Below are 70,873 nucleotides of genomic sequence, written 5' to 3'. Positions count from 1 at the left end.
TTGTTTCATCGGAAATGCTCTCAACGCATAGTTTCAAACACTTCCGTACTAGTAGGTTATCAACCCAAGCTCGAGCTCTCTTTCTCTCTTTCTTTCTGCTTTAGTTGATAGGTCACTCCCAGTCACAGGATCCTCTTCAAAGCGTTGTTCATCTGGGCTCTCAGGTATTTCTCCATTTTCTGGTTGTCTCAAACAACCCAGTGAACGTGTTAGCTGCCTTTATTCAATACATGAATACTTCTCGTTCGTTTGTAACGGTAACTGTGAGAGTAGTATAGTAATGGGTTGCAGAGTTCTTTGTTGTTTTGAAGATAGAATTGAATTTTGTAACTATCTGCTGTGTAATTTAAGGAGATTGAGAGGATATAAACTGGGTAATTTGTTAAAGATACTGTAGCTCGAGCAAAATGAAAATGATTTTGATGCTCAAGATGAAGTGTTTACAACTTCTAAACTGGGTGAATATTTTTGTTGATCAAAACGTTTGATTATTGAAACATTTTCATAACTTGTGTTGTGATACTCGCAATGTGACAAATTCTGTAAGAGTAAAAACTGAATTTATAGATTATCATCTATTATTCTATAAAATGTGGAATAAACATTTACATACCTTTGTTCGGATATGATGTAATTCATGTTATTAGTGTTGAGTTATTCACTCAATTGACTTAATTTGCTTTCTAGGTTTTTTCCTCAAACTATCAATTGGGGAAACCAACCCCTAATTCGTAATCACCACTCAAAACCCTAAGNAGATAAAGAGACCCAAAGGGCAGAAATTCTTAGTTGATAGACCTAAGATGACCCGAAGGTTATCATAGACGTTACAAATTCCAATCACTGGTGATCAATGGATGTAGCATAAGAATTATGTTATTAAGTGGAATTTCAGGGCTTGTATAATCTTTTCCAAGATTTTTTAATTAAAGGAAAAACTAAACCCCATGTGAAGTGAATAGCCCAAAACACAGTAAGTCTCCAATAGTTTCAAAAATTACCTCTGTTTTTTGTTATTTTTAAGACCATGGGTATTCATATGTTTTGAATTAACAATAAAGGTTTTTATAGTCATCCTTATAACTAATTATTATGCATCATTTTCAATAAAAGAAAAATGAATATTATTTGAAACGTTTAAAATTAGTAAATATAATATTATATTGATATAAGAAGTTGTAGTTGTTAGGGGTGTTCAAAAAAATGCAAAAACAGAACCAAACCGATAACCAAACTGGAAAACTGATTAATCGAAAAAACGGTTCGGTTACAATTCAAAAAATTCAAAAAACAGAATTTTCGGTTCGATTACCGGTTCAGGAAAAAATAAAAAGCGGTTAACCGAAGCTGGTTTTATATATATATGTATATTATATTATATATTAAATAAAAAAATAATATTTTTAATGTATTGTTAGTAGTGGTCAATAAAAATGTATGAATATTTAATTTTTATTTGGATATGTATTATTTATATTTACAATTTAATTTAGGAAAAAAAATAATAAAAGTAAAAAAAGGGGAAAATCGGCTCAAAACCGGTTAACCGAAAAACCGATTTTCCGTCCAAACCAGTTCAGTTTCGGTTCGAAAATTTTTCCAAACCTAAAAACTGGTTTGGTTCAAAAAAGTGGTTAACCGCTTTTGAACACCTCTAGTAGTTGTGGGTAATAAGAAATGGTTTAGTAAGGGAAATGTTCTTAACAGACTAAATTAATTAGGCAAACATTGGATGCACATTGAGACCACAAGAATTTGAGAAATTTATAAAGGACTAGACTAAAGATGATGAATAAAATAATAGAGTAATACACTTACAAAGATCTCCATATAAAGTAATGTGGCAAAAGATGAATGAAATAATGAATATAATGAATTTGATTTTTTGTTTCACTCTTCAATTTATTTTTTGTCATCTCACGAGAATCTTTGTAAAATTTGTTTATAAATATAGTATTATTAAAAAGAGAGAACGACATTTTTTTCACTCAAGGTTTGGCGAAACGACACTTTCCCACCTTTCGTTAGGTTTTATTATATTTTCTGTTAATATTTGACTGAAAAGACAAAAAAACCCTCAAACATTTGATTTTATAAATTTTTTAATTAGCCAAAAAGTCAAATATTAAAAGTCAAAAAAGAAAAAATAGTTAGCCCCAACTAAAAAGGCAGGGGTAATGCTTAAAATTGTTTAAAGTTAAATGACCTTGGGTGCGTTTGGTTTAGTATTTTGGATAGGATTTTGGGGATAGTATTGGATAGTTGGATAGGGTTATAATTACGAGAATAGGATTTTCAGAATATGTGTTTGGTAGAGTATTTTGACCTTGATATTTGTGTTGAATATTTGATTAATATATTTGTTTATAAATAATTTATTAATATAATATTTTATTGTAGTTTGTTAAAATAATGTATTATTATATATATAAGTTATCAAGTTACATTTTAATAATACTAAATATTTTATTGGTAATTTTGGTATCCGTATATATTAAAAAAAAAAACCATATTAATTTCAAGTACTAACCCAACTGTTTAAAAAATCACATTAATACATATATGAAAAAAATACTAATTATCAACCCTTACAATCATTATTACACGTATACTCCATTAACAACTATGACATGGTCCACTATGCTGCCCACAGTGCATTCGTTATGTTATCCCGTACAGTCGTCATATTGTCTATAATACCTTGTTGCGGTTGACTCGGTCCTTCTCCGTTTCGGCCATATTCTGCCTCGTTTTGACGATCAAAATATACTTGCTCATTACCCGTACTAGTATTGGTTTGTTCGAAGATACGATCGTCCATATTGTACATTCTTATAAAATTATGAAGTACACAACATGCCATAACAATCTTCCCTTGTTTGTCCAACGGGTAATTGTTCATTCCATTTAGAATACGGAACCGTCTTTTCAAAACACCAAAGGTTCTCTCGATAACATTGCGGAGTGAAGCATGTCTATAATTAAACAACTCTTGTGGCCCCCTTCGATTACGGCGGTGATCAGAAATATAGTAAGCCACTTGCCTATAAGGGGTGAGGAATCCATCTCTATTTGGATAACCCGCATCAACCAAATAGTATTTCCCTGTAATAATATCAGACATTTTATTTGAATTACAGGGCCTCAACAGTGGACGTAATGCACTATAATATGTCAAGAAAATACTTATACCTGGTGGAGGATGTGGGAATCCAGAATTAGGATCATCAATAATTGAATTTAAAACTCTTGAATCATGCGCAGATCCTTCCCATCCAGTAACGACATAAGTGAACATCATGTTAAAGTCGCATACAGCCATTACATTCTGTGACATCGATCCTTTGCGATTCCGGTACCTATCGGCAAATTCACGTGGAACCGAAGCGTATACATGTGTGCCATCCATGGCTCCAATACAGTCCTATCATGAAAATTGAATTTTACTAATATTAACCTACTAAAAACATTAATAACACAATTAACTTCACTATCTACTAATAGCAAACATAATGAACTGGTACCTTAAAGAAAGGGTAATATTTTCTGTTGGCTGATATTTCCCATGGAACATCATTGAAGTCAGGTGGTCTGATAAACTCTGTCTTCAACTCACATATGGCGTCGCAAACTGCGGTAACATGTCTAGAAATCGTCTCACTCGAATGTTGGAAATCCTCCATCATCGTTCTGATTGTCTCGTTTTTTCCAACGATTGTTAAAAATATCATAACTTGTTCTTCCAAACTCGTCCTCCTAGTTGGTTGCAATTTGCCTTGATTGGACAAAATTTCACATAACAATGTAAAACAGTCTTTGTCCATGCGACACTTGTCATAGATCCTGTCATGATGACCGTTGAGTACCTCCAACATGTACTGATGACCAGTTAATACGGATGTATGTCGTGGTTCACGCGCACTTGCTTCTAACGCGGCAGCACCGCAGAGTGCAACGGCTATATCTGTCAGTATTTCTTCTTCGTCCCTCTCATCTGTAGCACGTTGTCTTCTTCCTGTATGGCTAGGCGACGCCATTTAAACCTACATATTTGCAAAACAGTTATCAACAATTATCAACAATTAATAGTTGTTGTACTACTTAGCAAAATATAACAATCAATATTTAATTGTAATGACAATCGAAAACGGTGTTTACACATGTAATATCACATAAATAAGTTCATAGAGTAGCGTTATAAATTTTAATTGTAATGACAACTGCCCACTGACGCGTACAAAATTGTTGCCAAACACTTATGAAATATAGTGACATCTACTTAGTATTGGGAAAGTTGTTATAAATCCAGTTAGCTTTTTCCTCCAGTGGAGTTTTACAAATATCTCCCGCCACCCTGGATTTTTATATAAGTACGTGACAACCGGCAGGTAAAACTGTGTCGGTACTTGCATGGCCGTCATGATGTCAATACAATTGCTTATGGAAAAAGGATCACATGGACCACTGGTGTTCTCTTCTTCCCTACCATCTGTACTGCGATTGCTAGCCCTCGATGCCATAGTCCGCTTCTCCGCAAGCTCACCCGTTAAGCTAAAAATGGCATCTGCAATTGAATGTCCTGGCCCCTTTCTATGCCTCCTACTTCTTGCTCTTCCATGGCCAGATGTGTTTGACCATTTTTCCCCTGTCGTCCGATCAGGATTAGGTTCAAAGTCGCTATCATCCAGGGGAACCGCGTCGGGATTGGAAAAACTAGAGGTCTGCACTGGTTGGGATGTAGATGTGTACGCATATCTTCCAGTGGCAGTTTGCTTCTCAAATATTATTTCATATAGCTCCTTGTGAAGAAGTCCCTTGTGGTAAAAGTGTTGCGCCAGTGGGTTTTGCTAGTAAGTTCAAAGAATAATATATTAATATTTAGCAATCCAAAAAAAATCTGTACATTTACAGTGTCATTGAATAATAATAGTTAAAAAATATGAAAATTTACCTTGACATATTCTTACCAAACCTCAACGGGACACGTTGGACTTTGTGACTCCTAATCCCACCCGAACCCCGTGTGTTGCAGCAATTTCTGCCATGCTTGATAAACCTTTCGCAGGCGAAAGAACTTAGAGGTTAATTGTGTCACGTTGAGTCTCCTGCCAGCCAGTGATGATATGTCGTCCAACATTTCCTGATAATCAACTGTTTTCATTGCAGTACCGTGCGAAGTTTTGGCCTGCTCAGATAACAGGACTAAAAATTTGTGGGTCATCTCAGCGGATCAGGCCACAGAATCACTCATCTAAGGACAGTACGGTGAGAGACAACCAACATTGGGGCACCATACGAATCACCAATCACATTACAAAATATAATACTCACATGTTAACGTAATCAACTAAACACATATAAAATTATACCTCGTTCGATCCGACACTACTTGAAGATGTCAATGCAGGGGAAGATACAGATACAGATACAGATACAGATACAGACAATGTCGACCAACAGGGTGTATGACGAACTCCAAGTCTAGAAAAACGTCGAAACTTTCGCCTCTGTTGCAAGTAATAATCAATCCTGCAACATCGAGACAAATTATGCTGACATCTGTGCATATGAGCGTAATTTCTGGTTACGATTAAAGAACGATGTCGAATCTACAGAACAAATAAATCAATTAGTGAAACCGGAATAAAATATTTGAGTCAACCAATTACAAAACGCATTATTAAAGTCCAAATTAAAAGGATTAATGAAAAAAAAATAGTATTAATACAAATTATTTCCAATAAAAAAATGAAAAAAATAGCGGCTCGGTGTCTTGAAAACAAATAGGTAACGGAAACTTACAAACTTGATTTGGATACGTCGTGGGTCTCTTTCCCTTCTCTGAGTCAGATAAACATCAAATACAATTAAAGGGATCCGTGTGTACACGAGATTAAAAAGCTGTCAAACAAAACAAAAAACTCAATTAAAACAAAAACCCAATTAAAACAATTCTGTGCCAATTGCCGAATAAAATAAAAATCCAATTAAAACAAAAACCCAATTAAAACAATTATGTGCCAATTGCCTAATAAAATAAAAACTCAATTAAAACAAAAACCCAATTAAAACAATATTTAATTGCCAAAAATACCCAATTAAAACAATTCCAAATAAAACAAAAACCCATCCATGCGTGTGCCCCACGAGAAATTAAAAAAAAATTCCAAATAAAACAAAAACCCATCCATTCACAATCCATTCATGCCAAACAAAGACAAAACGCAACTGCTTCCTCTTTTACACAGATATAAGGTGGGTTTGATAGAGATTAAGGTGTCGGTTTGATCCAGATCAGGGTGTGGATTTGCGACAGATCATGTCACGGTGACGATAGGTGCGTGGGTGCTCAGGGTGGGTTGGTTTGGGGTAGATGGGGTCACGGTGGGTGCGTGGGTGCTCGGGATGGATTAGTTTGGGGTAGATCGGGTCGCGATGGTGCGTGGGTGCTCGGGGTGGGTTGGTTTGGGTAGATCGGGTCGTGGTGGTGCGTGGGTGCTCGGGGTGGGTTGGTTTGGGGTAGATCGGGTAGCGGTGGTGCGTGTGTGCACGGGGTGGGTTGGTTTGGGGTAGATCAGGTCACGGTGACAGTGGGTGCGTGGGTGCTCGGGGTGGGTGGGTTTGGGGGTTCATAATGCTGGTACTGGAAACTAGAAAGTGAAATGGTGGTAATGCAAACTGGGAAGTGAAGCACTGAACCTAGTAATGGATTATTAGAAACTGAAATGGTGGTGATGGATACTAAGAAAGTGAAGAACTGAAAATGATAATGCCAGTTGAGAACTGAAGCACGAAGCTGGTGATGGATACTGAGAAACTGAAATGGTGAAGCAGTGAAGATGCAATGATACTGAGAAAGTGAAATGGTGAAGCAGTGAAGATGCAGTGATACTGAGAAAGAAGCAATGAAGATGCAGTGATACTGAGAAAGAAGCAGTGAAGATGCAGTGAAAAAAAATAAAAAACAAACTGTAACGGTCAAATGGTGAAGCAGTGAAGATGCAAGATACTGAGAAAGAAGTAGTAGCAGTGAAGATGCAGGATACTGAGAAAGAAGCAGTGAAGATGCAGTAAAAAAAAATTAAAAAAAAAACTGTAACGGTCAAATAGTTGTCAGGATTAAATTATTAGGATAGGATTCTGTAAATAATAAAACAAACAACATTTGCAAAATCCGGTCCAAAATACAGATAAAAATACTTAGCCAAACAGACCCCTTAATATTTATTTATTTTACAATGTCATCAATTTCTCATCACTATTATTCGATAATCTACCAAATTTATAATGTTTTTTATTTTTACTAATTAACATAGAAAATCAGTATTTATAATTAATTAAATAAACAAAGAAAAAAAATGTATTGTTATACTTGAACTAATAAATAATCGCGTAAAAACTTTCACTTAATTAAATTTTAATTTACAATAAACTAATTAAAAAAAAAACTATTTAAGGGTGTTTTCATATTTTTAATCAAATATTAACATAAAATGCTAACAGAACTTGATTAATAGTGGGAAAGTATAATTTTGAAACTTGATGGGTGGGAAAATCTCGTTCTCCCTGTTGAAAATAATATACGGTGACTATTAATGATTAAAGACGATGAGGGCTCATGGCTCATGCCATTAATGTCTATTCCAATGTTTTAAAACCCAACCCAGGGTGAAACCCGACAAAGCTTTCGGGTCCCGGGTTGACCGGTTTAATCGGTTTGACCACTGGTCAAACTAGTTGATAAAAACTTTTAAAATTAAGCAAATATACCCCTAAAAATTCGTTAAGTCCTTATTGGTTTGAAATTTATCAAACACACCCCAAATGCAAATCTACTGGCGACTGATTGGCTGCGATGACACCCCAGATGCAACCCCAATCGTCCCTTGAGCCCATTTTCATCAAAATATACCCAAGATCTGGCCGAAATAGGTTCGATTTCGGCCAGATCTCACCGACGTTAGCGTCGGCATTCCAGGCCAGATCTCATCGACGCCAGCGTCGAAAACCCTCCCTATCACCCAGGAATTACTCATCTTTTCCTCCCGACCAAAACACACCTCACCCCAACCCCGTTAACCTTGCCAATCGCCGGAAAAATCTCATTGTTGCCGTTGCCAATTTTGTTCGATTTCCGATTGATTTACTCATCGGAAATCAACTCCGTCGCCACCATTGCATTCACCAGCACTTTATCTTCAAAAGCTCCAACATTCAAGCCATCAATTGTTCGCCGATCATCCTCCTAAATCCCAGAGTTTTTGGTGAATAGGAAAAATATAAACTCGGCCCGTTAAAGCTTTCGGGTCCCGGTTCAACTGGCCAGGCCGGGTTTTAAAACATTAGTCTATTCAATCAAATGTAGTCCATGACAGCTGACACCCAAACAACATTGATGCAGTAACATCAGAGTCAGAATATATATTATATACTGTTTTATAAGTGGTAACGTTATCCCCATCAAAATAATTCTATTTTAAAAAAATATATACAAATTTTAAATATGATTTTTGCTCAATTTCCAACATCGCATCAAATGTCTAAAGTTATTAAGAAATAACAACTAATTTATTAAATAAACAAAGGATATAACGACAACTTGTGTTTCGATATGATTATCATACTTTCCTTTCAATTATCTTTCCTAACATACAAATCATTTTTTTTCTTCAATTTGGATATAAAGATCTATTTATCTAAGACTTTGTCACCTAAATAAAATATTCTATTCTATCTTTTGCTGGAATAGCCCAAAAATAAGTGTCCAAATTCCAAAAGTCTCGTTGGCGCTTTGTGACCAATTCCGAATCTAATAAAAATACATGTTTTTTAAAAGAAAAAAAAAAAAAATCTCCGTCCAAACCCACTTTGTGGGCGGTCACGTGAAAGAGCGGAGCAGTAATATGAATGGGGCGGAAACAGAATCGGGGCAGTTTGTTGCCATGGACGGAAGTTGAAAATAAGTGGCTTGACGAGCCTCCACTATTAAATTTTTCAAAGCTCAGAATAGTAAAGCCGGGTTCATAATTCAACTCCGTCCTGCATTTGTCACAAGACTGGAGTGAAACTACGTACCAAACGAGAAAAAAGTAATTGATGATAAACCCACGCGCAACATCGGTACATGAGGACACGAGAATATTTCACCGTCTACATCTGGGTGGCTGGGTGGGGTCTGCGCCAAATTGGACAACTCACTGTCAGTCCAATTGTACATGTTTCCGTGACGAGGAAAAAAAAAAGTTTTACACGCGCCATGCAGGTGACGAAAATGGCAGTTGACGAAGTGGTTCTTCTTATATACGCAAAATTGTGGAGTCAAGGGTGAGGAAACAGTATCAATAATAGAAAATGAAACCCTAGGCAGAAGCACGTGCAGAGCATCTGATGAAGAAGCACGCGGTGACGGTGATGGCGGTGGTTGTGTGAAAGTCCCACTGAAGTTATAGTATTTAGAGCCAGGGCATGTTAATGTTATAATAATACTAACCTCTCTCACTAACCTCATATGAAAATTTATGATTAGCTTAATTAAACGGGACTTATTATTGAACAGACGAGATTCATGTAAACTAACGAATTATGAGTTGACATATAGTATTAGTAAGAGAAAGTTAGTAAGAAGTATTAGAGATTGTAGTGTTACTCTTAATGTTACGGTTTGGGACGGTAACAGTGACTAGTTACTGACTATATGTGTGAAATGGAGACAACTGACTTTGAATTGAGAAAGGCAATGGTAATATGTGCCACGCATGTATTGCAAGCTATTCTTCGGTCTTTATAGAGGAGGAACACGCCAAGTCATCTTTCAACTTATGAGCCGCACTACTGGAATTATATATATATATATATATTGAACACGTGCGACTTTTAAAAAAAATTATGAAACACCACAGAAAGTGCTCCCAACACCTACACACAAATAAAGGTGGAAAAAGTATAATATAAAGACATACATTCAACATGTCAGTAAACGACAAACATAAAAGATGATAATTTAAAAGCAACCTAATTTATATCCTGTAAATAAATATTAAATATTAATGGTTAATTTAAAGTGATTATCGTAATTAAAATTTAATGGATGTTTAAATAAATCTTATTATTATTATTTTTAATAAAATATTAGTCCTGAGTCGTAAACGCACACCTTTCATGACTTAAAATTAGCTAGGGCTTTCTACACTAATGAATGGTCCCACGACGGCACCACCCAGAACTAATATAGCCCATTATAAAACTAAAGCCCCTTCAATTGAATCACATATTGTTATACAACATACAACACTTCCTCCTTTTATTAAATACGCCTCTCTCTCTCACACACTCTCTCTCTCTGCAAATACAACGCTACAGATTGCGATTCAAATGGCATCCACTTCTCTTTCTTTTCCTTCTCTGCAGCTTCAGTTCCATACTCCACAAAAAACATCATCATCAAAACCATACTCGCGTCGACTATCAATCCGTCCCATCACCGCCTCAGTTTCCGAGAAGCCATCTCTACAAGCACCACCGACCACGGTTTCACCATCTCAACAACCCACTCAACCTCCGATCCGAAAAATTCCAGGAAACTATGGTCTCCCTTTTATTGGTCCAATCAAAGACCGTCTTGACTATTTCTACAACCTTGGTAGAGAAGAGTTTTTCAAGTCAAAAATGCAGAAGTACCAGTCAACTGTGTTTCGAACCAACATGCCACCTGGCCCTTTCATCTCTCATCACCCGAACGTCGTCGCTTTGCTAGACGGTAAGAGCTTTCCGATTCTTTTTGACGTGACCAAAGTTGAAAAGAGAGATCTTTTCACTGGTACTTTCATGCCCTCAACCGAACTCACCGGTGGTTACCGTGTTTTGTCATATCTTGATCCCTCCGAACCAAATCATGGAAAACTTAAACAACTCCTCTTCTTTCAATTAAAGTCTAGCCGAGACAGGGTAATCCCAGAGTTTCACTCTACCTACACAGAGTTGTTTGAGACTCTTGAAAAAGATTTAGCCACCAAAGCTAAAGCCAGTTTCTCTGAAGCCAATGACCAAGCTGCCTTTAACTTCTTGGCACGATCCCTTTACGGTACAAACCCGGCTGATACTAAACTCGGCCTCGATGGCCCTACTATTATTCCTATATGGGTTCTCTTTCAACTCAGTCCAATACTCACTCTTGGCTTACCAAAGCTTTTAGAGGAACTGTCCATCCACACATTTCGTCTTCCTCCATTCCTGGTAAAAAAAAATTACCAGAGACTATATGATTTCTTCTACGAGTCATCAGGTACCATTCTTAACGAAGCAGAGAGGTTGGGCATCTCCAGAGAAGAAGCATGCCACAACCTGTTATTTGCCACTTGCTTTAATTCCTTTGGAGGAATGAAGTTTTTCTTTCCCAACGTGGTCAAATGGATTGGTCGAGCAGGGGTCAAACTCCACACGCAGTTGGCAGAAGAGATCAGATCAGTCGTCAGATCCAACGGTGGAAAAGTCACGATGGCCGCCATGGAACAGATGCCGTTGATGAAATCCGTCGTGTACGAGGCATTCCGCATCGAGCCTCCCGTACCGTTTCAGTACGGAATAGCCAAAAAGGATATGATCGTTTCAAGCCACGACGCATCGTTTGAAGTGAAAAAAGGAGAACTGTTATTCGGGTACCAACCGTTTGCAACAAAAGATCCGAAAATATTCGAGAGAGCAGAGGAGTTCGTGGCGGATAGGTTCGTTGGCGAAGGTGAGAAGTTGCTAAAGCACGTGCTATGGTCAAATGGACCGGAGACAGAGAAACCAACGGTGGGAAATAAACAGTGTGCTGGGAAAGATTTTGTGGTTCTGATTACCAGGCTTTTGGTGGTTGAATTGTTTCTCCGATATGATTCGTTTGAGATGGAAGTAGGAACGTCGGCACTGGGGTCTTCTGTCACAGTAACCTCACTGAAGAGAGCGAGCTTCTGAGTTGAAGGAGAATAAAGCAGTTATGTAGGGGTAATTTGGGAAAAAAGAGAGATGTTAATATGGTTGGGGGAGGGTTATAATGGTATTTCGTGGAGTTCAATTAATTAGCTTTGTTTTCAGTTGTGGATGTAGATATGATGATTGAGTAGTCAGTAGTTAATAATTTGGTTTGTTATTTTGATATAAAGTTTGTTGGGCGAAAAGCGCATTTACAAGAGTAGTCTCTTTCTGAATGAGTGGATGCAAATATTAATTCACTATGAAAATTATTTATTCTGATTTTTGCTTGTAAGAAATGTCTCTCATCAACTTAACATATTCTCCTTCTACTTATCAGTTCTCATGTACGTATAACTTATGCAAAAGTTGACAATATAACAAAAATGAAAACTTCTCTCTACTTATTTTGGCGGCTGAATTTTTCAGATTTACACCTCCTTTTCTTAATCCTATACTGGGACTTGGAGGAATGTTTTCAGCCCAAAAACATAGGAGGCCATTGGACCATTTTGTTCTCATTCAAATACAATACCATCTATTTATTTATTTCTTTTTTATTATTGGATGTATTCACACCAGCTTTAATTAATCATTTGAAGTCCTGGAATTATCAGTCTGGTAAAAATCCTAATAACTATCCCTATTAGTGTTTGGAGAGACTCGAAATTGAGGAGGAGCTCATGAAACTCCTTTTGTTCTTTTTATCATCAGGGCAATGCTGGTTCAATCCCATCTATTTTCTAATTTTTTCTTCTACCTCTTCTGCTCACAATCAACCAACCCAAAATCCCATCTCAGTTATTCATAAACATTAACGCTAGAATATTTAACTCTTCTCAGGATTATGCAGTACGATAATGTTTGATATCATGTATTCTAAGATGTTCTGGGTACAATTCTACTATAGTGACTGGTATTCAGATGAGTGGGTACTATTTGGCATTCTGTTCAATAATTGCAGTCAGATTCTCCCTATTTAATCTGAATATGGATTTAGTTAAGTTATTGAGCCCATTTAGATTTTGAATTATTCAATTTAATACTACTGAACTAATTTCTACTATAACATTTTCTTGTTTTTTGTGATCAGGGTGTTTGGATCAGTTTGTATACATCTTAACTATTCTTAGGGATCTATTGAACACCTTACAAACATTTCTACCATAACATTGCTCATCACTCATTGTGGTAATAGGAATAATAAACCTTTCTTTCTTTCTTTTTCTTAAACTGGGAAAATTCTAGAGAACTCTAAATTAATGTTATTTACCATCATGCGTTGTGGAAGAACCTATCGTTTCTGTATAAACAATATACTAAAAATGTCCAAAATAATGTTGAAATTAAGAAACTAGGGATCAAAGACGATCATCAGAAATCACTGAGCATCATCAAATACTTGTAACTCTGAAGAGCTCAAGGAGCCATGGTGAAGGGAGAAAACTGTTGCACTGCAATGCTGCATTGACAACACTAAATTAAAAAAATATGAACAGGAGATGAAGCCACTTCCCACCTTAATTAATTCAGTTCATCATTGAATTACAACATTACTTAGCAAACTATTTGATGAAGGTGAGCTTTGTTCACTTAACCAAGGATCTTGAACTGAAACAGGAGAATTTTCCTTCAATCCATCAATTATATCCACATTATTAGCTTCTGTGTGCAGCAGGAAAAAACCACCTCTACTCTCTATTCCACCTTTTTTAACAGAGAAACTTAGCGGCTTTTCGCTGATATTAGAAAAAGAAGAGCAAGGAGATGGCTCTGATGAAAAGCTGTACAAGTGATTTCTTCAGAAGATGCCCATCTACTCATCCTGATTTGCTCCAATTCAGCTGCTACCTCCATCATTGAAGGTCTCATGTCCCTGTGAAATGCAAGGCATCTGAATGCCAATTCAGCAACCTTATGAACCGAACAAAAGGTCCAAGCATCACTATGGGGCTCTAGAAATGGATCTATAATCTCGTCTAAACGCCCCTTCCCAATCCTATCAGAAGCAAAAGCAGCCAAATTAACTTCATTTTGAGGCCTAGAAAAGTCCACTACTTTCAAAGCTGTTATGATCTCAACAAGAACTACTCCAAAGCTATATACATCACTTTTGTCTGAAAGATGGAAATTCTGATGATACTGTGGATCAAGATATCCAGGAGTGCCTTGTGGTGCAGTGGAGATGTGGGAGATTTCAGTCTTACCAAGCCTAGATAAACCAAAATCTGCAACTTTGGACTTAAAGTTGTAATCCAAGAGTATGTTGCTAGACTTGATATCTCTGTGGTATATTGGAGGGTTGATAGCAGAATGAAGATGGGCTATGGCTTGTGCGGTTTCTGTGGCAATGGTGAGGCGAACTGGCCAGGCAAGTCCATCACCTCTTTCTCTTTGTAAATGTTGGCACAATGTTCCATTAGGCATGAATTCATAGACAAGGATTTGTTCACCATGTTCTATTGAACAACCTAAGAGGCGGACTAGATTCGGGTGGCTCACAGATGATAAGAGCTTGATCTCATTTACTACTTGCTCAATGCTGTCGGTATCTCTTTGTTTTATCCTTTTAATAGCAACCCATAAATCATTATTATGGAGCTTTCCTTGATAAACCGTGCCATAGGCCCCAGTTCCAAGCCTTTGCTTCTCAGAGAAACCGTTTGTGGCCTTCTCAATTTCTTTGTATGGATAGATGGGAATGCTGATGCCTGTAGCTTGAGATAGGCGGTGCTTTGTTCTGTTTCTGGTTTTTGAATAGGATCGCCTTCGAATAAAACAGCATACTACACCCAAACTTATAATCAAAGAAGCCCCGGCAACGCTACCTGAGAAAGAGAAACCATATTTAGCAGATGAAAATTCAAATTCCATTGTGTATTGAAATAAGACATGAGACCAATCTGATGTTATAAACCATTAATTCCTAACTGTTAGTTCGAGGCTATGAAAAAACTTAAAGAGAATTAATGACTGGCATTTTAACATGATACTTCCACCGATGTTAGAGTGAGCAATATATTAGAATAATTTCTGATGTTACAGAGATTAATACTCCAGGGTTTTAGCCCTACTAAATAACACTAGACTCCCAGTTATATGCAGAACATATATATTACTTGTGTCTTTCAGGATTAAATTGTCTTTATAGTGTTTCTGCTTAAATAGTCTTTTTGTTCTCTCTGTTTCTACCAACCTTGGAATCCATAATAGGTACAAAGGGGGCTTTGTTAAATGAAAAGCAACGAATTTAAAATGAAGAAAAAAAATTCTTTGGCGGTGTTGTTCAGTTGGTGAAAGGTAAGAAAATTAGGTACCTCCAATTAAAACAGCAGTTCTAATTTTTCCTCCGCATTGGCCAGAGATAAACTTTGCAGTGTTGCAGTCTGAAGAGGCTGTTTACATAACAAAATTACAAACAATCAAGGAATAGTCAAGTCATTTTCAGGTTAAGGAATAAGGATCGACTTTAAGCAGTGGATATAATTGTATTCCTTTTATTATATATTGATCAACGAGTTTAAGCAGTGGATATAATTGTATTTCTTAGGATGTAATGATCTGTTTAATCTCACTCAAAAGTGGTCATCCACACATATAACCAGACAATAAATTTGTCTATAAAACAACAGAATAATGATAGAAGGGTCCCCCATATGCATTAGGTGAAACTACCCATATGCATGTTCCTGTGTACATACTAAACTTGACTGATACTTGAATTATCTTTATCTTTTGCTCATACAAAACAAAATTCAAAAGAAAAGAAAATGAAGCTACCTCAAGAACATGATAACATTCCCCCTAGTGCTAATTGATTGAGTTGATTTCACCTTTTTTTAGCCTTTAACTCGAGATTAGCATGGCGGTTGAATGGCCAGAGGCCCACAGCGCACCATTTCTGGGTCCTGTTGGGGTCAACTAACTTTACTTTTTGCCTCGAAATAAGGCATTATAATCATTTAACACTTTCCGTTAAGAATTGCATTCAACTATTAGTCCACATATGTATCATTGCCGCGTGCCCCTTTTAATATGTAACTGTGCTACTTCCATACCATTATTTTACAAAGACTCGAGAAATGTTATGTACTTTCGTGTGAGTGGAGACTAGTCTGACTGGTAAAATGGAATCTAATGTTTTTATTATATCATTTCCATATCTTATAGAATCATAGATTATTTCATTAAAAATAATAAACTTAAGCAAAGTTGAATTGTGTGAAACTCTCTGTTCATGTGAGCCAATTAAGTTGGGACCTTAATTATCAACTGGCTTCAATTACGGTATGAAATCACACTCTTCATATATTTAATTAGTCACTAAATAAAATCACAAAATCAAGACTAAATTAACAAGATCAGGCAACGAATGAAACAACAAAATCCCTGGAAAACCAGAGAAGTACTGACCTTTATGGCAGCCTATGCCTGCATGATAGCCATCTCCTTGGAACCCTTGTTTACATTGGCATCGAAATCCTTGCCTTCCTCCGGGAGATAAAACCGGAGTACAATTTGCATCCTTGGAACAGTAGGACGATCCTTCTAGCCACCACCCCAGCTCCACAACCTGAATATCTAATGAAACTCCTGATATGGATGGCTCTGCTGATATGGACGACAAAAGATACTTGCACTGTCGCCTGGTAATATTATCATAATCAAGAAATCCATAATCTTTCTCTTCCGAATAGCAACTGATATTGCGGCTATCATTTGAGTCGCATTTAAATGAATGAAATTGAGTCTGCAGGTCAATTAATGAAGGTATTTCACATGTATTGACAGTGGAATTGCAGTCGTTTAAAAGTATGGCGTTTCTTGCTGTTGGGGCGTAGTTGTGGGTGAAGAGTTGGTGAAGGGTTTTGATTGAACGGATGCATGTGGGTTGGATGATAAGTTTTATGTTATCGCTGTTTATGGTTTGGACTGGAAACTCGCCTATAAAGATTTGACCTTTTGAGCTGCAATTCAGATGAATATGGCAACCGCTAGAGAATCCAAAAGGGTAGGAGACGAGGTTGTTGCCGCATGTTCTGTCACATTTTATAGATGCATGAACTGTGAGTACTGAAAACATATTCAAGATTCCCACAAAGAAGAGAATTTGTAGTTTTAGAGTCATGTTTCAATCTTAAAATAAAACTGAAACTGGTAGAGCGAAAGGAAGAAAATTTTAAGAAAGAAGAAGGAATTCAACTACGCTAAGGTTGAAGAAGTTGAAAGAGAATTTGAGAAAATGGAAATTTTATCGTACTTTATTGTTGCTGTTGAGTAGAACCACCATATCATACAAGGGCTTCGGCTTGGGAGGGAGAGAGAGAGAGAGGATTCATTTAGCGTGTGAAAGTTGGACTGCTACTTTTGGAAGATTGAAAATTTAATTGAGATTTTGTTACGTAAACGTAGTTAACATGGAGGGGTGTGAGTTTCAAGAGAAAGCGAGTGGGTATCTAACGTATTGACTGGTACGGATTTGAAAAAAAAAAAAAAAAAGATGAACAATGAAATCCATTAATGAAAGACTGAAGAGCAACTGTTTCCACACCTCTTTTCCGTCGTCTGTCTCTACTCCAACTATTCTTTGTTTCTTCAAATACCCAGACTTTTGCTACAAGATTCATGTAAAACTGTTGTACATATGGGGACAAGAGAAGGGATCTTTTGAATTGTCTGTTGCTTAGTTTTCTGGTGGTTGAATTCGCCACATCAATCCTCATCAAAATGCCTTTGTCGACTTGGCTCTTCTGCAGATTTTTAATTTTCATATGATTTAGTCCAGTATAGCTGGCAATGGCATAATACTACGTTAAGAAGTCAAAGTTGGTAAAACATTTTTGTCAGCATTACAGTTTCCGGTAACAGCTTAAATGCTTTAATTAATATAATGTACGAATTAATTTGTTTATTGAAAGTCAAAATATTGAATCACGGCCATCATTTCATTGTCAACAATTAAAGTAAATAGGGTGGTGGGTATGAATGTGGGACCAAGGCTTTTGAAGAGTGATCCATGAACGTGATCATGATTTAATACCATATCACTCCCAATTCCCAATTTCCACTATAAATTATCCATTCAATTACCCATATAAATTAATTTTTGACATTTGTTTTACATGAGTATTATGCTAGGCATTATTAAATTGAATTTAAAAGATGTTGATTAAGGCGTGTTTGAGTGTAATTATTGTTGTTGATTAAGCATTAGTCCCTTTAACATATAAAATGAAAAATATTTAAAGCATTAGACTATTAAGAGAATCCAAAAGTGGTTATCGTATTCATACCTGTGCCCTAAAGCCTGAAATTTGGGACCTAGCCATCCATCATACATAGAATAAACAACATATTCGCACCCAAGGTTTGATGAAATCACAAGTTGGTACCCTAAATTATATTTATTCTAATTCTCACCCTTAAAATAACACTGTTAGCAATTTTTAGGGTTTAAGGGGTGCAATTACCATAATTACCCTTAACCTAAATTAATAAATAATATTTTAACCCCTAAATTAGGATAGTTAACTTACCATTTTATTTTTAAATTATCTCAATAACACCCTCGGTCACTACACACTCTCTTGATTTTTGCCCGATCTGGGTGTTTGCGATGGCATCAAACCCCCTGGTTACCTCCATCACCTTCCTCATAGTTTTTCATCTAAAACCCCTCTGGTTCCCGATTCATTGGCCCCTCCAATCGCCGGCGCCGTTAGGCTTAGGGTTTCTCTGTTCTTCGTTGGATTCTGGTCGATTCCGACGGCAAAATTTCAATTGACCCCTATGTCCCCAGCAACCGTTTAGTCACCGTTCACTGGCCGAGAGTTCGTGTTCATCGATCATTTTTTGGTGAAGTGGTGGACGGCAAACGGTGAGCTGTCGTGGCTAGGAAGGTTAGGGGTTTTATAGGGGAGGATGTGAGGAGTCAAATGGTGGTGGTGGTTGGGGTTTTCGCCGTTCAAAACGGTCGAAAATCGACAAAAACCAGTCGCATGTCGCGACTGTTGTGGCCGGTGATCAGCGAGTGATGAGGGGTTGTGAAGGGTAAGGTTTTGTATAGGAGAGCATGGGGGTTCAAATGGTGGTGACAAGAGTGATTTTGGGTGAAAGAATCGCCAAAAAAAAGGCAAAAAATGTCGGGGATGTCGTCTGCTAACATGTGCCAGAGGACTGTTAAAGGCAGTGATCTGTTAACGTGCGCCGTCCATGCAAAATGATCAATCTACCCTTTCCGTCACTTTAAGGGTGGGAATCTAAAATAAATGTAACCAGGGGTACCAACTTGAGATTTCGTCAAACCATAGGTGAGAATTATGTCGTTTACTCTCATACATATAACAAACTCTCTGTGCAATTATTTATTTATAATCCCTTCTCTGTTACTCTTCCTTCTTCAACTTAAACACTAATGTCTGTCCAAAGATTTTTATTTTTTTTCAAACACTAAAGATAATTAATTAAGAGTGGTGGGGGCTGGCTGGGCACTAGATTTCAAAAACTGGTTGTTGAATAACAAGTTTTTAAAAGATTTTGTTAATGAAAAGTTGCTATCACACAAAGCTAGGCAGAATAAAGAGCAATAAATCAGGTTTGAAACCAGATTTTAGGTGAGTGTGAAGTATGAACATACAACCTAGCTAGGTGTGGAAACAAAAACATCAATTCTAAATTCTTGTCTCAATGCTCGAAAATTGGGTTTGTAGNTCCATTACCCATATAAATTAATTTTTGACATTTGTTTTACATGAGTATTATGCTAGGCATTATTAAATTGAATTTAAAAGATGTTGATTAAGGCGTGTTTGAGTGTAATTATTGTTGTTGATTAAGCATTAGTCCCTTTAACTTATAAAATGACAAATATTTCAAGCATTAGACTATTAAGAGAATCCAAAAGTGGTTATCGTATTCATACCTGTGCCCTAAAGCCTGAAATTTGGGACCTAGCCATCCATCATACATAGAATAAACAACATATTCCCACCCAAGGTTTGACAAAATCGCAAGTTGGTACTCCAAATTATATTTATTCTAGATTCCCACCCTTAAAATAACACTGTTAGCAATTTTTAGGGTTTAGGGAGTATAATTACCATAATGCCCTTAACCCTAAATTAATAAATTATATTTTAACCCCTAAATTAGGATAATTAAACCTACCATTTTATTTTCAAATTATCCCAATAACACCCTCGGTCACTACATACCCTCTCGATTTTTGCCCGATCTGGGTTGTTTTCGACGGCAACGAACCCCCTGGTTACTTCCATCACCTTCCTTATAGTTTTTCATCTAAAACCCCTCTGGTTCCCGATTCATTGGCCCCTCCAATCGCCGGCGCCGTTAGGCTTAGGGTTTCTCTGTTCTTCGCTGGATTCTGGCGGCAAAAATCCAATTGGACACCATCACTTCAACCAGCGTCTCTAACTCTATAAAACCCTTATGTCCCCAATAATCGTTTAGTTGCCGAGAGTTCGTGTTCATCGATCGTTTTTTGGTGAAGTGGTGGATGGCAAACAGTGAGCTGCCGTGGCTGGGAAGGTTAGGGGTTTTATAGGGGATGATGTGAGGAGTCAAATGGTGGTAGTGGTTGGGGTTTTCGCCGTTCAAAACGATCAAAAATCGACAAAAACCAGTCGCATGACGCGACTATCATGGCCGGTGATCAGCTAGTGATGAGGGGTTGTGAAGGTTAAGGTTTTGTATAGGAGATGATGGGGGTTCAAATGGTGGTGACAAGAGTGATTTTGGGTGAAAGAATCGCCAAAAAAAGGGCAAAAAATGTTGGGGATGCCGTCTGCTAACGTGTGCCGGAGGACTATTAGAGGCGGTGATCTGCTAACGTGCGTCGTCCATGCAAAATGACCAATTTACCCCTTTCCATCACTTTAAGGATGGGAATCTGAAATAAATGTAACCAAATGTACCAACTTAAGATTTTGTCAAACCTTAGGTGAGAATTATGTCGTTTACTCTCATACATATAACAAACTCTCTGTGCAATTATTTATTTATAGTCCCTTCTCTGTTACTCTTCCTTCTTCAATTTAAACACTAATGTCTGTCCAAAGATTTTTATTTATTTTCAAGCACTAGAGATAATTAATTAAAAGTGGTGGGGGCTGGCTGGGCACTAGATTTCAAAAACTGGTTGATGAATAACAAGTTTTTAAAAGATTTTGTTAATGAAAAGTTGCTATCACACAAAGCTAGGCAGAATAAAGAGCAATAAATCAGGTTTGAAACCAGATTTTAGGTGAGTGTGAAGTATGAACATACAACCTAGCTAGGTGTGGAAACAAAAACATCAATTCTAAATTCTTGTCTCAATGCTCGAAAATTGGGTTTGTAGCGTATTCAATGGTTTTCTGGATTAGTTGAGATGTGTGCAAGCTAACCCAAACACCCAGTTATCAAAAAATAAAAAATTTCTAAATTCTTATCTCAATCTCCAAAGGGAAAGGAGAGGATATAAGAGGTGTTTGTCTCATTTTATAAACTGATTAAACTAGCTTATAAACTCTAAAATTAAACTAACCTATTTGTTTATAATTTTTTTGGACTTATAAGCCCAAAAAAAAAGTTTGGGAGAAGATACTTTTTTTTTTTTTTTGCTTATAAGCTACTTTGACCAAGTATATTACTACATTACCTTTTTTTTATTTTAAAATTCTATCATATACCTTTATTTTTAATAATATAGTATCATTTTTAGTTATTTTAATAATAAAATATATTTATAAACCACATTTTACCAAATGTTTCAACTACTTATCAATTACCTATAATTACTTTAACCAAACACGTAACTGTTTAAATTTTAAATGCTTATAAACTCAAATCACTAACGGCTTACAAACTAATTTTTATAAATTCAGTCAAACACACTCTTATGTATAATCCGTTAAAGAATCCAAGTTTTGGCCCAAAACCCATAAGAAGGTAAGAATAGAAGGCCCATTTGGCTACACATATCCAAACCAGTTAGAATGGTAGAGGCAGCATTACACACCATTTGTCAGATTAGGTACCAATTTGTTTTAAATTTTCCCCAACTGGAAACTGGGAATAAAGTAGCACTGGGGTGAATGTTCTTCGATACACACCTATTTATGTATCTTATCTAGTTATCTGTAAACCACCAGTCATTCATAAATGCCCATTATGTAGTCGAGATTAAGAGAAATGTATATTGTCATCTTACAATAAGAGATCAGTATGAAACAATTAAAAATGCAACATGAAAGCAAGATGCTCATGATTTAACAAAGCCATTAAAGTCAAAACTATATATTCCAAGGTATATGATACAGTAATTAGGCAAATTTCACTTCCAACACAAAAACAAAATTAAAGCAGATTCTTCGAATATTTACTTTATTAATCTGGATAACTGATATTTCCTTTCAGAGATTCCTCTCCTTGCAACTAAACTAATCAGAGTTATTGAACCATCTATTTCATGTGGTTTCTAACATAGATTTGTATTGCTGTAAAAGAGTGGATGATACATTAAAGAAGTTGGAGTTTGGATTGATGTCCGTTTTGATATCGACTTGTCGACTGGGTTTAGTGAAACGGAGAACTGGAAAAAATATTTCATAGCGAATCCAAAGCCCAACAGTAGTATCCCTAACTCTGGCTATGTAAGTAAAACAGAAAAAGGCCCAGTGACCATTGGTACCCAAAATGGTAGCTATAAGAGATCGTAATCTTGAAATAAACTGCTTTCAAATGTACAAAGTGATTACTATTATCTCAGTTAAAAGAAACATAAGAAGACATAAAAGTAGAACACAGTAAGGCTACAAAGAAATGTGTATATACACTAACACAGCAGCAACTCCAGCTACTAGCCAGAGAAGAGTTATTAGCAGGTAATTTAAGGAGCAGAAAAAGCATCATCCACCCATTTCATCTCGTAGACAGAGACCTTATCGGTAGTTTTAACCGATTGGGGCCAGCAAACGAGACCTTGGACAGTAGTTTTGAGCTTATTCATGCGCTTACGATGACGAATACGCCTCAGAACCTCATCTTTTTCTAGCGTTTGCGACGTCTGTGTGGGTCTTAGAAAGAGATGGGTTGTAACAGAGTTGAGGTTTTCTGGGTGCTCTTGATCTCCAGTGGTGTTGTTGTTGTTGTTCTTGTCATCAGCTTCTGAGATTGTGGGTTGGGTTTTGGGAACCAATGAAGTACTCATTGTTGTAAGTAAGGAACAAAGCACACAAGTTTAACTCTGTAAGTGAAAAATGAGAGACATGGAATGGCCATGAGATTATTATATTTATAGATAAATTATAATAAGATGTAAATATTTACTTTGGTCGGTTTTGTTGGATTCGAGGAGGCCTTGAAATTGGTAGCAGAATCCATGTTTTTTCAGAACGTCGGTGTCCAGGCTTTAAACTTGTCTCCGTTATTTTATTATTTTAATACATGCTCCAGTCACTCAACATCATCTCTGGGTATTTAGCCTAAAGTTTTATATATATATATAAATCATAAATAAATATAAGACTTCAAAATAATCGGCTCAAATAACTAAAATTTTACTATATGATCACAAACGAAGTGATTTAGCCCAAGTCCATTCTCCCTCATCAGACTTCAAATTCAAGTAAAGAATATCAAATCTATCATATTTAGTTAATAGATAACTACTTGCACAATATAAGCGTAAAAGTTTATGCACATTATTTATTTATTGTTTAAAGCATAATTAATTTATATGGTTTAAGATATATGAAAATAACTTTTTCTTTAAAAAAATGAAAAACGTCGTGACCGTGGCTAGTTGTTGGGTTTGCAAGAATAATTGGGCGTAAAAGTAAAACCATGTTTATATAATTATTTTAAAATCACTTTCAATTAAACCAGTCGGGCTATTAAAAGAATGAGCAGAAGACCAGGAAATTCATATTGTTGTAATTCTACCTCATGCGTGAGGGCGGTGGAGACAACAAAATCATGGTGGCAATAAGCAAATCACATAAACATCCTTAATTCTATATACCATGTACATGTTCTCTTTCCAAAGTAAACCCAGTAATGCTCCATGGATTGTTTCACGTACTGTAGGACACGCGGCAATTAATCAGTAGGTGTAGCTCTTACTCCTAGATGTTCCCGATCCGATAAAGGGTGACAACTGAAAAACAGGTGGAAGAGATAGAGTGTATGGAATTTAAAGAAAAAGAAGGTTAAACGACTAATGTTAACGTGGCGGTTACATGGGCTGTCTTGGAAATTGAGTGGCACGGTTGTGGTGGTCCAAGTGGCCGAATGTGGCCAAACCTAATACAAATTGTGGGCTGTCCACCTTCGGCTGGTTTGGTCAATTTCAGGTAATCCTTTTAACCTTCTTGGTTTGATCAATTTGGAAGCAAGCGAATTCCTCACTTAATGTATTTTGTTTTTTTTTTAATGAGGGTTTGGATTATATCGTTAGTTGTGAAACATTTTGAATCACTACATTGTTCAGCTAAATCTGTCATGTTTGTACATACTTTTGTATTTTTGTTTGAGAAGAAAATGAATAATTTCTTATTTATTAAGGAGAGGATCAGAGCCCTTGCTAACTGGGCAAAAGGGTTGTTGCGACGTTAAAGGTGTCCAGTGATTTTTTAACTTTTTTCATAATAACATGAATGCCGTTTGGATTCAGCAACTCTGGATTCTGATCCAAGTTTAAATATGCAACTTGTTCTTTAGCCCAATGCCGACGAGCATTTGAATCTATCACTCTCATCTTTACATTTATGAACACCAACCCATGCACGATGCACCAATTCAATTTGTACGATCAGTTGCTAAACTCACAACCGTTAAAATGTCTTCCACTTAAGATCATTATAATATACCATTAACAATAATATACTTCCAGTTAATGGTATATTCTAATGTCTTCAATTTCGATCGTCCATTTCCTGATTTATTTGATATAATACTTACATTGGCACGCCTAGGAACTGCTTTGCTGCCTTCTTTTAATTTTCAAACCATTATAAATCACTGCACTTTCACCTCCACTTACAATTTTTTTGTTNCTTAAGATCATTATAATATACTTCCAGTTAATGGTATATTCTAATGTCTTCAATTTCGATCGTCCATTTCCTGATTTATTTGATATAATACTTACATTGGCACACCTAGGAACTGCTTTGTCTGCCTTCTTTTAATTTTCAAACCATTATAAATCACTGCACTTTCACCTCCACTTACAATTTTTTTTTTGTTTTTTCGTACTTACTCTTCAATCATTTGTTCAATAGTTGATTCATATTGGCCACTACTTAATAATGTTACCCTGCATGATTGTGGCACTTTGGCTCATACAAAAAATGCTTGTTTAAAACTCCATATATATAAATTTAGTCAAATCCAAATTCAGTACGTCTCAAATTATGTGGACGATTAGAAAAACACAAATTATTCAAAACAAAATCCAACCGGGTCCACTAGAACAAACGTGGCGGTATATGATTCGACCATATCAATCCTTATTGCCATATACAGTAAGCCTTAAAATACAAGGTAAATTAAGATACAAAAGCAGAAACCGTTCAATAATAACAGCAACCCAAACTAATTAAACTAACTATCACGTTATTATTAGAATCAGACCCTGATTTCCCGGACCCAAAAATCTATCTTTTTTACGAAATCATTAGGCATTGGTCGTACACGTGTCCTGATCTTAGGTTGTTTATGTCTTAAAAACCGTTTGTATTTATATATAAAAAGTCCCACTCTCCTCTCCCGCCTTTAGCTCTTTCGTTCTAGCAACTCCGCTCTTATTTCTATGCCACAAACATTCATTCCTTCACTTGCGTTGATTTGGTTTTTACGTTTACATTCTTAATTTTTATTCTTTAGCTTTGTTGGATTGGAATGAGAGACGGAGGAAGTACAATGTTTGCTGAATCTAACGGTATGAATCAAAGGTCGAGTTTTGGCGGCATATTGCACTCAGATCCAAATCTATCTTCAACTACACACAACGATGATGATTTTAATGTCCGTCCTAGCAGTGCTTCCGCAGTTACTCAATCCTTTTATGACGCCTCTCGGATGAGCTGCGAGGGTTCACCCATGCAAATGTCTCCATGGAACCAAACCTCACCCTTTCAAAATTCTCCATGGACCCATTCCGATGACAACCTTCAGCAAGACGGTCTCATCGGCTCCCTTATACGTGAAGAAGGTCATATTTATTCCTTGGCTGCAACCAAAGACCTCTTATACACCGGTTCTGATAGCAAGAACATTCGTGTTTGGAAAAATCTTAAAGAATTTTGTGGTTTCAAAGCAAGTAGTGGTCTTGTTAAGGCCATAGTTATCTCCGGTGAAAAGATTTTTACAGGTCACCAAGATGGTAAGATTCGTGTATGGAAAGTCTCTCCAAAGAACCAAAGTGTCCACAAGCGAGCCGGCACGTTACCAACCTTGAAGGACATATTCAAGAGCTCCATCAAACCAAGCAATTACGTTGAAGTGAGACGTCGTCGTACTTCACTCTGGATCAAACACTCTGATGCGGTATCGTGTATGAGCTTGGATGAAGATAGTGGCCTCTTGTACACGGCCTCATGGGAAAGAACCTTCAAAGTATGGAGAATTTCAGATTCAAAATGCCTAGAATCAGTCAATGCTCACGACGACGCTGTTAACTCAGTGATTTCGAGCTCTGAAGGTACCATCTTTACCGGTTCAGCCGATGGCACCGTCAAAGTATGGATAAGGGAACAACATGGTAAAGGAACAAAGCACGCCCTTTCCCGTACATTACTAAAACAAGAATGTGCGGTAACGGCTTTGGCAGTGAATACCTCAAAGTCCATCGTGTATTGTGGGTCCAGTGATGGTCTGGTCAACTTTTGGGAACGTGAGAACCGGTTATGTCATGGTGGGGTCCTTAAAGGCCACAAGCTTGCTGTTCTATGTCTAATGGCTGCAGGGAAATTGGTGTTCAGCGGATCAGCGGATAAGACTATATGCGTGTGGAGGAGAGATGGTACGATTCACACGTGTCTCTCAGTGCTGACGGGGCACACTGGACCGGTGAAGTGCTTGGCAGCTGAGGAGGATCGTGAATCATCGAGTCGAAGTCAACGTTGGATTGTGTACAGTGGGAGTCTTGATAAATCTGTTAAGGTTTGGGGGGTATCTGAGATGGCTCCTGATATGGCTAAGATTCTGCAGCAGCAGCAAATGTCATGATTTTCATGGGCACCCTATCGTGCAATGGGAGCTAATCTAGCCCGAACAAGAGGTAAAGGTACATATCCCAAGAACTCTGGGATTTGAAATCTTGGTAGTCTTTTATCCCACGGCTTCTTATCGTTAGAAACGTGTATTTAAATATGCAATTTCAAAGCGAGGATGGGGACAAATCTTTTGTTGTTGGTTTTTATATTATATTATCGGGGTCTGTATATGCTGGGCTAGAGGTAGTTTTTTTTTTTTTTTGGTTTGGCTACAACGTGGGAAAAAGACTGTTTGTATACTGAAATCTTTTTTTTTTTTTTTTTTTTTTCTTCATTAATAATATTGTAAGACTGGTTTGGAATTTGAATGGGCGATCAGGTATACCGTATATTGATTAAGAAACATAAAGATGCACGACCGCTTTTCTACTTAAAATTCTGCTACCTTTCCAGGGAAAAAGATATCCCCAAAATGCGCATAATTTTTTGCTGTTCACTTTTGTTTTGACCACAACACCTAATCATTCACTGATGATAGTGTCTGCCGATTCTTAATTCTGTCAATACAATAGATTAGACCCTTTCAGTATGAAGCACAGATATAAGCCTAACCTAATTTTGTCAGTCTGTTTGGAGCAAACTCCAATACAAAACATATATAGAGCGTTATCTAGGCGCAATAGACCTGGTTGGCTTGTCAGGGAAAACTTGTATCGTTGCTTCTAAGCTGCTAAATTCAACAGCCTCAATCATTCTGTCTCCTCATATAGTTTATAGATAATGACAGGGCACATCGACCAATTCTGAAAATGCAGTCTAAAGTCTGAACCAAAAGTAAGAGTTTTAGATGCAAAAATATTATACAACTTATTACAGCCCATGACATGAAGTGATAATAACACATAAAATTGCATTAAGCAAAACACTCTTTCATAAGAAGCTAGTGTCATAAAGGAAACAAGAGGTGAGAACATCTTACCAGACCGGAATGGATTGTAAAAACTATTTTGCCTAGGATGCAAAAATATACAAGAATACTCTCATATTTCTTTTCAGAAATTTACACTTTTGTTTTCCTGATTTGACACGTTGTGAAGAAGGTGAACAGATTGTACAGATGCACTTGTGACACTTTCAGAATTTTTATACAAAGTTTATAGCATGACAATTATGTTTGGAAAAAATAGAGAAGAAATAGCCACAAACAAAATGGGATCATGTAATCAATGCTAAGACTTGGGATGATTGCGACAGAAGAAAGCAACTACCATGGAAATTTAATTATAAGAAATATTTAATGTGAAAGCCTACGACAGTGGGTTCTCCTTTCTTCATGTTGTATGCTTGAGCTCAGGCCAGGCAGATGACCACTTCTGTTACCGACAGAGTTCAAGTCCAAAGCCAGTGGTACCGCTGTCTCTCCTCCTTCAAGTATTCTAAGGACCTGAAATATTACAAAATATAAGTGAATGGCTCTTGAAACAGGTAAATCATATAACTAGAAACCCCATGAATCCAATAGGGAATTCAAAATAATCATGACAGGACACCATACCTTCGACATTTGGGGTCTAGACTCTGGATCAGGACATAAACACAAGAAGGCAGCGCGGGCCATAGCCTGTAGTTGATGGGTGAAGCTCTGGACTTGATTAGAGGCCAAATATGGGTCAATTAGACAATATATCTTTTCTAGGATAAGGCCTGGTTCTAATGCGGCCAGAGGGTGGAACCAGTCTGACAACAAATGCTGTCCCTTATAACATTGCAACTTCTTGGTTCTTTGACCTGTTATTAGCTCTAATAATACCACTCCAAATGCGTATACATCAACCTTTTGTGTAATTCTTCCACCATCAACATATTCTGGTGCAAGATACCTGCGTGTGAACATACGCCAAGAATTAACAACAGACCAGTTTTCAAGTTTAATTTATTACTTACGTATATCAAGTGCATATAATTAGAGTTTTAGTTTCTGGCCTTTTAGGGAACACTGCGTAAGCCAGAGTTTACTTTAAAGATTAATGAAACATCAGGCTAACAAAATCAATTCACTTATGTAGATAGGAAGACAAATGTATATACACAAGACAATTACGTATCACATGTCATTAGTACCCTGATGTTCCAATGACTTGTTCCTCTGTATTTATGCTCCATTCAGAGTGCCACCTAGCAAGTCCAAAATCAGCTACCTAACAAAACAACAAAACAGTTGAAGAACGATGGATATTCTGTAATACTTGCTATAAGTATGGTAAGAATTAGAAAAAAAAAATATATATATATTCATGTACCAGAGGTTCAAAATCATGAGTGAGGAGGATATTGTTAGGCCTCATGTCTCTGTGCACTATACATCCAACTCTACAATCTTCGTGAAGATACCGTAGCCCTCGTGCTGCTCCAATTGCTATCTTAAGTCGAGATTGCCAATCCAGTGGGGCTCTTTTATACCCTGTCAAAAAACAAAAGTATAACCAAACTCGAGTCAAATTCAAAGGCGATGGAAGCAAGGAATATTGAACACACGGGAGTAAGGTTCATAGGAACATGCATATTACTGTATACCTATGGACGGTAATTTTTGGAAAAGAAAAAATACACATATAAAAGAGAAGGGAAATACCGTGTAAATGGAAGTCCAAGGAACCATTGCATATGTACTCATAAACTAAGACTCTCCTCTTGCTGTCAATACAAAACCCAATCAGCAATACAACATTCCTATGTTGGGCACAGCTTAAAACTCTCACTTCCCTACAGAAGTCATTATCAGCCTGTGAACCCTCAAACTTTAACAACTTCACTGCAACCACTTGGCCATCTCTCAAAATTCCCCTGTAAACAACTCCAAAACCACCTTCTGCCAAAAAATTCATTCTTGAAAATCCGTCTGTAGCATCCTCGAGCTCCTCATAGGAAAAGCTTCTTGGTGGTTTTCCAAATATTGGTGCCTTGTGTTGACATAGGGAGCATAATGGTGGAGGTATTGAGGATGTTCTACCTAAAGGGACTGCATCCCTGATGGTTGAACCTGGATTTATACTGTGGCCTTTATGATGGCTTTGATTGAATTCTAGTCTACCAGGCTTTGTATCTTGATCATACTGAATAAACTTATCAAGCAGGGATCTGGAAGTTGGAGATCTACTTTTGTGAGTATCTCCATAGTTCTGGGGTTTCGGTGGCTTCTCATCAACAATGTGGTTTTCGGGAATCCAAAATGCACTCTTGCAGTTAGAAGCTACTGGTGGTGCTGAATTTGTTGATAGAGTTATTAGCCTTTGTTTCTGGGAGTCTAGAGCCATAAGTGGGTCATCCAAGTGGCTTTGATTATTTATTGGTGTGTAATATCCTCTATCCATTCCTTCAAAAAGGGGATTTTGTTCATAGACTAGGAAAAGTGATGTCATTGTATCAAAGGTCGTTAACGATCCTTGTTTTGCGGGTCTTGAGGAAGAAGTGATACGTCTTTCAGGACTGCTTACTGGAGTGGAATTCTTCACGCTTTCCGCTAGTAACTTTCCAGTTTCCTCAATTGGTGAAGCAGAAGCTGAGAGATATGGAGTTTGGTCATCATTTGAGCCTTGTAAATTAAGCCTAAGGACTTTGGCTTGAGAATTTTTCATTACTACGATGTTGCAGTGAAGTTCCTCCAAGCAATGTTTCAGCTCTTGCTTTAGTTTTCTGTTTCAGCAGAATAAAAACCATGAAGCACTTACTTCCAATCTCGTTATTCTGGGACAAGTGACAAGTAGGGTAAAAATATGATTTGGTAGCAAAAATGATCGAAGAACATAAGAAGTTGAATGCCAAAGTCTCATAGAGATCACACATTTCAGCTCGAATAAAATGGAATTTATGATTAAGTTGAACACCAAAAGCCTGAATCAATTGACTAGTGAGAAAATGAATCAAAACAATATGCTAGCTAGTATAAAGTCCTAATTACTGTCCGTCTGTACCCTCACACCAGTTTTCCTTGCTAAACTTTGGATTAGGAGTGAGCTAACTATGTTAGAACTTAGAACCGGCTAGACATAAGGTTAATTCTTGAACCTTGGCCTAATTTAGTCCTTGTCTTCAGTGTTTTCACAGTTTAAAAATAACATGAATGTTGGATGTGCAAATTCAGAAAGCATTATATTTAATCCCTTATGAACCGACTAATATCGACAAATAATACAAACTACAAAGACAAACAGCCTACCAGCAGATCATAATTATAAAGAATCATTAAATAGTTTTTAAAGAGGAAAATAGATGATTAGCCACCACCTAACCCATTTAATCAAAAGCTCATAAAAAAGAAATAATACTTTTTTATTATGATTAATTACTTGTCCAGTATGACCCAGTTGGCTCCGTTGCTGCTTGCCTCAGTCGCCACTGCACTTCCAGGTGTACCTGATACCACCTTAATCGTCACTCTAACCTACATTCACCACATCATTATTAGCTACTTCCATAATTTTTAAACCAGTTGTTGCTTAGAAGATAAAGGCAAAACCTCCATTTTGATTGTTCCGTGCCTCTTTCAGGTTATAAAAAATTGAGTGAAAAAAAAAAAAAAAAAAAAAAAAAAGCATAACTTTCACATGCCAACAGGTTTTCACCTACTCTGTGAAAAAAATCACGTAGTGCAGTTATGAAGTGGGACACCACGTTTGATCATGATTAGTATTTTGTTAATATTATAATGAGCAGTAATATATTCTGAACTTCAAAGTTCAAATTAACAGGCCATAACAAGTTTCTTTTCATGGGGTCTACAATCGATCTTCACAGCAACTTCTAGGCACATGCCATTCCCCGAATAATAATAATAAAAAAAAAGACCCCATTTCATTTAATTCATTAAGTTAATTTGTTTGCATCTCACCAACAACAGATCTTAAAACCTGTTTGGCTTCCATGAATCTTCCACACTCTGACACTCAAATCAACTACCAGTAACTTGAGATCTTAACAAATGATTATTCACAATTTTTTTCTTCCTCCAAAGAATATCTATCTTTGTCTCTAATAATAATTTAACTTTACAATATAAAACATAAAAATGAATTACCACGTAGGATATAGATTGTATATAGTTATAAAAGTATGTACATTGTGAAATTTACAAATTTAATTGCTGAGCTAGATAATTCCTTTAAAATAGGTACAGTATACATTAGCAGGGTAAATTATCAAGGTGTGAAATGACAAAAGAGTACGTAGTGCAGATGCAACTGTATACCAAAAATGAGATGAGGTGGGAATGTGGTGTAAATTTTGAAACTGACCTCAATTTGGTTATGAAACTGAAGTACCATTTGTGAACAAGACTCGGAGATTTTACAAATCCGATCCGGCAACTTTTCCGCATGACTGCTGTTACGCTCACCATTCAACCTCGGAAACCTCCAGAATCTCCTACCTTGTAACACACATTAAGCCAACGCTCCATAACCTTGAAAAAACTAGAAGTGAAAAATTATGCAAAAGAACAGAATTACCTGATTTCTCGGCTGGAAAAACGGCAAGCAAAGTAATACCATCCCCGGTATGAACAACATGAGTGAGAGCCCATGCTAATGCTTTCTTGGAGATAACTTTTTCCGCTCTAACGGCCACCACCACTCTCTCCGTCACCTCAACGGCGGTACGCTGACTCAAGCTGGAGTCTGTTCTTTCAGGAAGCATTAGCGTGTAAAGTTGTGAGGGTGGAAGTGAGAATCTGAAAGAGTTTGCGAGTCGTTGGTGTTTTTCGTGATTGGGTTGGTTATGACGTGCGTGATCATTTCCTTAAGTTAAGCGGGATAAAGTGTAGGCAAAAATTGGAAATGGGAACCATGGTTAATTGACTGTGGTTAACTAATATATTGTTGATAGGGGCATTTGTTTTATTTAGAGGAAATTGTCGTTTAATAATGATCACGGAAACTTTATCAGGTATGCATGTAGAGTTTATCATTAGATGCTTTCAGGTAAACCGCCATGGTTGAGTTTGACCATTAAATACAATATTTTTTGTATTAATAATGTAGCACGAATCATATGAATATGATTAAAAGATGAAGGTTGTGGTAGGTGTGTAAAGGATGTATAATATATTGGTAGCTAAGTCCAAAAAAATGACTTGTATTTGATATACTTTTATCTCATTTCTTTTGTACTCACTTAACGATTCCAATAGACTCTTTAATTGTTAAATTAAGTACATTATTCCATCAATCAAATTTCGTAATGTGCAAATTAATTGGTTGATGGGTATATGTCAATACAGACACAATTTGCAGCGATAAATTCCGCATTCTCGACTTCAAAGTGATGTAACCATCAGGGCCAACCCAAGCATTGAAGTTGAAGGGGACTAGCTTCTAAAACAGTAGATGAATGCCCGCCCAATGATGAGAGTGATTGTTGAATGGATGGCAGAGATCTTGGGATGATGACCAATAATATATGTTTGTTATTAGAGCAAAGAGAAGCTGAAAGTGCGAAACAATTTTGGTCACACAAGCACCATGTGATGACAGTAATGAGCAAGGGATAGTCAATTTTCATGATCTGGGACCACGTTTAGGTTGATGAAAATAATAAGCTGATTATATGGACCGTTTTAGGTTGCGTACTTGATTTCATGTTTCTCCATGACATGACATTGACTTACCTGGTGACTAGAGTTAAAACCAAGTTAGGTAGACATGGATCTAGCCATTGAATCTATCTATATGTGTATCAAGCATAGAGCTAGACAGGGTGAGGCTATGTCAATTATAGGTTCCGCACTTTCAGCATATATCTATGCTGCCGTGATTTATGAATTATATTAAGATGCAGCAAATTAAGGAGTAATAATAGATTTCTAGTCAACGATTTATTGCTTAACCCTGAATTTAATGGATCATGAAACCACTCCATTTCAATTACAGTAGACAGTAGAACAAGATAAAAACATCCCATATTGCATAAAACAGATACCACAAGCATTTATTTTTAATTTATTGATATATGTGAGCAGGAAGTCGTGGAGTGAGAAGGACCTCAAGCGGGGTGGCCTTTAAGTTTGTCAATCCAATTCCCTCAACCATGTCAATTGGTTCATTACCTGGGGTTGCAAATTCAAATCCTTGCAGCAAATGAGCAAGTGTGAGTTGCATAACTTGAAGGGCGAAAGAGATTCCCGGACACACTCTTCTACCACTACCAAATGGCAACAATTCAAAATTTTGGCCCCGGACATCACAATCTTTATGCGTCGTAAGAAATCTTTCGGGTTGAAACTCGCAAGGATTGCACCAAACTTTTGGATCTCGATGAAGCTTTGACAGATTGACGAAAAGGCGCGTTCTGGCTGGCACATGGTACCCACCAATGCTGCAATCTTCTAAGGATTCATGTGGCACAGACAGTGGGGCTGCCGGATACAAACGTAATGTTTCTTTAAGGATAGATTGGAAGTAAACCAAGTTTTTAATATCTGACTCTTGCACTAGCCTTTCTCTACCAACGTGGGTATCTAATTCATTTTGGGCTTTTTCCAAGACATGACGATTGTTGAGTAGTAAAGCCACAACCCATGTGAGTGTAACAGTTGTTGTGTCTGTGCCTCCCAATATCATAGCCTGCAAAGAACCATAGCCCATAAACGTTAGATGCTAGACTTATCATGTCAATTATAGAAAGACCCAAATCTATTTGGGATTTCGTAATTCCCTGAAGAACATGCGTGTGTGGCATGTCATTGAGCACTAATTTATTTGTGGTGGCAAAGGATAAGAGACAAAGATACTCCTAAAATTAATTGGTCCTGTCTCAGTCTCTCAGAATAAACGATAGTGAATTAGTGTTAACTTTAGACTGTTATATTCATCAGTCGCTTCCTACAGAAAAAGGACAAGCCAAAATGTCTCAAGCTTTTCCGGTTGCACTCAATCTTAACCGGTTTTACTCTGTAAAATTCTTTGAATTCATCTATGGATTAATAGAGTCAACATATTTGATGTAATAACACATTTAACAAGGTCAAATAAATGGTATAGATAATATTAAATATATGAGTCGCAATTCACCGTCATTCACGTGCCTAACATTTCTCGTCTTTTATGGAATCATGATAAAGTAATTTGGTAAAGAAATTAAAGGTAGCATACCAGGCAGGTAGCTTTGTTGATGGTATCGGCATCATAACTGGGAAGCTCTTGAGCTTCATCAAGAAGGGACAGCATCATGTACATGAAATCATTCTCACCCTTCACCTCACTTATGCTTCTCTTCTGCTTATGTTCCTTTAACCACCCTTCAACAACTTCATCAAGTTCTTTTGCTGTCTTCTTCATGGCCTTCTCATGTCCTCCTAAATCCGCCCACCTCATAAACGGTAGTGCATCTGCAAGTGGAAATGCCCCCGTTAATTCGAAAAATTCCCTTAGCGCTTCTCTGCTGTGTTCATTCTCTTCACTCTCTTCCTTTGTTGTACCCTCAACGAAACTTTTACCCACAACCATCCTTAAAACAACGTTTAATGTTACTTTGCCAAACCATCTCTTCATCTCCACCAATACCTTATTCTTTTTGTTCTTCATCCATAGATCATATATTTCTTTTACAGACGCCTTCACTTCAGATTCTCGGATATGTTTGAGCATTTCGAGGCGGTGGTTTGAGAGAATTTCCAGCGTGGCTATCTTGCGGATTTGGCGCCAGTAAGGACCATAAGGACTCAAGCCGATCATAGCGTAGTTGTAGCCTAAGATCTCTGAGGCTAGAGATTTTGGGCGATTGCAAAAGACTTTATCTTTGGTAGTAAAACACTCTTTGGCAATCTCCCAATTACTTACAATCAAAGCCCGATGGATACCCATCTTGATCATGAAGATTGGACCGTACTTGTCAGCCATGTTTCCCAATGTGATATGTGCAGGTTTTGGGCCTCCTAAGAGGTGGAGGTGGCCAATCAAAGGCCTTGCACCACCAGGTTCTGGTACTGCAACATTATTGCTTGAATTTTTTTGAACACGCCTAAATATCCATAACAAAGAATATAGAAACAATAGAAATGCAAAGAAACCAGTAACTGCAGTTGGGAAGAGAAGAAGAATGTCCATGGCTAGCTATTAGTCTTCTGATTAATTAACTAGAGGCGATGGGTTGCTTTATAATTGAGTTGAGGAGGCTAAAAATTGTGTTGGTTGTGACATAACAAATTTGGCAGCATTTGTCACTTTCCACCATTTAATTATAAGACGTATTTGGTAATTGTGAATAAAATCAACTATTGCTAGTAAACTTTTTTTTTTTTTTTTTTAATCGAGATATTCAGGTTAGTTTATACATACTTTTATTAGAGATTATAGAGACTTAAACTTCGAAAACCATATTAGATATTCCTCTTACTCTTTTGCCATTAAAGAGACTCGAATTTAGGAGACCATGTTAGATCTTCTTCTTGAGAGACTATGTTAAATCTCTCTCTTACTCTTTTATCATTAAGAGAATTCATAACTTAAAACATCATGTTAGATACTCTTTTATTCTTTTACCATCATACCCTCGATGGTGGTTGGTTAGTCTATTTTTACTCTTGTGGGTGTTTTACTTGCTTGTATAAGTTAAAAAGCTAATTGCACACTATATGTGTTCCACCAGAAGAAAAACCCCACTGATGAAATGTATTTTTTTCTTATTTTAAATAGGAAAGCCGCCACTAATCTAATGTAACGAAGATTTACAAATCTAACAAGTTGTCTCCTTACTCCAAAAATTGATTTAATAATCCATGACGTCAAAGAAACGCTTGAAAACAAATATAAATAATGAGAAGAGAAAAGGGTGAAGAAATTAGATTGACAAGTGCACCATCTTTGAAGAGACGGTCTTAATGCGGAACCGAAATTTTAAACTCTCCAAAAGGAGGAGGTTTTACATAGCCAGATTCAGAACAGTATATGCACTATTACAGTGATGGAGTCAATATTTAATCTCATCATATTGGAAATTTTGGCTATTGATCTAGTTTTGATCCTCATTGATCAATGATCATGATCTCATCATGGAACAACACAGGAAGTAGTCAAAATGTGTATCCACCAAATCCACAGCGTTTCTTTTACGATTGGCTTTCTCTACCAACGTGGGTATCTCATTTGTATTGGACTTTCTCCACCGCACGATGGTTGTTTGGTAATAAGAGAGAGCCTATAGTCATTCATAATAGTTGCCGTGTGCACAGCCTCAAAGGAAACACATCCCATTCATATAAATAACTGCTAGATTGCTGGACTTGGGTTATTGGGAAAGAAGACACTACTGTTTCCCAAATTGAATGTTGGCAATTGGGATATTGTAAATCAAATACTTCTTTGTAGTTAGAAATTGTGTAGTATTTGTGTAGGCACAACATAATGTCCCATCCAATCTCGATTTCGCTTTTAAGAAGCCCAAGAACTTGAATACCATAGTAAATAAGCCCTTCGGCTATCACCTAAGCTGAATACTAAAGAAACTAATTATAAATATTTGCACGTTGCTATATTAATTTATTCAATGAATCTGTATATATAATTTTACTTGTTATAAATTCAACAAAATTTTCTTGGTATTGATTTTCATTAGCAAAAATCATTAAATCAAACTTAATTTGGTATGAAGATACATTTTCGTCCATTGCAAAATAATTTTGTAGTATAATTAAATCTTGACTAAATAATATTTTTGACTAGCCCCGACTTGGGACTAATGTGATAAATCAATAATTCACTAAATTTATGAGATAGTATATTTAAAAAAAAAAAAAAAAAAAAGCGCATTTCATATTGCAAAAGAAAATTATGCAATGCAATTATTGCTTTGAGTGCATTTTTTGCGTGAGACATGCTCCACTACCAACAATTGTTTTCAACTTCATATTCTTTGTCATTTCCATGATATTCTCAATAATTTTTTATTCACTCAACAACTCAATTACCTCGTTTTCTCCTCGATAAATTATTAATTTATTAATTTACATGATTAAATAATATATCGATTAATTAATAAATTTTCACGATCCCAAAGATATTAATTTATGGAGGTTTAACTGTATTTAGAATAGAGTGAGATATTAGTATATTAGAGCATCTCCAATAGTGCTCTTTATTTTGAAGAGCGTCTTTCATATAAATAAAGAGCATCTTCATTAATTTTAAAATATAAAGGATACAATTTTTATTTAAATTCAATAGACTCTTTAAATTTAATGAAGATACTCTTTATTTTTAAGAAAGAGACTTAATGGGAGAGAGAATTAATAAATAAAATGCATAGGAACTTATAGTTTATTAATTAAATTAGGATAGAGAGTGAAATTTGACTCTCTAAATGTGGAGAGTCAAATTCACGTTCTAATTTATATTTTAAAGATAAAGAGTTTATTGGATTCTTATTTTTATAAATAAACTCTTTATAATAAAGAGTTTAGGTAATATAAAGAGTCACTTGGAGATGCTCTTAGAATCTAATATTATTACTAAAATAATAATAATAATAATTTTATCTCTTTTAAGTGAAAGATTAAAAAAGAGAATATTGATAACATTTTTTAGATAATAATTATAAGGAGTAACAATGTACTTTCGTTTATCCTAGGTTCTGCTTCCTTGCTAAGATGAAAATGCCAAAACAGAACATTTGTTCTGTTACATGATGAAAACTATCAATGTAATTCATCAAATTACAATAGTAGAAGATGCAGCAAATTAAGGAGTAATAATAGATTTATAGTCAACGAATTTAATGGATCATGAAACCACTCCATTTCAATTACAGTAGACAGTAGAACAAGATAAAAACATCCCATATTGCATAAAACAGATACCACAAGCATGATGAAGAGACACATGAAACCACACACATATTTTTAATTTAAATACCAATAGCCAATTTGTTCATATATGTGAGCAGCAAGAGTAAGAAGGACCTCAAGCGGGGTGGCCTTTAGGTTTGTCATTCCAATTCCCTCAACCATGTCAATTGGTTCACTACCTGTGGTTGCAAATTCAAATCCTTGCAGCCAATAAGCAAGTGTGAGTTGCATAACTTGAAGGGCAAAAGAGATTCCCGTACACACTCTTACATCACAATCTCTATGGGTCGTAGGAAATCTTTCGGGTTGAAACTCGCAAGGATTGCACCAAACTTTTGGATCTCGATGGAGCTTTGACAGATTGACCAAAAGGCGCTTTCTGGCTGGCACATGGTACCCACCAATGCTGCAATCTTCTAAGGATTCATGTGGCACAGACAGAGACAGTGGGGCTGCCGGATACAGACGTAATGTTTCTAGATGCTAATAGCAATCTCTAATTTTGATCTTTATTTTAAAGTGTTTATTTTATATACATAAAAAGTATTTTTATTAATTTTTAAATATAAAAAATAATATTTTTATTTAAATTTAATAAATTTTTTAAATTTTAGGAAAGAAACTTAATAGGAGAGATAAATCATAAATAAAATACATAAAATTTATAATTTATTATTTAAAATTAAGATAGAGAGTGAAATTTGACTCTCTAAACATGGAAAGTCAAACTCACTCTTTAATTTATATTCAAAGAATAAAAAGTCTATTAAACTCTTATTTCTATAAATAAATTTTTTATAATAAAGAGTTTAGGTTATATAAATGATCATTTAGGGATGCTTGTAAACCAAGTTTTTAATATTTGATTCTTGCACTAGCCTTCCTCTACCAACGTCGTATCTAATTCATTTTGGGCTTTATCCAAGACATGACGGTTGTAGAGTAATAAAGCCACAGCCCATGTGAGTGTAATAGTTGTTGATTCTGTGCCTCCCAATATCATAGCCTGCAATGAACCATACCCCGTAAACGTTAGATGTTAGGCTTATCAATGTCAATTACAGAAAGGCCCAAATCTATTTGGGTTAATTGAGAATGAAGACATTCTATTTGGATTTCGTACATGTGTGAACCATCACCTATGATAAAAGAGCAAAGAGGTCCAACATGAGTTTTTTAGTTGAGTCCTCCCAAGTACTAATAAGGATAATCACTAAAAAAATTTATTCGATCGTTCACTTTAGGGTCTTGGAGATTAATTGAGGTACGTACAAACTGTTTAAACATTCTCAATTACCACAAAAAAATAGTAAAATAGAACAAATAAAAAACATGCATGTGTAGCATGTTAATTAGCACTAATTTATTTATCAGTGGCGATCAAGGATAAAAGACAAATATACTCCTATAATTAATTAGTCCTTTCTCATAATATACAATAATGGATTAATAATCTTTAATATAGTCAACATAGTTGATGTAATAACACATAAAACAAGGTCAAATATATGATATAGATAATATTAAATATATTAGTGGTAATTCACCGTTATTCATATGCCTATCATTTTTTTTTTTTTTTTTTTTTGGTGACCGGAGGTGTTTGGGTCAGTTTGTGCATACCTCAATTAATCCACCAAAGCTCTAAAGCTGATGTCTAGGTAAGCCCTTTAGTGGCCACCCAAATTAGGACATGTAGAGAGTGGAAACTCGAATTTAGAAGCTCATAGAATCTCCTTTTGTTCTTTACTATCAGGCCACTCAGTGGTGGTTCATATCCCTAACATTTCTCTTCTCTTTTTATGAAATTATGATAAAGTAATTTGGTAAAGAAATTAAAGGTAACATACCAGGCACGTAGCTTTGTTGATGGTATCGGCATCATAATTAGGAAGCTTTTGAGCTTCATTAAGAAGGGAAAGCATCATGTACATGAAATCAGTCTCACACTTCACCTCACTTATGCTTCTCTTCTGCTCATGTTCCTTTAACCACCCTTCAACAACTTCATCAAGTTCTTTTGTTGTCTTCTTCATGGCCTTCTCATGTCCTCCTAAATCCACCCCCCTCATAAACGGTAGTGCATCTGCAAGTGGAAACGCCCTAGTTAATTCGAAAAAATTCCTTAGCGCTTCTCTGCTGCGTTCATTCTTTTTACTCTCTTCCTTTGTTGTACCCCCAACGAAACTTTTACCCACAACCATCCTTAGAACAATGTTTAATGTTACTTTGCCAAACCATGTATCTCTTCATCTCCACCAATACCTTATTCTTTTTGCTCTTCATCCATAGATCATATATTTCTTTTACAGACGCCTTTATTTCAGATTCTCAGATATGTTTGAGCATTTGGAGGCGATGGTTTGAGAGAATTTCCAGCGTGGCTATCTTGCGGATTTGGCGCCAGTAAGGACCACAAGGACTCAAGCCTATCATAGCGTAGTTGTAGCCTAAGATCTTTGAGGCTATTGACTTTGGGTGATTGCAAAAGACTTTATCTTTGGTAGTAAAACACTCTTTAGCGATCTCCCATTTATAGTACTTACAATCAAAGCACGATGCATACCCATCTTGATCATGAAGATTGGACCGTACTTGTTAGCCATGTTTCCCAATGTGGTATGTATAGGTTTTGGGCCTCCTAAGAGGTGGAGGTGGCTAATCAAAGGCCTTGCACCGCAAGGTTTTGGTACTGCAACATTGTTGCTTGAATTTTTTTGAACACGCCTATATATCCATAATTAAGAATATAGAAACAATAGAAATGCAAAGAAACCAATAACTGCAGTACCAATAACTGCAGTTAGGAAGGGAAGAAGAATGTCCATGGCTAGCTATTAGTCTTCTGATTAATTAATTAGAGGCAATGGGTTGTTTTATGTTGATGCTTGATTTTGACACCAATGACTCGCACGTGCAAAGTGCTAAGAGTCTTAGAAATTACACGTGATCGATCCATGAGATTTAAATATGGTACTGAGATTATATATGTTGCAGAAACATAAATAATAGACTGACAAGAGAGGTTTTTATAGTGGTTCGGATGCTTAAAACAAATCCTACATCCACTGTTATTTTATTATTCTCTGATTATTTTTATGATATTGCCTGTAAGGCATACGAAGATGAAGAAATACTTTGCTTTACAGAGAGAAATAATGAAACTCAAATCTATGCCTAGCTCTCATATGTCCAACCTCCTCTTTTCGTGAAGAGAGGTGCTCATTTATATACCTTTTAGGTCAATGTAATGAGTGCTTTTGCAAGTTGTCATGACACGTGGGGACCACTCCTTAATCCTTATCTTTTTATTTTGATAAAGTTGGGACAAGTGTGCGATCTTCATCCACTGATAGACAAAACTTGAATTTGTTGGGTTGGTGACAGCCGTATCCCTTCTGTCTTGGGGCGATGTTGCAGCTCCTGGACGGCACAAAGCCTTCCTGAACTCTGATTGGTTGGTTCTGACATTAGTGCAATTTTTTAGGCACAACAGAACCCCCCCCCCAGTTTTTGGAGAGCACAATTGCACTTCAAAAACTCATGTCTTAGATCTGAATGGCTGTCACACTATAGGTTGTAATCCCAAACTAAAGAGCTTGAACTATGCTTGGCGCGATCGAGTGCTGAGAGCTAGGACTGTAATTAAAGAGCTTGGAGCGATTCGAAGCTGAACGCGATCTAATAACTGACATGAAATGTCCAGTAGATGAATTCTTGGAAGGAGCTAACGTCATAAACCCAAATGCACGGTTAAGAGGCCTTAAACGAATAAGCCAACTTAAAACAGCCATAACTTTTGATACAGGAGGAGTTTTGAAGCCTGTAAGATATCCACGGAAAGGTTGTTCCAAGCTTTACGTTGTGGAAACTAGGGAGCCTAGTTGGGGCCATTTTCGGGGCCAAAATCCACCATTTCTACATGTTTTGGGGCTGTTTTGAATTTTCTATGCGTTTTTTCTAACGCTGGTAACTAGTCGCGATCTAAGAATTAAGAACTGATCGCGATTTGAGAGTTGAGAACACGACCTGAGGCTGTTTGCAACATCAGAGCTAAGAGCTGATTGTGATTTGAGAGCTGGGAGCTGATCGCAATCTGATAGGAGCTCGATCTGAGAGTCTGAGGCATGCGATCTAAACGATCTGATGCACACGATCTCAAGTAAATGAGCGAGCTTATGAGCTCAATCTGAGAGCATAAGGAGCTCAATCAGAGAGCATAAAGAGCTCGATCAAAAAACGCAGAAAGAGTTTGATCAGAAAGCGCGAAGCTTGATCCAAGAGCATAAGGAGTTTGATCAGAAAGAGCGAAGCTTGATCTGAGAACACAAGGAGTTCGATCAGAAAGCGCGAAGCTTGATCTGAGAACTCAAGATCAACGATTTGAGCGTGAGATCAACGATCTGGTCATGCGATCTGAAGCTAAAGATCAGCCATCTAAAGCTGAAGATCAAGACGATCTGAGTGTGCGATCAACGATTTAACCAAGCAATCAGAGAGCAAAAGATCAGCGATTTGAAGCTGAAGATCAGCGATCTAAACACTCGATTTGAAGCTAAAAATCAGTGATCTAAAGTTGATGATCAAGACGATCTGAGCGTGCGATCAACGATTTGACCATGTAATCAGAGAGCAAAAGATCAGCGATTTGAAGCTGAAGATCAGCGATCTAAACACACGATTTGAAGCTAAAAATCAGTGATCTAAAGTTGATGATCAAGACGATCTGAGTGTGCGATCAGATCTGGCCACGCGATCTGAAGCTGAAGATCAAGACGATCTGAGCGTGCGATCAGCGATCTAGCCATGCGTCGGAGAACTCTGACGCATGCGATCTGGCCACACGATCGGAGAACTCTGACACGTGAGATTTTGCCACGCCATCGGGGAGCTTAGACACAGGCTTGAGACTTGCATGGGCCACCAAACTATTGATGCTTGATTTTGACATCAACGACTCGCACATGCAAAGTGCTAAGAGAGTCTAAGAAATTACACGTGATTGATCGATGACATTTGAATATGGTACTGAGATTATATATGTTGTAGAAACATAAATAATAGACTGATAAGAAGTTTTTATAGTGGTTCGAATGCTTAAAGCAAACCCTACATCCACTGTTATTTTATTATTCTCTGACTATTTTTATGATATTGCCTATAAGGCATACAAAGATGAAGAAATACTTTGCTTTACAAAGAAAAATATTGAACCTCAAATCTATGTCTAGCTGTCATATGCCCAACCTCCTCTTTTCGTGAAGAGATGTGCTCATTTATACACCTTTTAGGTCAATGTAATGAGTGCTTCTACAAGTTGTCATAACACGTGGAGACCACTCCGTAATCATTATCTTTTTATTTTGATAAAGTTTGGACAAGTGTGTGGTCCTTATCCACTCATAGACAAAACTTGAATCTGCAGGGTTGGTGACATAAAAAATTTGTCACCATTTGTTACTTTCCACCATTTAATTATATGACGTATTTGGTAATTGTGAAATCAACTATTGCTAGTAAACTTTTTTTTTTTTTTTTTTTTTTTTTCTAATTGGGGTGTTCGGGTCCACCTCTGTTAGAGGTCATGGAGACTCAAACTCCGAAGACCATGTTAGATCTTCCTCTTACTTTTTTATCATCAAAGAGTTTCGAATTTTGAAAAACCATGTTAGATCCTCTTCTTAGGAGACCATACTAGATCTCTCTCTTACTTCTTTACCATTAAGGAAATTCATAACTTGGGAGATCATGTTAGATACTTTTTGTTCTTTTACCATTGTACCCTCAGTGGTGGTTTGTCAGTATAATTTTACTCCTGTCGGTATTTTACTTTCTTCTGTATAAGTTAAAAAGCCAATTGCATACGATATGATGTTCCACCATAAGAAAAACCCACTACATGAAATCACCCCACTTTTATTTTTTTCTTATTTAAACAGAACAGCCACCACTAATCCGATTGTAATGAAGATTTGCAAATCTAAAAAGTTATCTCCTTACTCCAAAAATTGATTTAATAATCCATGTCGTCAAAGAAATGCTTGAAAACAAACATAAATAATGAGAGATTAACACGTGCACCATATTTGAAGAGACGGTCCTAATGCAGAACCGAAATTTTAAACTCTCCAGAAAGACGTTTGATATAAGCCAGATTCAGAACAGTATATGCAGTAGTACAGTGATGAGTCAATATATCTCATCTTATTGGAAATTTTGGCTATTGATCTAGTTTTGATCCTCATTGATCAATGATCATGATCTCATCATGGAACAACATAGGAAGTAAGTTAGAATGTGTATCCAGCAGATCCCCTGCGTTTCTTTTACGATTGGCTTTCTCTACCAATGTGGGTATCTCATTTGTATTGGACTTTCTCCACCGCACGGTGGTTGTTGGGTAATAAGAGAGAGCCTATCGTCGTTCGTAATAGTAGCCGTGTGCACAGCCTCAAAGGAAACACATCCCATACATATATATAACATGCTAGATTGAATGTTGGCAGTTGGAATATTCAAAATCAATTGTAGTATTTAGAATGGAGTGAGATATTACAAATTTACAATCTAATGGTATAACTAAAATAATAATAGTTTTATCTCTTTTAAGTGAAAGATTAAAAAAGAGAATATTGATACCATTTTTTAAATAAAAAATTTAAGCAATAATAGTTATAAGGAGTAATAATGTACTTTCGATTTATCCTAGGTTCTGTTTTTGCAAACATGATGAAAACGATCAATGTAATTCATCAAGCGTTACAGGATTCATATTTCGTAAGGCAAATTTCATAATTCAACGTTGACATAGAAAAAGGGAATACGACTGGAGCTAGTCATTCTGCTTGTAAAGATGAAGGGGCAGGCGTGGAGTGAGATGGACTTCGAGTTTGGCGAATCTGAGGTTGGCTGTCCCGAAACTCTCTCCCAAATCAACCACTTCATCTGACGGTGTTGAAATTTCAAATCCATGGAGCAATGTAGCCATCGTTAGTTGCATAATCTGAGATGCAAATAAGAAGCCAGGGCACATTCTTCTACCGCTTCCAAACGGTATATATTCAAAGTTCTGACCTTTGACATCGAAATCCTTGTGGGTTGTAAGAAACCTTTCAGGCTTAAACTGGTAAGGATCTGGCCATATACGTGGATCATGATGAATTTTCCAGAGATTAACAAACATTCGTGTGCCTGCAGGGATATGGTAGCCACCCACTGTGCAATCAGCCAAAGACTCATGTGTAACTGTCATGGCTGCGGCTGGGCTTAAACGTAGCGTTTCCTTGATGATTGCTTGGAGATACACCAAGTTCTTTATGTCTGATTCATTTGGTAACCTTTCTCTACCGATGTGGGTGTCTAATTCTTGTTGGGCTTTCTGTAGGACATCACGGTTGTTGAGTAACAGCGAAAGACCCCATGTCAATGTAACTGTTGTGGTATCCGAAGCCGCCATGATAAGAGCCTACTTATGAAAATGACTATTAGTTAATTAGAAGCCATCAAGTTTTCTTTACTTTAATTTTTTGGGTTTTTGTATAAACGAAGGGTGGATTTTAAAATTCTAATCAATCAAATTGAAATTGACATAGTTTAATTAGTAGGCAAAAATCATACCAGACATGTAGCTTTAATGGTAGTATCAGCATCATGATTGGCGATCTCTTCTGTTGTGTCCTCAAGAATGGATAGCATCACGTCCATGAAGTCTTGGTCACCCTTCACCTTGGTAGAAGCTCTATTCCGCTTGTGCTCTTCTAACCATTGTTGAACATAATAATCTAGTTCTTTTGCTGTTTTCTTCATAGCCCTTTCAATTCCTCCCAAATCCAACCACCTTAGAGACGGAATTGCATCTGATATCACAAATTTCCCCGATAATTCAAACCATTTCCTTATTGAATCTCGCCACGGATCCTTCTCTTCAGCCTCACTTGATGTTGTATTCCCCACATATCTCTTACCTACAATTATCCTGTAAATCACATTTAACGCTATGTCTCCAAACCATTTCTTCATCTCCAGCATCACCTTAGTTTCGTGGGTGCTACTTTTATTCTTATCCCATAGCTCATACATCTCTTCTAGAGCAGCTTTCGTCTCGGATTCTCGTACGTGTTTGAACGTCTTAAGTCGGTGGGTAGAGAGGAGTTCAAGCGTGGCTATCTTGCGAATTTGACGCCAGTAAGGTCCGTACGGGCTGAAGCCAACCATGGCGGAATTGTAGCCCAGGATCTCCGACATTAACATCTTTGGACGGTTGGCGAAGACTTTATCATTGGTAGTTAGACACTCTTTAGCCATTTCCCAACTGCTCACGATCACAGTTCGATGCACACCCATCTTTATGCTGAAGATTGGCCCGTATTTGTCAGCCAGATTGCCCAAGACTACGTGAGGAGGTTTTTTTGGCCCAAATAGAGGAAGGTGGCCAACAAAAGGCCATGCACCGCTAGCTTCCGGTGGTAAACGCTTGTTATACAGTTGATTTCTTCTTGAAATCCATAATAGACAGTAGAGAAATAGTAAGAAAGAAGACAGGGCTGCCAGCGAAGAGTGTAGGAATGCAAAAATGAACTCCATATATGGCTTCCAATTATCAGCCTTAAACGTGTTTTGGTAAAATGAGATAGCCTTGACCTTTATATAAACATCAGTGGAGACATTATTTAATATAATAAGTATTCTTCAAAAATGCGAAACGGCCTGCAATATGCAAATCTGAAGCTGAAGTAGCCAGTATAAAGCCATTTTTTTTTCTTTTTTTTTTTGCCTAGGAACAACTATGTTAGAGCATCAGCATCAGGATCACCGTCTAGTACTACAGACAATTTGGATTTGATTAATTCATTCAGAAACAAGGGTCATTATAGACGAGTCACGCTTTAATTATACGGTATCATATTTTTAATATTAAATGTTTATATATAATAAATTTAAATTAATTACAGAATACATAATGAAATTGTCTCAAATATTTTATATGCTAAAAATGGTTTATAAAAACTTGAAAGCTAACAAAAGAATTAAAATATAAGAAAGCCAAAAAAAAGATGCCACTTCCAGTTACTAACAAATACTTGCATGTTAAAATAAATTTATTTTAAAGCTGGTCTCCCTCGCAACTGAAATGCTCTCCTAAAGCTATTCTTCTTGTCTGATCTGACTAGAAATATATAATAGACTTTTACGATTGAAACATATATATCTGCTTACACCATCACTACGGCCGGAACGAAACATCGAAAATTCACTTGATCTTTGATGCCATCTCCAAAATTCTAATGAAAGATGTTCGGCTCTTCCATCAACAAATTTTTGGATTCTTGCTTTCATTTGTTTCCCGGGTTAGGAATGTTATGCTTTTGATCATCTAGCACCAGAAGAAGTCAGAGTAAGCATATGGATGTACCATAACACTTGGGATGGAACATCAGTCTCATTATTGGAGATCGGGTTGAGATTCCCAAAAAAATACAATCCGGTACCCCATCTGATATATCCTCAAGATTATTTAAGCTTTAGCTATCAATTTACCGTTTCACAATGGCCTCTGAAAACTAAGTCATGTACGCAATAGCCCTGGAAACTTGCGAATAATTAAACCAACTAAATAGAATTAGGCCTGAAACAGTATGCATGAAGGCCACATCATCCATGCATTTTAAAATATTCTGGGTACAGCAATATTTAAGCTTATAAATAAAAATCTCAGAATATAATTTAACCATATAAGGAAGAGGGAGGCGTGGAGTAAGAAGAACTTCAAGTGGAGCTGTTTTCACCATGGTCAATCCAATTCCCTCTCTAATGTCGATAGGTTCATCTGATTGAGTTTCAAAATCAAACCCTTGCAGCAACGCAGCAAGTGTAAGTTGAATAACTTGAAGGGCAAATGACACTCCTCGGCACATCCTTCTGCCACTACTGAACGGTATAAATTCAAAATTCTGGCCCCTTACATCAATATCCTTGTGGGTTGTAAGAAATCTTTCTGGATGAAACCTACTAGGATCCGACCATACACGTGGATCACGATGAATCTTCCAAATATTAACAAGAAGACGTGTGCCCGCTGCTATATGGTACCCATTGATGCTGCAGTCTTCCATAGACTCGTGTGGAACTGAGAGTGGTCCAGCAGGATACAGGCGCATTATTTCCTTGAGGATGGCTTGGAGATAAACCAAATTTTTTATGTCTGATTCCTCTACTTGCCTTCTTATACCAACCTTTGCATGCAGTTCATTTTGTGCCTTCTTCAGGACATGCCGATTGTTGAGAAGTAAAGAAAGAGCCCATGTCAATGTAACTGTTGTAGTGTCCGTGGCCGCTAAGATGAGAGACTGCAAAACCATTGGAGCATATATATACACAAAAATGTTAACAGTGGGGTCTAATATCAAGTAATTAGATTCTCTGGAGATCGGATCCTAAAGGCTTGTTTTACTTAGCCTTATAAATTTACCATCCTTATTTTTTCGTCTTCAACATAAAAATCGACATTAGAAGGAAAGGAATTGACCTTCGTGATTATTATATCTCGCCAATGCATCACACATTCTTGGAATTTTAAAAAGAATGGAAACAAACTCATTATAATCAAAGATCAACGACATTTTTCTTGATTTTTATTTCTTTATGAAATAAAATGACAAAACTTCAAACCAGGAATGTAGCTTAATATCCCTTCCGTCTGCTATCAAAGCAATTATATATATTTTTTTTTCGTGTAAGTTATTGTGGCCCTTCACTAAATAGGTAACTCCCAATAGCAGTTGATTTTCCAACTGTTAGTGGTAACCGTTTATATAAACTCTTCTTCTTTGATGGAAAAAAGAAGTGACAGAGAACATAAAAACATTGAGTAGAACTAAAAACAAGTTCACTAGTCTATAAGAAAGTCTACGATTCTCCATCTATACATAGAATAAGGTCTTGAATAGAGTAGAACTGATCCTAATTTACCAGCGTCTTTCACAGTACTTGGAATTTGATTACTATGGCTAGAGGTATGTTCTTGGGCTTCCGCTTATGGTTTATTAGTATTGGTATATGTTGCTTACATGATGAAGAAGTGGAATGAAAAGATAAAAACTGGATTTGAAATGCATATATAATTGACAACAAATGTAGCCCTTTCGTTTATAGATCGACCAGTAACAACATGAACTAAGCTATTGTTTTTAATTTTCTGTTGAGCTATTGATATAAGCTCTTTTAACATGAAACAAAAATTACAGAGGATTATATAGAGAGCGTAAATTAAATTTTCAACGACAAAAAATTTTATTGGGGAAAAGATAAGGCATACCAGGAATGTAGCTTTGTTGATGGTATCAGCATCACGACCGGGAAACTCATCATCTGCATTGTCCAAAATGGACAGCATCACGTCCATGAAATCTTCCTCTTCCTTCTTCTCGTTGGAAAGTCTCTTCCTCTTGTGCTCTATTAGGGTGTGTAAATATTGTAAATACTGATTAGTTAATCTTCAGATTAGTTACAGATTAGTTAGTTAGTTAGCTTCACTAATTACATTTTGTGTTATAACTAATCCATTGTAATAGTGACTATATATAGTCTGCTTGTCTGCTTCTATTTTGGTCGACTAATAATAAAGAAAGCAGTTTATTCTTCATTCTCTCTCTTCTTCTCAGCTCATCTTCTTCTTCTTCACGAAGCTTAATATGGTATCAGAGCATATTTGATCCGCTGCAAATCTGCTCGTTTTTCTTCCTTTCTACGCTGATTGTTCTTGCCTTCGTCAATATGGCCACTCTGTCCTCGAATGCTGATGATTCCAATTCTGAAGAGCGTACAAATTCGAATCATTCTGCCATTGATGAACCTTCCAATCCTTACTATCTTCATCATTCTGACAGCCCTGGGCAAGTGCTTGTCTCGCAACAGCTCACTGATGAGAATTACACCAGTTGGAGTCGTGCGATGTTGATTGCCCTATCCGTGAAGAACAAAGTGGGATTTGTTGATGGCTCTATTTCTGAACCTAAAGGTACTGACAATAATCTACTTAATTCCTGGACTCGCAATAACAATATTGTTATATCTTGGATCTTAAATTCGGTTTCAAAGGAAATTTCTGCCAGTATTATTTTTGCTTCTTCTGCCCGAGAGATGGCTCGCTCTTAAGGATCGTTTTCAGAGAGGAATGGACCTAGAATTTTTTAGCTTAAACGTGAATTGATGAATCTGCGTCAAGAACAGAGTTCTGTTACATTTACTTCACAAAGCTGAAAACTATATGGGAAGAACTGAGTAATTACCGGCCTATTGTTCTTGTGGAAAGTGCACTTGTGACGGAGTTAAAAATCTTAACAATCATCATCAAAAGGAGTACATAATGTCTTTCTTAATGGGACTTGATGATTCTTTCTCAAGTTCGTGGTCAGTTGCTTTCTCATGGATCCGATGCCTCCTATTAATCGTGTTTTCTCTTATGTTCAAGAGGAACAGCAAGGAGAACCAATCCTTCCCCTGATCGAGCAATTCTACTGGCACAATGGCATTTGCTGTTAAAACAGATGTAGCAAGTCTGGTGGTCCTAGTTCTCAAAATTCTTATTTCACTGCTCCTAAGAATCAGAAAAGAGATATGCCTTATTGCACACATGCAAGATTTTGGACATACTGTGGATCGTTGCTACAAGATACATGGATATTTCTTGGCTATAAATTCAGATCTAACAACAATTATAATGCAGCTCTATCAAGTCTCTACTACTGATAATAAATCAGATCACTCTAATTCTTTTGGAGGTTTTGTACAGAATCTGAACTCCGATCAATATCAGCAGTAATGTCCATGCTTTCTACACATTTGAGTAGCTCAGCAAAGTTCACCAATGCTCCTGATCCTGCTCAAACAACTATCTAGCAGGTATTTGCTTCTCTGTTCTTCTGAGTCCTTTATTTTCCTCCAATCAATTCTGGATTGTAGACCAGGAGCTACTCGACATATTTGTTCAAGCTGGTCGTTTTGTTTCTCTGAATTGTTCATCACACGACAGTACTTTGCCAAATAATTCTCAGATTTGGTTCTTTTGGTGGTGATGTTAAATTGCATTTTGATCTTGTGCTTAAGGATGTACTGTTTGTTCCTCAATTCAAATCAACTTGATCTCAGTCAATGCTTTAGTAACTAGATCTGCCCTAAGTGAGTTTTCTCACTGACTGTTTTGTTATCTAGGATCTTCCACCAGAGGGATTGGCAGGGGTGACAAAGTTCAAGATCTCTATTTCTTAATGTTCGTTGTTTGAATTCTAATTCCAATGCTTTTGTCAATAATGTTTTTGCTCACATTTGGCATATAGATTAGGACATATTTTTTAAGAGACTTGATTCTTTGAAAGATCAGTTGAAATGTGATGTAACTAGATTACATAAGGTGGATCCTTGTTATATTTGCCCCTCTGCTAAGCAAAGAGGCTACCTTTTGAATCAAATAATCATTTGTCCAAATTTCCTTTGATCTTGTGCACTGTGATATTGGGGGCCATATCCAACTGTTTCTTATACTGGTCATCGATTTTTTTGACTCTTGTGATGATTGCACTCGGTTCACTGGGGGTATTTGTTGAAGAATAAGTCTGATGCTGTCTCTGTGATACCAAGTTTTTCAACATGGTTTCAACTCAGTTTAATGCCAAAATCAAGGTGTTTCGATCTGATAATGCACCTGAGTTATCTTTTGCTGAGTTTCTTCAAGATCAGGGTGTTTTGCATCAGTTTTCATGCGTTGAAAGGCCTCAACAAAACTCAGTTGTAAAGCGCAAACATCAGCACTTATTGAATGTGCTCGGTCATTGTTTTTTCAATCCAGGATTCCAGTTTCTTTTTGGACAGATTGTGTTCTTACGGCAGCTTCTGATTAACAGAACTCTCCCCACTATTGAGACACAGCACACATTTCAGTTGCTATACAAAACAGCTCCTGATTACACTGTTTTTCGAGTCTTTGGTGTTTAGCATTGTTTCCACCTTAGCTGCTCATCGAACCAAGTTCCAACTCGTGCCGAGTTTGTGCTTTCTTGGATATCCGCCTGGTGTGAAAGGTTATAAGTTCTATGATGTAGAAACCAACAAGTGTTCTTTCCCGCGATGATGTGTTTATGAGGAAGTGTTCCTTCTCATGTTGTTACTAGTTCGATCAGGTTCCTAGTCTGTTTCCAGATTTAGTTCTGCCCCATTCTTCATTACAAGCTCCTTTTATTCAGATCTTGATTCCTCACTGTTCATGATCCACTTGTCTCTAGTGATACTTTACTTCAGCAGCCAATATTCCAGTAAATGATACTCCAGCACTGCTTCTTCATCTGCTGGTGTTGTTTTTCGCAAATCTACCAGGATGATTCATCAACCTCCTTACTTGAAGGATTACCACTGCAATTTGCTTGTCTGGTTCTTCTACTCCTCTCCACTTCTGCATATTATCCAATCTCTAAATATATATTATCATGGCCTTTCGGATTTCCACAGGCAGTTTGTGCTCAGTGATCTTCTCAGGTTGACCTCAATACTATCACCAAGCCGTGAAGTTCCTGAATGGAGATTGGCTATGCATGAAGAGTTAAAAGCTATGGAGGAAAATAACACTTGGACTGTCACTTCTCTCCTCATGACAAACATACCATTGGCTGAAATGGATTTATAAGATCAACTAAATCGATGGATCTATTGAGCGACATAAGGCTTGTTTGGTAGCTAAAGGCTATACAACACAGAAGGTTTGGACTTTATTGACACTTTTTCTCCAGTAGCAAAATTAGTGACTGTAAAGGTTCTTCTTGCCCTTGCTGCCTCCATAATTGGCACTAGCCTAACTCGATGTCAATAATGCTTTTTTAAATGGCGATCTTTTTGAGGAAGTCTATATGGATCTCCCTCTAGGCTATCCTAGACAGGGGGAGTCTTCTCCATCTCAAGGCAAACTCGTAGTAAGCTTCACAAGTCAATTTATGGTCTCAAGCAAGCCTCGAGACAATGGTATTCAAAATTTTCTCAAGCCTTGATCAAGTTTGGCTTTCTTCACTCCAAGTCCGATTATTCTTTACAAAGAGTCATGGGTCCTCGTTTATTGCTCTTCTCGTTTATGTGGATGATATCATCCTAATAGCCCTTCACCTCAAGCTATTGATGAGCTCAAACAGTTTCTGCTAACTCAATTTAAGCTAAAAGATCTTGGTGGTCTCAAATACTTCCTTGGTCTTGAGATTGCTCAATCCAAACAGGGTATGCACTTTCTCAACGTCATTAACCTTACAATTGCTTGAGGACTCTGGTTACTTGGCTTGTAAGCCCATTGTTGTTCCCATGGATCAAAACTCAGTTGACTGCTACTGAAGGTGAATTGCTTTATGATGATTACACACTATGACGGCTTGTTGGGAAACTCTTTACCTCACTTTGTCTCGCCCAGTATCACTTTTGCAGTTCACAAGCTCACTCAATCTTGGCCCAACTTGCCTTCCTATCTCAAGGCGGTGCATCATCTACTTCGTTATCTCAAGAACAGTCCTGGCCAAGGGTTGCTGTTTTCATCTCATTCTTCCTTACCTTAAAGCATTCTCTGATGCTGATTGGGGATCATGTCTTGATTCTCGTGCTCCGTACAGGTTTTTGCATCTTTATTGGAGATCTTTTAGTCTATTGGAAGGCCAAAGCAGACCACCATCTCTCGATCATTAGCTAAAGCTGGTATTGAGTCTTTCCTCTACTGCCAGTTAGCTCTCATGGTTGTAGCAACTTCTTCAAGATTTTCAAGTCACAGTTGCTTCTCCTGCTTGCTATATTGTGACAATCAAGCTGCGATACATATTGCCTTAATCCAACCTTTCATGAATGCACTAAGCATATCGAAATAGATTGCCATTTTGTTCGTGAAAGAGTTGCTTTGGGAGTTCCAAATGTGTGCCCATTGTTCTCAATACCAATTGGCTGACCTGTTACTAAACCTCTTCCCTCTACTCAGTTTTTTTCTGTTGTCCAAGATGGCTGTAAAAGACATTTACCAGCCACCTTGAGGGGGAGTATTAAGGTGTGTAAATATTGTAAATACTGATTAGTTGTTAATCTTCAGATTAGTTACAGATTAGTTAGTAGTTAGCTTCACTAATTACATTTTATGTTATAACTAATCATTGTAATAATGACTATATAGTCTGCTTGTCTGCTTCTATTTGGTCGACTAATAATAAAGAAGCAGTTTTATTATTTCTCTCTTCTTCTCAGCTCATCTTCTTCTTTTTCACGAAGCTTAATATGCTCTTCTAACCATTTTTGAGCAACAATCTCTATTTCTTTGGAGTCTTCTTCATCGACCTCTTCGCCCCCTTATCCACCACCTAGAAATGGTAGCGCATCTGACACCACGAACTTACCAATAAATGCAAAAAAATTCGTTAGTTCCTCTTTCCATGCATTACTCACTTCACCCTCTTGTGAAGTGCAGCGCTTTCCTACAACTATCTTTAAAATAATATTAAGTGTTATGTCCCCAAGCCATCTTTTCATCGCCGCCAACACCTTGTTTGAATCACTGCTTTTGTTCTGCATCCATAGCTCACATAACTCTTTCAAAGAAGTCTTCACCTCGGATGCCCGTACATGCTTTAACTTCTCAAGCCGATGGTTTGAGAGAACCTCAAGTGTTAATATCTTGCGTACTTGACGCCAGTAGGGGCCATATGGGCTGAAGCTAATCATAGCAAACTTGTAGCCTAAAAGCTCCATGGCCATTGCTTTTGGACGATTGGCAAGATTTGGTCATGGGTAGTGAGGCACTCTTTAGCAATCTCCCAATTACTCACCACTAAAGCTTGGTGCACGCCCATCTTGACTGTGAAGATCGGTCCATACTTATCAGCCATGTTGCTCAACACTCTATGAGGCGGTTTTGGGCCGCGTAAAAGGTGTAGATGACCAATCAAAGGCCATGCCCCACCCGCTTCTGGTGCTGCATTCTTCTTGCTTCTATTTCTCAGCAAATTTCTTATTATCGCCAATAACAGAGAGTAGAGAAAGACGGCCAAAATTGCAGCAATAGCTGTTTTATGTGATGAAAGAAAATAGTCCATTGCTATTAAGTAGAGACTCGCACCTACGTTTAAATAAGGAGTCAGGACGAAAAATCTAATTTAGAAACTATAATGAAGGGACCTCTTCATCAAAATCTAATTTAGAAACTATAATGAAGGGACCTCTTCATCTCCATTTATAGAGTATTCACGTATTAATTAAACAATAGAAAATACAACTGTGCAGAAATGTGTGTCGCTCGACCATCTTTTTTATGATTAAGTATGTCGGTTGCCATTTCTAGAAAAATGAAGAAGAAGATCCAGTCCCTTTCTAAATTAAGCGGCATGGGCATGGCATCCTTATCTTGGTTGGATTCTTATCTGCTAGTTCGTGTGCCTCAAGTGAACCCTTGATATACTCAATGTAGTAATTATTTTGTCTCTTAAGGGGCAAGGCTTAACAATATTTGTCAATATATAAAACTGAGTTAACCACTTTTTCCTATCCAAATAATGGTTTAATGACACTTTTCTAACCACAAACTTTTAAAATACCATTTTATTACTCAAATTTATATTCTGATGACGAACAGAGAGCAAACTCCATTCAAACTATTGAGGCTTTTGAAGAGGAGAGACCAATAAGTCTTTTGGTGGTAGAAGGTAAATTTTGGTAGTTAGGATTGATCGAAATTTAACTTTGGAGGGACGACTACGTAAAACCCTAATCGTTCGATTGTCGACGATTGGTGGGGTTGGTGGGAATAGGGTTTGAGTGGTTTTTGTGAGTGATAATCGAAAAAGAGAATTATGATGATGTAGGGTCGCAACTATGCTAGAATCGAAAACATAATATAAATTTAGGTAATAAAATGATATTTTAAAAGTATGTGGGTGGGAAAAAGTATTTTACCCATAAAACTATTGAGAAAAATTCTGAAACGATATCGGCTTCGTTTGGTTCAAGATTAGGAATACTACTCTTAGTATTCCCAAAAAAGTTAAACAGTAAAATACCCAAAAACTTTCGGCTTCGTTTGGTTCAAGATTGGGAATACTACTCTTAGTATTCCCAAAAAAGTTAAACAGTAAAATACCCAAAAACTCTCATTTTTGGGAATACTATTTTCAATATTATTCAATTTTTTTTAAACCCTCTAAATTTGTTAATTCAATTAAATACCCCTAAATATTTTTTTTAAAATTATAAAAACACCCCAACAATCCACATTTACCATATTCCGGCCACCACCGTCGGAAAATGGCCGGAATCTGATAGGATGGCGCACTACCGGCTGAATCTGGCCGGTAGTGCGCCGATCTAGCCTTTTCCGGCCAGATCCACGGTGGATCTGGCCGGAAAAGGCCAGATCTAAGGCCAAAGATCTGGCCGTTGATGGCCAGATCTTTGGCCGTAACAGTCGGTCACGACGGCCAACAAACGGTCGCCGTTGACCATCAACGACAACCGTTTGTTGGCCGTCGTTGAGAGCAAATACGGCTAGATCTACCGTGGATCTGGCCGGAAAAGGCCATATCGGCGCATGACCGGCAAGATCCAGCCGGTCATGCACCGATAAGGAGACTCCGGCCACCTCCGGTGGTGGTGGCCGGCTGGGGGTGTTTGAGGGTGGGTTGGGGGTGTTTTTGTTAACTTTTACTGTTTTATTATATGGGGTATTTTGTAAAAAAACAAACATAAGGGGCATTTTATTAATTTATAAATCCTACATCGTAATACCTGCCCAATTCAACTTTTTTTTAACTTTTTTCAAAAAACTTTTCTCAAAACCCCCAAATTTTGAACCAAACGAAGCCATCATTTTTTATGATTCTCTCCTAACAAGCAAATTTCTTAAAACATGCTGGTTTGTGCATCACTGGCAAGATTTATATGTTTTTTTCTCACTAAAAGATAAACTAGTATCCGTTCTTACACTCATTACATTAATAATAATTATTATTATCACGGATGTTAACATAACAATGTCAATATTAATGTTTTAAAACTTTGATAATTTGCACGACTCTTCTCCCTAATTAGCATGTAATAAAAGCTGAACGCAATTGAAAAAGTACAAAATAAGAGAAAAGACCATTGTGCGGAAAAATACTTCAGCAGCCGCTTTCGAGAATCGTGATTAAGTATGTGGGTTGCCATTTCTAGGTAAAAGGAAGATCTAGCCCCTTCCTAGAACGTATTTTACATCTCTATCTCTGCCCTGTGGCACAACGTACTAATGGGTTTGGCCTCGATTTACTTCATAAAGCTCTTGTCGTTTCCTTCCCTTACCAATTAAAGAAAAATCCGAAATTCCTTTCACTTTGGGCCTAGTAGGTTAGCCGAAATTGTTCACTTCGATCTAGACCCGCAATGTTTGTTTTTAGACTTCATGAAAGTGTTATTCACCCAAAACATATCTTTTTAGTTTAGTGAGAATTGAATCCTCAGTTATTTGTTAGCAATGTAAGATGTGATGAACTCCTTACCTTATAGCGAAACTACAATTGGTACCTCCATTTCAAAAACTATCAACGTTTCACCCTTCATTAGAATCCATTACTAGATTTTGGGCTCCAACATTATTTCAAACGTTGAAATGACCTTATTACCCTTAGTTTTTGGATTGTCAAATAATAACTGGAATTATAAATCACAAAATTAATGATAACTCCCCAACTAATAACAAATAAATAAAAATCCATAATAGGTTAATCCAAAATATAGAACAAATTAAACGGATCTTCCAAAGTTAATCAACCATATAAAGAAGCAGAGAGGCGTCGAGTAATGAGGACTTGAAGTGGAGCTGCTTTCTCCAGAGTCAATCCCAAGCCTTCGCCCATGTCAACGGCTTCATCCAATGGGGTTGCAAAATCAAAGCTATGCAGCAAAGCAGCAAGTGTAAGTTGCATAACTTGTTGGGCAAATGACACTCCAGGGCACATTCTTCTGCCACTACCGAATGGTAGAAGTTCAAAATTCTGGCCTCTAACATCAACCTCCTTGTGGGTCGTAAGAAATCTTTCTGGCTGAAACTTGCAGGGGTCCTTCCAAACATGAGGATCACGATGAATCTTCCAGAGATTTAAAAAAAGACGCGTGCCTGCTGGGACATGGTAGTCTTGAACTTTGCAGTCTTCCATAGACTCGTGTGGAACGGCGAGTGGTGCAGCAGGGTATAAACGCATTGTTTCCTTGAGGATGGCTTGGAGGTAAATCAGGTTTTTCATGTCTGACTCGTTTACTTGCCTTGCCGTACCAATCTGGACATCTAATTCATTTTGCGCCTTCTTCAGGACATGGCGATTGTTAAGAAGTAAAGAGAGAGCCCAAGTCAATGTAATTGCTGTGGTGTCCGAGGCTGCTAATATGAGAGCCTGCAAAATGATACAGATTATATAGAGCATATATTTTTAAAGTTTGAATGAAATGATAAGGTTTTACAATTATGTATACGTACTAGGTTAAAGCCTAAACTGGACTTGAAATATGGCCAAATGCGTAATTCGACACCATATGCTCCTTGTTGTTTATAGATCAATGGAATAGTAACATTAAGCATTGAGGTGTTGTTTATTTAATGAAGTTTTATAACCGAGATAAAGTACTATTTCTCTGCAAAGAAAACTTTTATTGATGTGTTACTAGAGGCATACCAGGCATGTAGCTTTAATGACGGTATCAACATCACGATCAGGAAACTCATTTGGATCATCCAAAAGGAATAACATCACGTCCATGAAGTCTTCCTCTTCCTTCATCTCGCTGGAAACTCTCTTGCTCTTGTGCTCTTCCAACCATCCTTGAACAACAATGTCTAACTTTTTTGCCGATTTCTTCATTAATATTTCGATTCCCCCTATGTCCAACCACCTCAGAAATGGTAGAGCATCTGACACCACGAACTTACCACTCAATTCAAAAAAGTTCGTTAATTCCTCTTTCCATTTGTCATTACTCTCATCACCCTCTTGCAAACTAATTCTCTTTCCCACAATTATCCTTAAAATCACCTTAAGGGTTACGTCCCCAAACCTTCTTTTCATGTCCACCAAAACCCTATCCGAGCTACCACTTTTCTGAACCCATAGCTCATATAACTCTTTTAACGAAGCTTTCACCTCAGATTGTCGTACATGTTTTAGCCTCTCAAGCCGATGGTTGGAGAGAAGCTCTAGTGTTGCTATCTTGCGTACTTGACGCCAGTAGGAGCCATATGGGCTAAAGCCTATCATGGAAAAGTTGTAGCCAAGAAGCTCCAAAGCGATTGTTCTTGGACGATTAGCAAAGACTTTGTCATTGGTAGTGAGACAGTCTTTAGCAATCTCCCAACTGCTTACCACTAAAATTTGATGAACCCCCATCATCATACTGAAGATTGGTCCGTACTTGTCAGCCATTTTTCCTAACACCATGAAAGTTGGTTTTGGGCCTCCTAAGAGGTGTAGATGACCAATAACAGGCCACGCTCCATCGGCTTCTGGTGCTACTCTTTTCTTGCTTCCGTTCCTTTGTACGATTAATCTTGATATCAATAAGAAAGTGTAGAGAAAGACCGCAAAAATTGCAGCGACCGCAACGATTTTTAGTAAAAATTCCATTGATGCTGGGTGTACTTCCGCTGCAAATTACTTCCTTTATGAGAAGTACTAGATATTTTCATGTACGGGTACTTTCTGAGGTGTAATAATTAACTTGCTGTTTATGGATCAGTAATAGTTGATCGATCTATTCAACAAAAGTGGAACATTTGAGTCTAACAACGCTCCACATATTTGCCAATGAAATAATTGAGCCCAAAAAACATTATTACATTCTTGTCAATTTTGGCTGCCGTCCTTATTTTCTAAATCATTAATTATTTATCTGAATATCTGATTTATTGATATTTTAGTGAAGGGGATGGGGACGGGATGGGCTATATGGACCCTATCACCCTAATGCGGTGCGTGACCGCGTCTTCTTATTCTCCGTGTGGTGCGTCTTTTAGCAATTGAAAAAGAAACCTTCATCAGATTTTTGTGCTTTTCAAAGAACTGCTTCTGCAATTTGTTTTGGTAGTTTAAGAATACTGAGCAATCAATTTTTAAAATATTAGAATACCTAATCTGTTAATAAATTTAAAAGATTGATGGATTAAAAAAAAAAAATTACTGGAATTGATTAAATTTTAAAAGAGACGTGGGTAGGTGATTGAGTTTAATGTCAAGACTTAAATTCCTAATATAACTTGAAACAAACAAATAGACTGTCTGACAAAATTTGGTGACTGGAAAGCATCTAAACTTACGTGGAACGGCGAATGGTAAGAGAGGACGGGTTGAATTCCTGGAATATATTAGTATTTAATATTTGAATTAAATGCTTACCTGTCATTATCTCCAATTAATTCAACCCATGTGCCCACAAAATCCTTCAATTTGCTTGTGGTGTTGATTGTGATGCTATTTAGTTAATTATATTAAGTTTTATAGGATGCGTTTGGTTCATTATTTTGGATAGAATTTTGGGAATAATATTGGATAGTCGAATAGGGGAGTATTACGAGATAAAATTTAAAAATTTATAAAAAAACCCCTAGGTTTACTAATTTAATTAAACACCCTAATATATAAAATGACAAAAATACCCCTACCACCTGCAGTGCCAGATTCCAGCCACCATCGTCGGAATCTGGTTGAAAAATTACGTTACAATATAGACCGGTCAAATCTATGTCGTAACGCATCGTTATAGCCTTTTTCGACCAGATCCACCACGGATCTGACCGGAAAAGGCCAGATCTACGGCCTGCTATGGCAATCGACGGCCGAAAAAGACCAAAACGACGACCATCTTTGATCGTCAACAATGGCCAGATCTGGCCTTTTTCGACCAAATCCACTGTGGATCTGGCTGGAAAAGGCCAGATCGGTGAATTACTGGCCAGTTATGGGTCACAGGGGTATTTTTGTTATTTTTTAAACTTTTTTCAGGGGGTATTTAATGAAATTAATAACCTTATGGGGTCTAAAAGTAATTACAAAAAATTGGGTAATATTTCTAGAATAATATGCCAAAGATTATTTGGAGAATATGATTGAGAATATGGGCAGGAATAATGAACCAAACACGCCCATAGTTTTTTTTTTTTTTTTTTTGTTGTAACCATAATGTTGGATGGCACACACTTCAGTTAATCCTTAAGACTTATTGAACACTCTATAAACCTAATATTTCAGATAAGCCATAAATATGATAGATAATCCCAAGATGGTTTGAACCTAAGAAATCAATAAAGAAAGTAAACTTTTTTCATCATCATGTCAATCCCTTAGGTTAAGTTTTATAGTTTGGTTTCCTCGGCGGCTCAAATTAACTCATGTCCACTATAATCCTAGGTACATGTGATGATGCATGGAAGTAGCCAATCTTTATGGTGTCATAGGCATGATCGTTGAATAAATCGACAGAAACACATCATTGATCAATAAAAAATATAGAAGAGTATACATCAATTATCATTGAATTAAATCCATTTAAGCATATAAAGAAGGAGAAAGTCGTGGAGTGAGAAGAAGTTCGAGTGGAGCGATTTTAACAAGAGTAATTACTGTCCCTTCTCTCAGACGGGGTTGCAAATTCAAACCCATGCAGCAAAGAAGTAAGTGTAAGTCTCATAACATGAAGGCCAAACGACACTCCAGGGCACATTCTTCTGCCGCTACTAAACGGCGTGTATTCAAAATTCTGGCCTATCACATCAAATTCCTTGTGGGTCGTAAGAAATCTTTCTGGCTGAAACTTACAAGGGTCCAACCAAACACAAGGATCACGATGAATCTTCCAAAGATTAATAAAGAGCCGTGTGCCCGCCGGTACATGGTACTCAAGAACGGTGCAATCTTCTGTAGATTCATGTGGAAGTACGAGTGGACCAGCAGGGTATAGACGCATGGTTTCCTTCAGGATGGCCTGGAGATAAGTTAAATTTTTTATGTCCGACTCCCTCGCTTGCCTTTCTGAATGTCTAATTCATTCTGAGCTTTCTTTAAGACATCGGGGTTGTTGAGAAGTAAAGACAGAGCCCACGTCAATGTAACTGTTGAAGTGTCTGCGGCCGCTATGAGAGCCTACAAAGTTAGTAGAGAGGGGAAAATTGGCAGATAATGTTAAACAATAATACTATATAAATCTCACCAAGATTTCCAAGGTAGCAAAAAATAAATGGAAGAGTGCAATAAAAAGTCAAACTCATTATATTCACTATTTTATTTATTTTTTAACATATCACTTTGTATATAAATCTTTGTAAGTGCAGTATTACTCAATGTTAAAACTTATAATTCTCTATTAATTCTATCTCTCCTATGTATCATCATTTGTTCTTCTTAGCCTTATCTCAATTAATTTTATGTTCTGTACGTTCTCAATTTTAAACTTTTTCAAATGTACAAACCTTGTCAAAACAAAAAGAAAATTACAAGAAAGTTTGGAAGCAAGGTTTGGCTGTATTTGATACTAAAAAAAGTTTGCAACTGACAATTACCTACTTTCCATTGAAATCTATTAATAAAATCCGTTTAAAAAAGGACAATATAGTAATTTTATATCCAACCAAAAAATAAATTTTAATATTCATCATTAATTTTAAATTAATCCATGTTGATACAGAATTCTATACCAACTAGAGTGATCCGATCAATCTTGCCGAGATCGAAACAGATGTGTGCGTGATTAGTGAAAATCAGCAATGAATATGAATGAAATGAATTAAAAGCAAAAAGATTTTTAAAGTGGTTTGGTGAGGTTAACAACCTACGTCCATTGTGTTTTTTTATTTGTTGTGAGAGCTTACAATGCAAATCTTATCTGAAATTTGTAACCCCTTCCTCATTGTTTGAAGGGGTTTTTATACAAGATTCATGCAAAGAAAAGAGCGAAATTAAGGGCATTACAATTGATCTAGATAGCAATTCCGATATTCTCGCGATTGGGCACTGTGATTGCGCAGTGATTGCTATTGATCAAATCATTCCAGTAATATCTAGGATCTGAAGCAAAGAGATCCCAGTTCAACCTTGCCGGGATCGGAACCGATGTGTGCGTGATTAGTGAAAATCAGCAATGAATATGAATGAAATGAATTAAAAGCAAAGAGATTTTTAAAGTGGTTTGGTGAGGTTAACAACCTATGTCCATTGTGTTTTTTTATTTGTTGTGAGAACTTACAATGCAATCCTTATCTGAAATTTGTAACCCCTTCCTCATTGTTTGAAGGGGTTTTTAAACAAGATTCGTGCAAAGAAAAGAGCGAAATTAAAGGCATTACAATTGATCCGGATCGCAATTCCGATATTCTCGTGATTGGGCAATGATCACTGTTGATCGAGTCATTCCCATAATATCTAGGATCTGAAGTAATCTGGAGATTGATTGAATAATTCTTCAAATTGGTTGCGACTAGCTTTATTGGGTTGAGCTATATCTCGACAAGCTTATGTTGGGTTGATCAATCATAGTTGTTGAGCTCATTATGGGTCGAGCTATATCCTTGAGTTGGCCAGAGCTTGGCGGAAAAATCACACACAACATTTGCCCCCTAGTGTTCGATGCTTGTTTTGGGCTTCGAAGACTATTGCTCGATCTAATGCCGAGTTCTGCCTCAACAGTGAGTCTCCGAGTGCATGTTCAACCATGTCCCCATGATCGACCTTGTGCTTGGCTAACGTACCTCACACTTGGATCTTTATTCCTCACGGTACCTGTCAAAACTAAGAATATGAACAGTTAGGGTATAAAGGTAATTTTTGCATGGTCGTCCTGCATTAAATGCGGTAGCCTTTGTCAGTTACGTTTCATCGCGCATGGGCAACAATAGCTGTTTACACGCAAAGTTAAGGTAACGTGCGGCGATGGTTATCATTACTGCAATCTGACAGTTCGTCGCTCCCTGTGGATGGTCAACACGTGGCCACATCCAAGGGCTAAGATTACTCGATAAATGAAGGGTGATGATCGACTTTAAGTCGACGGCCACGATTAAACCCCGTCCTTTCGTCTCCCATGCAAACCACTATAAAAGGTGGCGAAAAACTTCGGAGTAATCACTTTGAAAGTTATTTTGACTCTCTTGCTGCTCTCCGCTGTTGCTCTTGCATCATGGCGATGGTTTTTCTCACGAGTTCTCAACACTTTCCCCATTCTGGTAAGGCTTCTCTTCCTTATTCTCTTTTGTTTTTCTGATTTTTATGTCCAAGGGTGGCTAGCCACATTGGATGTTTTAAGGTTTTAGTTGGGTTTTTTGGGTGCGTCTCCAATGGTCTCGAGTTGGTCGTGTACTTTCACTGCATTACGCGAGCTATCTTGGGTTCCTGAAATAGAAGCGAGTGTGGAATGGTCGCCGATTTGTTCGAGCTCTAACACATGTTCACTTCTTTTTTCAGGTACCCAAAGTCGAGTTACAACCATGTCGTCGTCTAGCAGTCGTACAATAGATCGTATATTCGATTAGCTGGTAGGCTCGATAGCCCTTGGGGATGTGTCCCTCGAGATATCTGAAGAATTCATTACCAGAATTTCGGACCCTAATGCTGCGGGCTTGTCGATTGTGCTTCGATCCAACTGGCTCATTCCCCGCCATCCCCAACCCACAGGCTGCGAAGAGAACAGCAATCGTCGATCACCATCGAGGATCTTGAACGTATAAGAGCGGTCTATGCGCCACAACTTAACTTAATGGTTCCCGAGGAATATACTCGAAAAAAGCCTCCACCTGGATGGGTAGTAATTTTCGAGACTCTCCTTAGGTGCGGGGTATCCATTCCCCCACGCTACTTCATCGATAACGTGTTAAGGCGATTCGACATCGTTCCTCTCCAACTAACGACCAACTCTTATGTGAACATCATCACGATGTACATCACGTACATAATCGCTAAATTGGCTGGGTCATCCGTCAAAGAGCTCGTCCACTTGTACAAGCTCAAAAAAGGGCAAGACCATATGTACTACCTTTCCAAAGCGAGGAGAGTACGCTTTAACGGGCTGATCGACATCCCGAAGAAGGTTCTATACTGAGACTCGCAGTTCTTCTTCTACGAAGCCCTGGAGACCGTGTCTTCACTACGGAAGCGAGTAAGGCTCGGGTTTCCCATGTATGCGTGAGGATTGTTCTTGAGCTGTACATTCTAACTGATTGTCTTATTTTGTTTTTGCAGTTAACGTCGAGCAGAATTATCTTCTAGCTGCGAGCTTACAGAGACTGCAGTGTTTTAGCAATCTTCCGGACAATCAGCTCAACGTCAATGAGCTTCTTACTCTTTTTCACCTGAAAGCATACGACTTCTGTTGGGACGAGGCCAATTTCTTAGCACTTTTAGAGAAAGGTTAAGTTGTTGCTTGCTCACGCTTGCTTTCTTGCGCAAAATAGATTACTAATTCTCTTGCCTTTTTTCTTGTAGAAATGTGGGCCGAAAAACCAAAAAAGAAGAAAATGGATGCCTTCGCAACCACTACAGAGGCTCCAACTGCTTTGGGGATGAAGTAGCCTGTGGAAATTGCAAGCTCTAAGCGTGCCAGTGGCGAGTTTGGGGGAGACCCAAGCGCGAAGAAGCCCGCGACTACTACTAAGGTAGTTGGTGGGAAAAGCATTATGGAGCCCCAAAAAGGGCCAAGGAAAAAAGCGTCCGAACCAACTGGAGGTTCGACAAAAAATAAAACACCCGAGTAGCAGATTGGCTCGGGCAAAGAGGTTACCACGCAAGTCGACGCTCTTCGAAATGAAGCTGCCAAAGGCTTGGCTAAGAAGAAATTCATCCCTACTAGTGAGGCAGACGCTTCTGGGGAGAGTAAGTCTGGCTCATCCTAGCCAAAAAACAAGAAAATAGACGAAGCGGCCCAAGTTGTGGTTGATAGGCTGATTGACCAACTCCCCGATCATATCGGTGTTGAGGCCGCGGTGGCCAAGGATTGTGTTACCCTACGAACATTCGCGACCGTTAGGGACTCATCTCCATCCTAGATGTTGGTATTAACCTGCAACTACGTGGCAAAGGAACCGGTAATCCGCTCCCCTTTTACCCAATGCAGGTTATTCTTGCTTCTTGTTGACTCCTCGTCTCCTCTTTTCAGGTTGCCATGGCAAGTAGACTTCTGTACGAGGAATGCAACGACACTTTAGAGGCGAACCACCAGAAATGGCAGGCTGCGGAGACGATGCTATGGCTAGGGCTAAGCTTGCAAATAAGGAGAAAGAGGCTAGACTTGTTGAGCTCGAGCGACTTAGGGGGGAAGTCATGACCTTCTAGGTCAAGGGAAGGGAATTCCTTGACAAGCTTAAAGCGAGCGAGGCTGCTTGAGCCAAGGTGGAGGCTAAGGCAGCAGAGGTCATGGAGACTTTGGCGTAGTAGCAGGGTGCCAACAACAAACTGAACTCTGAGCTATCCTCAGATTAGAAAGCTGCCACGAGCTGGGAGGCCAAATCCAAACAGTCTTCGCTCCACCTTAGCTGGGAGGTGGTAGGTTGCCAGAAGGTCGAAGCTGAGGCTAGACAGCTCAGGCTTCTGATTGATAAGCTGAACGAGGCCATTACTACTCTGGCCTGGGAAACATCTACCTTCCTTGTCCGGAATGGGAAGCTCATCCTTTAATTGACTTCTCTTTCTTTCTCCAAGCTTATCAGAAAGAAGTTGAAAGGATGAGGGTTGAAGGCCGGGGGGAGACCTATGTTTACTCAGACGAGTCCGAGGAAGAGGGCGAGGACCAAGGGGAGGTCGAAAGAGGCGAGAAAGAGGTTGAGCCCCAGCTTCAAGTCGAGGATCCAACCCCTCTGACCATGATATATCCCATTAATCGAGGTTCCCAACCTTGGAGTGGAAGTTTCCATTCCTCTTACTGACAAGCCATCTCCTCCTCTTGGCGACGACCTTCCTGGACAGGTCGAGGATGAAGCTCCCGCTCCTCCATCAGCATGAAGAATCCCTTTTTTTTTTTTTTTTTTTTTTTTTNTTTGAAAGGAGTTGATGAATTCAATGTTGTTATATGAAAGAATTTCCACCATGAGAAGGGTGGATTGTGTTGTTAAAGTTGGGAAGAAGTGTGGATAAAATTAGAAGGATTAAAGAGGATTATTTGGAGTGTTTTTTTTTCCTTGCAGGTTGTATGATGTTTTAAAGGAGTTGAACTCCTATTTTGGATGATTAAGAGAGAAATATCATTAACAAATAGAATAGAGTTTATGTATGCACACATATTGTTTGATGAAATGTCTAAAAGAAGCAAGAGTAGAAGTAGAGAACCTTACTTTATGCAACAGAGCATATTTGCATGTCATGAATGCATATAAGAAATATTTTAGGCATCAGCCATCCATATGCATATGTTTAATTGAGCAATCACATGAGAAAGAAATATGAGAAATGAGAAAGAAACACTCTATGAATAGAGATAAAGAAAAGAACCAATTCTCTTAGAGTAAAGAGAAAAAAAAGAACTAGCACTAGAGGATAAAATGATTATTAAGTGCTACAGAAAAGAAAAAAAAATAGGTTGTGCGATGGGGAACTCGTGAGTGTAGAGTTACCCTCATGTAAGCCGTTATGAGAAAGAGCGGTCTTCGCCATGAGAGAGAAGAATGCATGTAAACCGCTATGAGAAAGAGCAGTNCGAGTAGCAGATTGGCTCGGGCAAAGAGGTTACCACGCAAGTCGACGCTCTTCGAAATGAAGCTGCCAAAGGCTTGGCTAAGAAGAAATTCATCCTTACTAGTGAGGCAGACGCTTCTGGGGGGAGTAAGCCTGGCTCATCCTAGCCAAAAAACAAGGAAATAGACGAAGCGGCCCAAGTTGTGGTCAATAGGTTGATTGACCAACTCCCCGACCATATCGGTGTTGAGGTCGCGGTGGCCAGGGATTGTGTTACCCTACGAACATTCGCGGCCGTTAGGGACTCATCTCCGTCCTAGATGTTGGTATTAACCTGCAGCTACGTGGCGAAGGAACGGGTAATCCGCGCCCCTTTTCCCTTTGCAGGTTATTCTTGCTTCTTGTTGACTCCTCGTCTCCTCTTTTCAGGTTGCCATGGCAAGTAGACTTCTGTACGAGGAATGCAACGACACTGTAGAGGCGAAACACCAAAAATGGCAGGCTGTACAGACGATGCTATGGCTAGGGCCGAGCTTGCAGAGAAGGAGAAAGAGGCTAGACTTGTTGAGCTTGAGCGACTTAGGGGGGAAATCGCAACCTTCCAGGGCAAGGGAAGGGAATTCCTTGACAAGCTTAAAGCGAGCGAGGCTACTCGAGCCAAGGTGGAGGCTAAGGCAGCAGAGGTCGCGGAGACTTTGGTGCAGTAGCAGGGTGCCAACAACAAACTGAACTCTGAGTTATCCTCGGATCAGAAAGCTACCACGAGCTGGGAGGCCAAATCCAAACAGTCTTTGCTCGACCTTAGCTGGGAGATGACAGGTCGCCAGAAGGTTGAAGCTGAGGCTAGACAGCTCAAGCTTCTGATTGACAAGCTGAACGAGGCCATTACTACTCTGGCCTGGGAAACATCTACCTTTCTTATCTGGAATAGGAAGCCTATCCTTCAATTGACTTCTCTTTCTTTCTCCAAGCTTATCAGAAAGAAGTTGAAAGGATGAGGGTTGAAGCCCGGGGGGAGACTTTTGTTTACTCAGACGAGTCCGAGGAAAAGGGCGAGGACCAAGGGGAGGTCGAAAGAGGCGAGAAAGAGGTCGAGCCCTAGCTTCAAGTCGAGGATCCAACCCCCCTGACCATGATATATCCCATTAATCGAGGTTCCCAACCTTAGAGTGGAAGTTTCCATTCCTCTTACTGACGAGCCATCTCCTCCTCCTCTCGACGATGACCTTCCTGGACAGGTCGAGGATGAATGTCTCGCTCCTCCATCAGCATGAAGAATCCCTTTTTTTTTTTTTTTTTTTTGTTATTATTTTTGTAATTGCTCGGTTGTAATTGAGCTTTAATTAATGAAAGAAAATTTTTCATTATTTCTTTTTCGAGCAATGGTTGTTATATTTCTACGGAGTCATTTAATTTGTCATAGTTGGACTTTGAGATTTGAATTTGCTCTAAGTCGTGTAAGAAAATTTTTATGTGACTTTTAGCATCGATTTGGATTTGTCGTCCTTTTTGGGCTTTCATTGCCGGCTTAGGGCCAATTTTGCCCGACGCTCTTTTTCTTGGATTTTTTCAAGTTTAACTTCGTCGATTTGAGATTTTCAATCCCGATTTATACGAGGAAATCTAATGCAACGATAAACTTCAGTTTTAGACTTATTGTCCTTTTCGAGTTCTTTGGTCGCCAACTTAGGGCCAATTTCCCTCGATGTGCTTTTTCCTTGATTTTAAAGCTCAAGTTTATCTTCGTCGATTCGGGGTTGTTTCGCCCTCAAAGAGTTGGATTTTGGCTTGGCTTGTTCAAGACAAGTTGTCTTTCCTGGACTCTTGACTCTGAGTTTTCTTTTTGGAATGTCATCGCTTAGGTCACGATTTAGTAAAACAATAACAATCTTAAGATGTTAACAATGAATCGCAGAAAATAATGAATAGTACTGGTAGCGTGCCGAATGCACCAAATTAATTAACTTTACTAACTTAACTATTGAATTGTATAAAGGGCAAGCAAGGGTCGATCCCACAGGCAATGACTCGATTAATTTCTATATTCTAAAACAATAAAAACAACAGAAACGCAAATTAAACTCTAAACAGTAAACTTGACAACAGTAATGAATGGGGGTTTGTAATCAAGGCAAACTAAAGTAAAACAGAGAAATAAAATATCAGGTTAAACAATCAGTTCTCAGTTCAATATCCACCTAAAC

At 37.7% G+C, this 70,873-nt stretch overlaps 8 protein-coding genes and 2 pseudogenes across 9 annotated transcripts; 2 read left to right on the top strand and 8 right to left on the bottom strand.

Moving 5' to 3' along the window:
* Positions 1 to 10,260: 10,260 nt before the first annotated feature.
* Positions 10,261 to 12,234, top strand: LOC116126832 (allene oxide synthase 1, chloroplastic-like). The gene has a single exon (XM_031412504.1). The coding sequence runs from the start codon at positions 10,372 to 10,374 to the stop codon at positions 11,953 to 11,955; it is 1,584 nt and encodes a 527-aa protein (XP_031268364.1). The 5' UTR covers positions 10,261 to 10,371; the 3' UTR covers positions 11,956 to 12,234.
* Positions 12,235 to 13,230: 996 nt separating this feature from the next.
* On the bottom strand, positions 13,231 to 17,485 carry LOC116126852 (wall-associated receptor kinase-like 14). The gene is given in 4 exon segments (XM_031412531.1): positions 13,231 to 13,734; positions 13,737 to 14,780; positions 15,270 to 15,347; positions 16,366 to 17,485. Coding segments are annotated over 4 exon segments (2,082 nt in total). The 5' UTR covers positions 17,081 to 17,485; the 3' UTR covers positions 13,231 to 13,489.
* Positions 17,486 to 25,645: 8,160 nt separating this feature from the next.
* On the top strand, positions 25,646 to 27,453 carry LOC116126851 (protein JINGUBANG). Its single transcript, XM_031412530.1, has one exon. The coding sequence runs from the start codon at positions 25,855 to 25,857 to the stop codon at positions 27,181 to 27,183; it is 1,329 nt and encodes a 442-aa protein (XP_031268390.1). The 5' UTR covers positions 25,646 to 25,854; the 3' UTR covers positions 27,184 to 27,453.
* A 575-nt stretch (positions 27,454 to 28,028) lies between these two features.
* LOC116126767 (inactive protein kinase SELMODRAFT_444075-like) lies at positions 28,029 to 32,928 on the bottom strand. 2 transcript variants are annotated; one of them, XM_031412431.1, is made up of 8 exons: positions 32,675 to 32,928; positions 32,462 to 32,595; positions 31,517 to 31,611; positions 29,803 to 30,863; positions 29,471 to 29,631; positions 29,292 to 29,368; positions 28,726 to 29,050; positions 28,029 to 28,614 (listed from the first exon to the last, which is right to left on the bottom strand). In XM_031412431.1, the coding sequence occupies exons 1-8, from the start codon at positions 32,859 to 32,861 to the stop codon at positions 28,465 to 28,467; spliced, it is 2,190 nt and encodes a 729-aa protein (XP_031268291.1). In that variant the 5' UTR covers positions 32,862 to 32,928; the 3' UTR covers positions 28,029 to 28,464. The 2 variants fall into 2 exon arrangements, with proteins under 2 accessions (XP_031268291.1, XP_031268292.1); XM_031412432.1 differs by lacking the exon at positions 31,517 to 31,611 and having other exon boundaries at positions 28,030 to 28,614; positions 32,462 to 32,812.
* Positions 32,929 to 34,023: 1,095 nt separating this feature from the next.
* Positions 34,024 to 36,354, bottom strand: LOC116126855 (cytochrome P450 CYP82D47-like). The gene is made up of 2 exons (XM_031412534.1): positions 35,315 to 36,354; positions 34,024 to 34,786 (listed from the first exon to the last, which is right to left on the bottom strand). Exons 1-2 carry the CDS (start codon positions 36,266 to 36,268, stop codon positions 34,163 to 34,165), a joined length of 1,578 nt encoding a protein of 525 aa, XP_031268394.1. The 5' UTR covers positions 36,269 to 36,354; the 3' UTR covers positions 34,024 to 34,162.
* Positions 36,355 to 39,057: 2,703 nt separating this feature from the next.
* Positions 39,058 to 42,797, bottom strand: LOC116126822 (annotated as a pseudogene).
* A 3,038-nt stretch (positions 42,798 to 45,835) lies between these two features.
* LOC116126847 (cytochrome P450 CYP82D47-like) lies at positions 45,836 to 47,595 on the bottom strand. Its single transcript, XM_031412525.1, has 2 exons — positions 46,621 to 47,595; positions 45,836 to 46,468 (listed from the first exon to the last, which is right to left on the bottom strand). The coding sequence occupies exons 1-2, from the start codon at positions 47,584 to 47,586 to the stop codon at positions 45,836 to 45,838; spliced, it is 1,599 nt and encodes a 532-aa protein (XP_031268385.1). The 5' UTR covers positions 47,587 to 47,595.
* A 499-nt stretch (positions 47,596 to 48,094) lies between these two features.
* Positions 48,095 to 56,256, bottom strand: LOC116126850 (cytochrome P450 CYP82D47-like). Its single transcript, XM_031412529.1, is given in 5 exon segments — positions 48,095 to 49,349; positions 50,318 to 50,449; positions 55,285 to 55,784; positions 55,787 to 56,181; positions 56,223 to 56,256. Coding segments are annotated over 4 exon segments (1,731 nt in total). The 5' UTR covers positions 56,100 to 56,181; positions 56,223 to 56,256; the 3' UTR covers positions 48,095 to 48,563.
* Positions 56,257 to 58,799: 2,543 nt separating this feature from the next.
* On the bottom strand, positions 58,800 to 60,800 carry LOC116126821 (cytochrome P450 CYP82D47-like). The gene is made up of 2 exons (XM_031412494.1): positions 59,703 to 60,800; positions 58,800 to 59,423 (listed from the first exon to the last, which is right to left on the bottom strand). The coding sequence occupies exons 1-2, from the start codon at positions 60,645 to 60,647 to the stop codon at positions 58,800 to 58,802; spliced, it is 1,569 nt and encodes a 522-aa protein (XP_031268354.1). The 5' UTR covers positions 60,648 to 60,800.
* Positions 60,801 to 62,622: 1,822 nt separating this feature from the next.
* Positions 62,623 to 65,229, bottom strand: LOC116126820 (annotated as a pseudogene).
* Positions 65,230 to 70,873: the final 5,644 nt, after the last annotated feature.

The sequence above is a fragment of the Pistacia vera genome, unplaced genomic scaffold, assembly GCF_008641045.1.
Source record: "Pistacia vera cultivar Batoury unplaced genomic scaffold, PisVer_v2 Contig184, whole genome shotgun sequence".
NCBI classification, from domain to species: Eukaryota; Viridiplantae; Streptophyta; class Magnoliopsida; order Sapindales; family Anacardiaceae; genus Pistacia; species Pistacia vera.
This window is presented reverse-complemented; position numbering and strand designations above follow the sequence as displayed.

What these genes read in the sequence shown, in the direction of transcription:
- LOC116126832 (XM_031412504.1), top strand. Translation starts at nt 10,372, where the DNA reads ATGGCATCCACTTCTCTTTCTTTTCCTTCTCTGCAGCTTCAGTTCCAT.
- LOC116126851 (XM_031412530.1), top strand. Translation starts at nt 25,855, where the DNA reads ATGAGAGACGGAGGAAGTACAATGTTTGCTGAATCTAACGGTATGAAT.
- LOC116126767 (XM_031412431.1), bottom strand. Translation starts at nt 32,861, where the DNA reads ATGCTTCCTGAAAGAACAGACTCCAGCTTGAGTCAGCGTACCGCCGTT. An exon ending in CTTGGACTTCCATTTACACG is followed by an intron (nt 29,632 to 29,802) that starts GTATTTCCCTTC and finishes GTTTTTTGACAG; the next exon opens with GGTATAAAAGAGCCCCACTG. An exon ending in CTCATGATTTTGAACCTCTG is followed by an intron (nt 29,369 to 29,470) that starts GTACATGAATAT and finishes TTGTTTTGTTAG; the next exon opens with GTAGCTGATTTTGGACTTGC.
- LOC116126855 (XM_031412534.1), bottom strand. Translation starts at nt 36,268, where the DNA reads ATGGACATTCTTCTTCTCTTCCCAACTGCAGTTACTGGTTTCTTTGCA. An exon ending in TCAACAAAGCTACCTGCCTG is followed by an intron (nt 34,787 to 35,314) that starts GTATGCTACCTT and finishes GGTTCTTTGCAG; the next exon opens with GCTATGATATTGGGAGGCAC.
- LOC116126847 (XM_031412525.1), bottom strand. Translation starts at nt 47,586, where the DNA reads ATGGAGTTCATTTTTGCATTCCTACACTCTTCGCTGGCAGCCCTGTCT. An exon ending in CCATTAAAGCTACATGTCTG is followed by an intron (nt 46,469 to 46,620) that starts GTATGATTTTTG and finishes TTTCATAAGTAG; the next exon opens with GCTCTTATCATGGCGGCTTC.
- LOC116126821 (XM_031412494.1), bottom strand. Translation starts at nt 60,647, where the DNA reads ATGGAATTTTTACTAAAAATCGTTGCGGTCGCTGCAATTTTTGCGGTC. An exon ending in TCATTAAAGCTACATGCCTG is followed by an intron (nt 59,424 to 59,702) that starts GTATGCCTCTAG and finishes ATCATTTTGCAG; the next exon opens with GCTCTCATATTAGCAGCCTC.